This window comes from Pristiophorus japonicus, chromosome 32, assembly GCF_044704955.1.
Source record: "Pristiophorus japonicus isolate sPriJap1 chromosome 32, sPriJap1.hap1, whole genome shotgun sequence".
Lineage (NCBI taxonomy): Eukaryota > Metazoa > Chordata > Chondrichthyes > Pristiophoridae > Pristiophorus > Pristiophorus japonicus.
In genome coordinates this window covers 6561863-6633951 of record NC_092008.1, presented here as the reverse complement: position 1 = coordinate 6633951, position 72089 = coordinate 6561863, and the positions used below count along the sequence as shown (strand labels likewise).

Here is a 72089-nt window from a genome sequence, read left to right as displayed (position 1 = left end):
CCCAGCTAAGAGACTCGGAGTGTTCCACACCTTCCCAGATGCTTCTCCTCCACTTTGAGTGTTCTTGTGCCAGGGATTCTCAGGTGTCAGTGGGGAAGTTACACATAATTAAAATGTTTTTTAGCGTGTCCATGAAGCATTTCCTCTGCCCATCTGGGATTCGCTTGCCGTGTCGCAGCTCCGCGTAGAGTGCTTGTTTTGGAAGTCTCGTCTCGGGCATGCAGTTGATGTGGCAAGTCCATGGAAGCTGATCGAACGTGGTCGATGCTTCAATGCTGGGGATGTTGGCCCAAGAGAGAACACTGACGTTGGTGCGCCTATCCTGCCAAGGATTTACAGAAGCTTGCGGATCCAGATTTGGTGGAACTTCTCCAGTGCTGTGAGATGCCTGCTATATATAGTCCATGTCTCTGAAACATAAAGCACGGTGGTTATTACTATGCCATGTATACCATGAGCGTGGTGCCGGGTTTGACGTCCTGGTCTTCAAACACTCTCTTCCTCAGGCAGCCGATGGCTGTGCTGGTGCAGTGAAGGCGGTGTTTGACCGTCATTGAAGTCTACCCTTGTTGGCAGTAGGCTCCCGAGGTATGGAAAATGGTAAACTTTGTCCAAGGCTTCATTGTGGATTTTGATAATCTGGGGCGGTACTGTGTGGCGGTTTGCAGGTTGGAGAGGACCTTTGTCTTATGGATGTTTAGTCTAAGGCACGTGCTCTCCTATGCTTCTGTGAAGGTGTTGATGATGGTTTGGATTTCGGCCTGATCTCGAAGTTATCGAAGTTAACTCTTATCTCTAATCTTTGATTGTGGATACGCCCACTATGAACTTTTGATAGGCGTTGAAATAAAATCAGTTATATTCCCCTGCTTTAATTCTTCAGGATTATGTTGTGCTGGATTGCAGATTAGTATGGTTTGCAAGTCCACAGTTTCATTACTTTCGTTTAATTTCTCCTCTTTTACAATTAGTGGAAATAATCATGTTGCACCTAGGGTTATTTACAGCTAAAAGTCTCATTGTCGTCAAAACCCATTGGGTTCATCATGAACTAAAGCTTTCTGACAGAGGCCTAAGACCAATCTCTGTGGTTGGATAGACTTCTGCACATTTCCGGTTTTTGGGGTATATCCCAGGGTTTTCGGTTCTCTCTCAATGTAGAAGATCCACGGAGTTAACAGACAGGGGAACATGCGTATGCGTGTAGCCGGTATGAGGATTGGGTCGCATCTTCTACTGAAAGGACAGGAATCATATTATTCTCCGTTGTACTTTGTAAACTGCTGCTTAAATATTGTAAAGTATTAATTCTTGCTTATGCTAAATAAAGCCATATAATTAGAAGGAATGTGGTGTCAATATTGAACAATTGAACAGACAGATAGACCCGAAAACGACAACAACGGGTGGGCCTTGAAGTGAAGGTGGGCCTTCTCTTTAACTGGTCAAATCCTGACGTGATAGTGGACCTTATTTAAACAGGCAGTCACAGTGGTGATCCAGGGCATTCTCTTTAACCGGACAAGCCTTGAGGTGATGATGGGTTTTCTCTTTAAACGAGAGAGACTTGATGGAAATTTTCTTTCATCAGGCAGTTCATGAGGTGATGGTGGGCCTTCTTTAACAGGAAGGCTTTGATGTGATGGTGGATATGTTTATAAATGTGCAGTTAATATTTGCACCAAGAAGGGAAGTTGGGATGTCAGAGTTTTTGGAAATTAGTTCACAATAGCAGAAGGTCTGTCTCATTGACACGATGAGCTCGGGTAGGACATGAGGGGAAATATTGAAAATCTAGCGAAGCATCAGAATTCAGAGATAGAGTAGGAGATGTTTTCCTTGATAGGGATGGGGAAGGAGATGAGCCAAAAACAGGTGAATAGATAATTTCAGTATCAGTGACAAATAATTCCATCAATTCCTCGGAGTTAATCTTGGAGGTGTTTGTAGCAGGGACAGGGCAGAGGTATTTAACAATATAGTTGTTAGTTTTGAAAGGAAGCCAAGGTCTATGTTTGCTTTCCATGATAAGGTTGGATATTGGATCTGCTTAGGGTGAAAGATGCAGGATCTGACAAGGCTGTATGTGAAAAGCCTGCTTCAACATTAAATGAGTAAACCAGTTGTGAGCCAGATACGATCAAATCATTGCCTTGGACCTATGGGAGCTACAATGGGACCTATTCCTGAGAAAATGACCAGTGTAGGAGAGGGTAAGAGATTTACCCGGGACAAGGACATCAAAACTCTCAGTGCATGAGTGGTACAGCTGATCGCCTGCCGCAGAACTAGCTTGGAAAATGGATAATTGATTCAGTCAGGAGTTCTCAAGGGTCATAAGTGAATTATGGGGAGATTTGTCCACGTGCGTAGATGCAGCTAGAAGTGGGGTTGGAATGGAATAGGGGGTGAATAGGGGGTGTGCATGGTGAGCGATGCATGAAGCTGTCGGAGATGGCTTTGTATGTGACCGCAAAAAGAGAGCCGACTGAGTTGGCAAGCTTGAAGAAATCAAATCGACAATCAATGTGCTCAGACTGTTGATTTACCTTTTTTTGACCTTGCTCATTATTACAGAACTTTTCAACAATGGGACATTCTAGTGTACATCCATAAGTGTATTTAGTGGTGCGAGGAGTGTTGGTTCAATAGGGGTTAACTGAATGTGTTTGTTCATTGACTGTATTTGATATCAGACCCCATAGATTAATTAAATGTGTTTGTTCGGTGACTGTTATTAATGCGCCTCTCCATGGACCATAATTGTATCACTGGAGATGTTATCTCTTCTATTAATACGGCAAACACCTCAATCAGTTGTACCACAGTCTCGCAGAGAACATCACCTCTGGCACTCACAGGGATCAGCGGCTCTACTGAGAGGAGAAGAATGTATTTCAGAATCAGCGAGTTTACGATACTTGCATTCGTTTTTGAGATAGAAAAGATATACTACCCCATTCTCGCTGTTGTCGGAGTCCCTGGTAAGTAACTATGTCTGCCGACACATGCTGTTGATCATGTTTAACTGTGAAACATAGAAACAGAGAAAATATGTGCAGGAGTAGGCTATTCGGCCCTTGGAGCCTGCACCGCCATTCAATAAGTTCACGGCTGATCATTCCCTCAGTACGCCTTTCCTGATTTCTCTCCATACCCCTTGATCCCCTGAGCCGTAAGGGCCATATCTAACTCCCTGTTGAATATATCCAATGAACTGGCAACAACAACTCTCTGCAGCACGGAATTCCATAGGTTAACAACTCTCTGAGTGAAGAAATTTCTCCTCATCTCAGACCTAAACGGTCTACCCTTATCCTAAAACTATGTCCCCTGGTTCTGGACTTCCCCAACATCGGGAACATTCTTCCCGCATCTAACCTGTCCACTCCCATCAGAATCTCTACGTTTCTATGAGATCCCCTCTCATCCTTCTAAACTCGAGTGAATAATGGCCCAGTTGATCCTGTCTCTCCTCATATGACAGTCGAGTCCTCCCTGGAATCAGTCTGTTGAAACTTCACTGCACTCCCTGAGATTAGGAGAGCAAAATTGAACACAATATTTAGGTGAGGCCTCACCAAGGCCCTGTACAAAGGCAGTAAGAACTCCCTGCTCCTTTACTCAAATCCTCCAGCTATGAAGCCCAACATATAATTTGCCTTCTTCACCGCCTGCTGTACCTGCATGCCAACTTTCAGTGACTGATGAACCATGACACCCAGGTCTCGTTGAACCTCCCCTTTTCCTAATCTGCTGCCATTCAGATAATATTCTGCCTTCCTGTTTTTGCCCCCAAAATGTAAAGCCTCACAGTTATCCACATTATACTGCATCTGCCATGCATTTGCCCACTCACCTAACCAGTACAAGTCACCCTGCAGCCTCCTAGCATCCTCCTCACAGCTCACCCTGCCACCAAGCTTAGTGTCATCTGCAAACTTGGAGATATTACACTCAATTCCTTCATCTAAATCGTTAATGTATATTGTAAAGAGCTGGGGTCCCAGCACTGAGCCCTGCGGCACTCCACTAGTCACTGCCTGCCATTCTGAAAAGGACGCATTTATCCCGACTCTCTGCTTCCTGTCTGCCAACCAGTTCTCTATCCACATCAGTACATTACCCCCAATCCCATGCGCTTTGATTTTGCACACCAATCTCTTGTGCGGGACCTTGTCAAAAGCCTGTTGAATGTCCAAATACACCACATCCACTGGTTCTCCCTTGTCCACTCTACTAGTTACATTCTCAGAAAATTCCAGAAGATTCGTCAAGCATGATTTCCCTTTCATAAATCCATGGTGACTTGGTCCGATCCTGTCACTGCTTTCCAAATTAGCTGCTATTTCATCCTTAATGATTGATTCAACATTTCCCCCACTAATGACGTCAGGCTAACTGGTCTATAATTACCCATTTTCTCTCTCCCTCCGTTTTTAAAAAGTGGTGTTATATTAGCAATCCTCCAGTACATCTGTTGAGGTCACAACATCCAGAAACTCATTGAACCCACATATTCTCTCTGGCTGTGGGGCTGATAATGCTCTGTGATTCCCCAATGTGAATTGGTCTGAGTGCAGTGAATAGACAATATTTTTTCTCAATGTGATAGGGTCAGATAGAGATCGGAATCTTTTGTTAATTTCCAACACAAGCAATCTCACTGGATGAATCTCTTATAGTCTGCGTCTGTAGAGTGCATTCTATTCGATTGGACAGATGTGTCCATGGGTTTCCAGAATCCATCACCGTGCACTGGGAAAAGTGAATTATACCAAGTGAGGGAAACCAGTCGTGGCAGAAAGCTCAGAAAAACACCGTGAATGTTCAACAATGTCCATCTTGATCCAGGACCAGTCTGATGTCCCCCTTTGTACAATCTCTTTCCCAGCATACGTCAGTGTTCTGGGAGGTTAGGATGGGATTACAAATTCATTCGTGATTGAATGTGTCTCCAGTTATAGATCAATGGATTGATTTCCGATCGTATCTGTGAACAAGGAATCTCCCACCGCGTGTCCATCAAGCACAGTTCAGGAGAATTTCTCAATGAGACCTCATCTGACTCTGCCCCATCTCTTGCTCTGCTTCCGTGCAACTGATTCTTGTTGATTGTCACTGGAGAACAATGAGCGTTGAGTTCACTTTATTGATGCAAATGCAACGCGTCAATTGGACTCCCATCAAATCTCAACCACAGATACAGAACTCTGGTTTAGCGCTGATGTATTTGGATTCAGATATTTAATTAAATCTCAACCACCGATATAGAACTCCGGGTAAACAAATCATCTGATTGGATGCAGAGATTTAGAACACACCACACGGTGGTTAATTTAATCTTTGTTATATTAAACACAATCAGAAAAAATGTATAATCACACAGCAGTGGACAGTTTGATTTTTGCGCGATTTTGTAAATCGGACAATTAGAATTAGCCGCCGGTTATACACCATCACCCATTGCCTTCACATTAATGCGGGATGTATAAAACTGGATTGGTTCCACTTTGCCCATTTTACACCAGGACAGATAGATTTTAACAGACCGAGCATCTGTGGAGAGAAAGAAACGCCAGGTGCGTGCCATCCTCAAAACAGGGCTGGTCATTGTATAAGACCATTTATTGTCGAGATTAGTTAAAACCATTTGGAGGATCGGTGAGTTCAATGTCATCTAAAATGTTATTTAATAACGTGTTATTTTCACGGGATGTCAAATGTTAGATTTAAATGCATGTGGAAGCATTGTTCTGATTTATCAGTTGCTTTCACGCCAGATTAATATGTTAAATATTTTTCCCTTCCTAACCTCAAACAACAGCTCCTTTTTGTGCCCTGTAACCGCGTAGGAATACCCTAAGCATTCGAGTCGATGGGAATCACAGCCCAATTTTCACACAATATCCAAACTCGCTTTGCTCCCGTATTTTGTTCATGCTCTTCCAGGGTCTACCTCAAGGGTGAATGACTCACTCTCCCCTGGTTACTGACTCAATCTCCCCGGTCACTGACTCACTCTGCCCTGGTAACTGACTCACTCTCCCCCGGTCACTGACTCACTCTCCCCCAGTCACTGACTCATTCTCCCCGGTCACTGACTCACTCTCCCTGGTGACTGACTCACTCTCCCCAGGTCACTGACTCACTCTCCACTGGTTACTGATGTATTTTCCCTGGTTACTGATGTATTTTCCCTGGTTACTGATTCACTCTCCCCTGGTGACTGACTCACTCTCCCCTGGTTACTGACTCACTCTCCCCGGTCACTGACTCACTCTCACCTGGTTACTGACTCACTCTCCCCCAGTCACTGACTCACTCTCCCCCGGTCACTGACTCACTCTCCCCCAGTCACTGACTCACTCTCCCCCGATCACTGACTCACTCTCCCCTGGTTATTGACTCACTTTCCCTGGTTACTGACTCACTCTCCCCTGGTTACTGACTCACTTTCCTTGGTTACTGATTCACTCTCCCATGGTTACTGACTCACTCTCCCTGGTTAATGACTCACTCTCCCCTGGTCACTGACTCACTCTCCCTGGTTACTGACTCAATCTCCCTGGTTACTGATTCACTCACCACTGGTCACTGATTCACTCCCCCCGGTCACTGAATTACTCTCCCCTGGTCACTGACTCACTCACCCCGGTCACTGACTCACCCTCCCTGGTCACTGACTCACTCTCCCCAAGTCACTGACTCACTCTCCCCGTCACTGACTAACGCTCGCCCGGTCACTGATTCATTCCCAAATTTCCCAACCTAACTCCTGATTGGGTGCAGACTGGGAATACAATCCCAGAAGGTCGATGGTTCCAGGGTTCCTGCAGCAGCAGGCAATGAATCAACAAACCTGGAGATGAGGGCTAATACCACTTCAATATTAATCCTCTGATTAGATGGCACATTACTCTTGCAAAATTAAATCCCATTCCCGGGTTCAGTCTACCATTCATTGCAGAATAGTGAGGTGCACAATTTGCATTGTACACCCTGTCTCCATCTGAAAGTCCTTTCTCAGGAACATTATTAAATTCCATCACTCCAACAAATGTAGAAATTTTACCGAAACCCCATCAACCTGATAAATTCACTTTCAACCTGCTGTGTTAATTTCCTGTTGATTTCCATTCCTCACAGCTAATTTAGTGACGATGGTGATCCTGTCTCGTGGAATGTGCGGTCTCTCCAAATGCGTCACACGCTACTTGGTGGCCATGGCAGCGGCAGGTCTGCTGGTCGTTATCACCGACCTGATATTGAGGCAGATTCCAATTGCTCATCATCTGTATTTTGTGCAGCGAATCCCCCTGTGTAATATCCACGCCGTCCTGCTTTATGCAGCCACGGACTGTTCTGTCTGGTTCACCGTCACTTTCACATTTGATCGATTCGTGGTAATTTGTTGCCAGAAGCTGAAAACTAAATATTGCACTGAGAAAACCGCGGCTATGGTTCTTGTAACAGTGACTTTGCTAAGTTTTTTAAAGAGCATTTTCTGGTACTTTATGTATGTACCTTGGTACACGTTGAGCAATACCCACTGGTTCTGTTACGTAAGTGCTCTTGTCATGGTTTCAGATTTGTGGGCAACACTCGAGCTTCTTCATTATATTCTAACCCCGTGCATCCCATTTGTTCTGATCCTGCTACTCAATGCTTTAACTATCAGACACATTTTAGTGGCCAGCAGAGCTCGCAGGAGACTCCGGGATCACAGCAGCGAGGGGATTCCCAGTGACATAGAGATGGAGAGACGAAGGAAATCCATCATTTTACTGCTCGTTATCTCGTGGAATTTCATAATGTTATGGGCTGTGTTTATGTTCTTTTCTATTTGGAACCGGATTTTGCATTTAGGTTATGATATTATACATGTATCTTACTACATAAAAGAAATAGGATTCATGCTCCAGCTCCTGAGTTGCTGCACAAACACTTATATTTATGCTATGACACAGAGTAAGTTCAGAGAGCAGTTGAAGAATGTGGTAAAATGTCCGTCTTTCTTCATTGTTAAAATCATTAAAAGATGAGTAGACGTTCCAGCAGTACAACTGAATTCTAGTTCATGTTCTCAAAGACCCGATCTACATGATGCAGCGAAAGATGTGAAGAACGAGAAGTCCATAGCGGGTATCCATGATTTCTCATGCAGAAAGCAAAGTAAATTCAATATAGATGGTATCGCGGCAGATTTGTTTAAGGAAACATGGCTTGATGTGGGGACGTCGTGGTTTAATGCAATCACATATTATATAGACGTATTTTGCACTGGTTGGCATTATAGTATCAAATTACGAGGACATAATTAACCTAATAAAATATACAGCTCACCGGATCATTTCAGGGCTTTCGATCTAGATGACATGAACAGTCAAAACGATAAGCTAAGGATACCCGCTGAAACATTTCATAGACTAACATAGCACATAACATATAATTCGCCCCATCACGCATTCACCAGCTCAACGAAAGAGCTATACAATTAATCCCAGTCAGTTGCTTTTCCCACATAGTTAGTGCTACATCGGGTTCCTCCAGCCTTCCAGTCAGGTCATTCACGATAATAATTCGTGTTGTTAAAAAACATCTCTTTTCCCCACTAGATTTCTTGTCAGTTATCTTAAATCCATGTGCTCTGGTATCAGACCCTCCATCCAATGGAAACAATTTCCGTCTATCTCGTCCAGCAAAACCTTTCGTGGTTGAATCTCACACACCTTTTGCACCTGTGAAGTAACACGTCTCCATCTTCCTAAAGCTCCTTTGAAATTGCACCACTTAATGTACTTTGCTCCTGCTGACTTTGACCACTAATATGCTTCAGTACACAATTATCTGCATTAAATTTCAACAGCGAAGCTTCCGCCCATTTCACTGGCCTGCCTATATCGCCCTGATGTCTGATACTTTCCTCTCCAGTTGCTACATTCGTAAATTTGTGATATTTGCAAACTTTGACATTGTGCCCTGTGTACTGAAGTCCAGGACATTAATATGTATCATAAAGGAGAAATGGTCCCAACACCGCCACCTGTCGGACACTACCGGATACATCTCTCCAGTCTGAATAATAACCGTTCCCTACAACACTCTGCTTTCCGCCTCTCAGCCAATTTCGTAGCTATGCAACCACTGTCCCTTGAATACGATAGGCTTCAATTTTGCCAGCAAATCTACTATGCGGCACTTCATCAAATGTCTTTTGAAAGTTCCTCAAAGAACTTAATCAAGTTAGTCAAGCACGATTTGCCACTGGCTATTTAGACTAACATGAGCAGTTAAGACCACAAGCTTACATAAGAACATAAGAAGATAAGAGCATAAGAAATAGGAGCAGGAGTAGGCCATACAGCACTTCGAGCCTGCTCACCATTCAATATGATCATGGCTGCATTGATCATGGACTCAGCTCCACTACCCCGCCCGCTCCCCATAACCCCTTATTCCCTTATCGTATAAGAAACTGTCTATATCTGTTTTAAATTTATTCAACATCAGATGAGTCCCTTGCATGTGAATAAATTTCGGTACCACTCTCATGGACACGGCAAGTAAATGTTGTATCAATTATTTAAGAATGAAAGTGTATTAATCAGACATCTCAGTCCTCAAGTTTGAGTTAAGTGTGTGTATAATTGGCTATCCCATAGATTCAACATAATTGGCGACCGTGTCAACACTACGACTAATAAAGACTTTTAATGTCTGATTTGGTGACAGGACTGCCCAACTCTAGTCAAATAGACGTGTATAGTGCAGATTCGGCAATATGGAGATTCTGGGCGAATATATTGATGCACGTTTGATGTAATATGGTGGCCTAACAATGCGGGTTTGTAATCGCACCGGAAATACAGATCCATGAGTGAGATAGCCCAGATCCGGAGGACGGGGACTACCAAGGTTCCAGTATTACAAGGGAAGTTTTTCATGGTTGTGGTTCTATCCAACTCCCGTAAGCATCTCAGAAAGGAGTGCGACAGATTGGAGGCAGTAAATGGGTGAACATTTGAGTAAGAGTGATCATCGTATCATAAGCTTTAAATTAATACCAGAGAAGAGCAAGGTACAAACTAAAGTAGAAATTCTGATTTGGATCGCGGCAAACTTCAGTGCGATGAGAGGGGATCTATCGGGGTAAAGTGGATCCAAAGATTAGCAGGAAAATCTGGAACAGCACATCACGAGGGGACGTTTCAGGTACAGGCTAGGGACATTCCAATAAGAGGCAAAGAAAATGGAACCAAAAGCACGGCTCCTTGGATGATGCGATAATATGATTAAACAAAAAATGCGAGTGTATGATGCAAGTCAGGAGAATTCGTCAAGGGAGTACCGGGCCAAATACAAGAAGTTGAGGGGGAAAAGTGAAGAGGAAAATAAAACTGTCAAAGAGATAATATGAGAATAGAATGGCAGTTGACATAAAAGGGAAACCAAAAATCTTCTACCGACATTTAAATGGTAATAGGATATTAAGAAGCGGTTTGTGGCCGATTATGGATAAAAAAGGTGATATTTAGGGCCAAATACAAGAAGTTGAGGGGGAAAAGTGAAGAGGAAAATAAAACTGTCAAAGAGATAATATGAGAATAGAATGGCAGTTGACATAAAAGGGAAACCAAAAATCTTCTACCGACATTTAAATGGTAATAGGATATTAAGAAGCGGTTTGTGGCCGATTATGGATAAAAAAGGTGATATTTGCTGAGAGGCGCATGTGATGGCGAGAATATTTAATGAGTACTTTGTGTCAGTGTTTACAAAGGAAGAAGATGCTGACAAAATATCGGCAGAAGCGGAGATGGTGGAGCTAATTGAGTGGTAGGATGTACTGGAAAGTCTGGATAAACTGAGAGTAGATAAGTCGTCTGTCCAGATGTCGGGCATTTCAGCTAGCTAAGAGAAGTGTAGTGGAGATCGCGGAATGGCTTGACATGATCTTTCAATCTTCCCTAGATGCAGTGGAGGTGCCAGATGATTGGAAATTGGCAAACGTGACAAGGTGTCTGGACAATCCTAGCAACAACGGGGCGGTCAGTGTAACATCAGTGGTGCATATGATTTTAGAAACCATAATCAAGTAAACAAGCAACAGGCACTTGGAGAGACTGAAACTACTTAAGGAGAGCAAGCACTGATTTTAAAAGGCAGATCGAGTTTGCCTAATCTAATTTCATTTTTTGATTAAGAACCATGGAAGGTGGATAAGGGTCCGCAGTGGATTTTATCGATATGTACCTTAAGAAAGTATGGACAAAGGCTGGTTGACAACATTGAAGCTGATCTAATAGGAGTGCCAGTGTCAGCTTGGAGAAGAAATTGGCTTAAGGACAAAAAACAGCGAGTCTTGGTAAATAATTGTTTTTCAGACTGCAGGATGGTAAACCGTGCTCTTTCCCAAGGGCCAGTGCTAGGACCACTGCTTTTTTGTTATTGATAAATTACTTAGGTATTACAATAGACTACAATTACAAAATTTGCCGCTGATACCGAACTTGGAGGTGTGGCATACAGTGAAGATGATACCAGTCGACTTCTACAGAACATAGCTAGGCTCACAGAATGCGCAGACTAGTAACATTTGGAAGTTAATACATAGAAGTGTGAGCTGATACATTGTGGCACAGTTGTAAATAATTTACAGCAACAGAGGCACCGATGTGTTCATTGGATCAATCTTTGATGGTGGCAGGATATATTGAGTAGTTTGCCAAGCATATGAGAACTTGGGCTTCATAAAGAGAGGTATTTTGTACAAACGCAAGGAAGTTACGTTGAACCTTTATAAAGCTCTGGTTAGGCTACAATTTGAGTATGGCATTCCGTTCTGGTCACCACATATTAGTAACGACGTTGAGAATTTGCTTGACATATTGCAGAGGAGATTTACCAGAACGGTTCTCGGTATGAGGGATTTTAGCTATAGGATTAGGTTGGAGATGCTGGGGTTCTTCTTTTTGGAGCTAAGGACTTTGAGGGGAGAATGGATAGAGGTGTGCGAGATTATTACGGCATCGAATAAGGTAGACAGAGACAGCTGTTCCGATTCGCTGATGGCAAAATGACGAGGGGTTGCGGATTCAAGCTGGAGATACAGAGGGGAAGTGATGAAGAAGTCTTTTACACAGCGAATGGCAATGATCTGGGATTCATTGCCGATGAGGGTGGTAGAAGCGGAGACGATCAATGATTTCAAAATGAAGTTGTTTAGGCACATGAGGACTACGGGACTAGCGCGGCTGAATGGAACTCGACAGAAGTTTGGAGCATCTGGCATTCTCTGCATTATTGCATTATTTATTAAGGATGTCATCCACACTATTCTGCGAACCCCTGTATCCCCGATTCCCTACTTGCAATTTATCCACCGTAAAGTGTGGCATCCGTTAATGCCCACCCTGCACACCTCTTCCACAATCTCCAACATCAACTCCATCGACAAACTATTCTCCACTTAAAGCCGCATATCAGCCACCTACCACATACCCACCGCCCCAGCAGCTCCAAGTCCAGTTCCAAACTATTCTCCACTTACAGCCACTTCACCTCCACCTCCCATTTACCCACCGCTCACATTTGCACCAGCTCCAACCCAACCTGCACCATGTTACCTGCCACCACTTTGTTACCCTCCAGCTCCACCCCTTCGATATCCTTCAGCAACTCCTTGTGTACGAATAGAACCCATTATCAAGTCAACCTCTCGCCATTGACAGGTGGAAGTCGGTAGATTAGCGACCGTTGGACCACGTTGTTTGAACCCACTCAGCGAGTTTGAAATGCGAGGTCTCCCGGGATAAGATCCAGGACGAACCCTGCTGTTCCCAATTTTAAGTGAAGCAACCAACAACAACATCGCCATCATCTGCGATCAGTGAGGACTTTCTCCCAATTCCACATCATTATCCTGACGGATATCATCGTCATCGTAATTCACACAGACCCTTGCTGTGAAAGACGTTTAGAAAGAAAATGCATCATGTGCCCGCCCCCAACCCAGAGCGTGTGCCGGGAGACAACAGGCTGTAGTTCTATCACAGCTCCATTCTTCAAAGTGGGCCATTATATGGAGGAAGTGCATAGAGTCAATGGCTTTCTGCACTGGCCCGCCAGTAAGGGCGTTGGGATATGGATTGAAGGCGATTAAATGGAGTTAAGATGCAGATCAGCTAGCGTATAATAGAATGGCTGTCTAGGCTCGAGGGGATGAAAACCCACTCCTTTTCCTCTGTTCCTATCGCGTCGCCACCCTTGAACCCTGTTTCATTCAAAGCCTTGACGTCAGTTCAATCATCCAAACAGCTTGGCTGTACATCTATACTGTAAGATTATGTGATTCGAAGACATCTCCTCTGGCAATTCACAGCCAGGGAGCTTGTTTGATGCCAGCGGAGACTGTTCAATTGGAAAACTGCAACACTCATGGTTTCTTTGGGATATTTAGACAAGCTGGGTGGGGTATGAAGAATAGGAATGGGAATCCCATGTATTAAATTTTGAGAGTGCAGGAAGGGCTACCCGAGTCTAGCAATGCGGCAATAAATTTAATGTTCAGTTAGGCTAGATTAGTGATTGTGCAAAGCAGAATGTCTTTTTTGCTAAGGGGAGAATAACCCAAAAAGTGTCTTTTAAGTATATGATAAAACATCATTAGATGACTCTGTGGATGTTCTGTTCCGAAAGGAATTTTAAGTAATACATAACGATCAGCTTTTAGTACAATAGATTGGTAAATGTCATAGGAGACACAGTAAACCTCAGGTTTTGTCGTTAATAAGTGGTGGAGGGATGACTGTGCGGCGAGACGGAATGGATTTGGATGATACAAAGTGATGATGAAGATTTGTAAATGAATTTAATGTAGAATGAATCCAAATTGAACAAAATAAGCCGATGGACTACTGATCCATTGTTCACCACGCATGGTTTTGAGACATATCTGCATCGTTGCTGTGTTGAACATTTTATGAGGTTCCCAGACTGAGGGGAGTTCACTAACTTTTTATTGCCTGTGGGCAACTGATAAACTGTAAAATTTGGAAGAAAATTCAAACGGATCAGCACAAGGAAAAATAATTTTAATAAAAGTATCTGCACTATTTGGTTCATCGAGCTAAAAGGTTAAACCTGTGTCCCCCTCTCCACAGATGGTCATAGAAACATAGAAACATAGAAAGTAGGTGCAGGAGCAGGCCATTCGGCCCTTCGAGCCTGCACCACCATTCAACATGATCATGGCTGATCATGCAACTTCAGTACACCTTTCCTGCTTTCTCTCCATACCCCCTGATCCCTTTAGCCGTAAGGGCCATATCTAACTCCCTTATGAATATATCCAACCAACTAGCATCAACAACTTTCTGCGGTAAAGAATTCCAAAGGTTAACCACTCTCTCAGTGAAGATGATTCTCTTCATCTCAGTCATAAATGGCTTACCCCTTATTCTTAGACTGTGACCCCTGGACCTCCAGAGTGTTTCCAGAATGTGCTAAATAATTCCATTCTCAGCTTCTGCGGTATTTTGCTTTGTGTTTTATGAAGTTGCTCCTTGTGTAACGAAAAGCGCAGAAAATGAAGTGACAATTGAAAAGAAAGTGGCCTTGACAGTGTGAATCTTGGTATTGAGAAATAGAACTGTCGGCGCCTGGTCCGGATATCCGGGTTCGATTCCCGTCCAATGCACTGTTGCATGTCTCATTAATTTATTTCAGTAAACATATTAAATTTAAGAAGTGACACAAACCGCTGAGCAAAAAGGACAATGTTAAGACTGTATCAAACGTTCCATCGATTTGATTTCCAGAGAATAAAATAAGTGATGGAAGGTAACTCAATCCCCTCACACCCGTGGCACAAGGCGGCGCTGTGGGTAGGAAGCGTTGCAGGTAGGGAGCGCTGCAGGTCGGGCCACTGCAGGTGGGGGCTGCTGCAGGTCGGGGGCACTGTGGGTAGGGAGCATTACATGTAGGGGGTGCTGCAGGTAGGGGCCGCTGCGTGTGGAGGTCACTGTGGTTATGGAGTTCTGTGGGTCGGGGGCACTGCGGGTATGAGGCAATATCGTTAGGGGGCACTGTGGGTCAGGGCATTGCCGTTAGGGAGTGCTGAAGGTAGGGTGCATCGTATGTAGGAGGCGCTGTGGGTAGGGGGCGCTGCAGGTAGGGGGCGCTGCGGGTAGGGGTCACGGCGGGCAGGGGGCGCTGCAGGTAGGGGCACAGTGGATGGGGGACATTGCAGGTAGGGGGCGTTGCATGTCGGTGGCACTGCAGGTAGGGGGCGCTGCAGGTACGGGGCAATGATGGTGGTGGGCATTATGGGCGGGGGGGGCACAACCTGTAGGGGGCGCTATAGGAATGGATTGCTGCAGGTAGGGTGCACTGCAGGTGAGGGGAGCTGCAGGTAGGACACGTCGCGGATAGGGGCGATGCGGGTAGCGGTGCTGCAGAGAGGGGGCGATATGGGTAGGGGGCGCTGTGTGTAAGCGGCGCTACAGGTGGCATGCACTGCTGGTAGGGGCACTGCAGGTATGGGGTGCCACATGTAGGGGGCGCTGTGGGTAGGGGGGGTGTGCTTTATGTAGGAGGCGCCGCGGTTAGAGACCGCTGCAGGTAGGGGGTGCTGCTGTAGAGGGTGCTGTCTGTAGGGGGCACTGCAGGTAGGGTGCACTGCAGGAATGGGCGCTGTGGGTAGTGAGCACTATGGGTGCGGGCACTGCAGGTTGGGGGAGCTGTAGGTCGTAGGCGCCGCAGATAGGGGGGTGATGCGGGTCGGGGCGCTGCAGGTAGGGGGCGCTGTGTGTAAGGGGCGCTGCAGGAAGGGTACGCTGTGGGTAATGGGCACTATGGGTGGGGGGGTTCTGCAAGTAAGGGGCACCGCATGTAGGGGGTGATGTGGGTAGTCGGCGCTGCCGGATGGGGGCTCTATTGGTAGGAGGCGCTGCAGGTAGAGGGCGCTGCAGTAGGGGAAATTTCGATTACTGGGCGCTGCAGGTCGGGTGCGCTGCAGGTAGGGGCACAGCAGGTAGGTGGCGCTGCCGGTACGGGTGCTGCATGTTGGTGGCTCTGCAGTTCGAAGGTGCTGTTGATGGAGGGCGCTGCAGGTAAGAGGGTGCTGCTAGTAGGGGGCGCAGCAGGTAGGCGGCGCAGTGGGATTTGGAGTGCTGCCAGTAGGAGGCGCTGCGGGTAGGGGGCGCTGTCTGTATGGGATGTGGCGGGTATCGGGGGCTTTGCAGGTAGGGGACGCTGCGGGTCGGGGGGAGGCACTGCAGGTAGGGTGTGCTGCATGCAGGGAGCGCTGTGGTTAGGACGCACTGCAAGTGGGGGGCGATGCGGTTCGGGGGCAATGTGGGTAGGGGGCGATGCGGGTAGAGGGCGCTGCGTGTGAGGGCACTGTGAGTAGGGAGCATTGCACGTAGATGCCGCTGCAGGAAGGGAACGCTGCATGCACTGTGGGTACGAGGCACTGCACATAGATGTCGTTGCAGGTAGGGGGCACGAGAGTTAGGGGGTGCTGCAGGTAGGGGGCGCTGCAGGTAGGGGGCGGTCAGGGTACGGTGTGTTCGGGGTATGGGGCACTGTGGGTAAAGGCGCTGCAGGTAGGGGGCACTGCAGATTGGTGACGCTGTTTGTAGGGGTGCAGTGCGTAGGGGGTGTCCTGGTGGGTGCTACAAGTAGTGGGCGCTTCAGGTAGGGGGCGCTGTGTTAGGGGGGGCGCTGTGTGTCGGAGTTGCTGCTGGCAGGGGGCGCTGTGGGAAGGGGTGCTGCAGGTAGGGGGTGCTGTGTGCAGGGGCTCTGCAGGTTGATGGCGCTGTGTATATGGGGTGCTGTGGGTAGGCGGTGCCCTGGTGTGGGGTGCAATGAATAGGGGTCGCGGCAGGTAGGTGGCACTGCAGGTAGGGGACGCTGCGGGTAGGGGGCGTTGTAGGTAGGGGGTGCTGCGTGTAGGGCGTCTGCAGGTAGGTGGCTCAGCAGGTGAGGGTGCGCTGTGGTTAGGGGCTGGTGCAGGTAGGAGAGACTGCGGGTAGGGAGCACTGCAGGCAGCGGGTGCTGCATGTGGAGGATGCTGTGGTTAGGGGCCTCTGTGGGTTGGGAGAGCTGCATGTGGTGGCGCTGTGGGTGGGGGGGGCACTATGCTTAGGAGGCGCTTTGGGTGGGGGCACTGCTGGCAGGGGCACTGAGGGAAGGGAGCACTTCAGGTCGTGGGAGCTGCAGGTAGGGGGAGCTGAAGGTCAGGAATGCTGCAGGTAGGGGGCACTGCAGGTAGTGTGCGCTGCAGATACGGGGCACGGTGGGTGGAGGAGACACTGTGGGTAGGTGATGCTGGTGGCAGGGGGCGCTGTGGGAAGTGGGTTCAGCGGGTGGGTGGCACAGCAGATGGAGGCGCCACATGTAGGGGGCGCGGTTAGTAGAATGTGCTGTGGGTAGTGGGCACTGTAGATAGGGGGCACTGCAAATAGGAGGCATTGTATGTCGGGGGCGCTGTAGATGTGGGGCACTGTGGCTAGGGGGCACTGCAAGTGGGGGGCTGCGGTAGGGGCACTGCAGGTAATTGGCGCTGCAGGTTGGGACACTGCAAGTAGGGGGCACTGTGGGATGGGGTGCTGCGGGATGGGGGCGCTTCAGGTAGGGACGCTGCCGATAGGGGCGCTGCGTGTTGGCGGCACTGCAGGTAGGGGCACTGCGGGTAAGGGCACTGCAGTAGGGATCGATGCGGGTAGGGGGCGCTGTGTGTGAGGGCCACTACGGGTACGGGGCGCTGTGGGGTGTGTCGCTGCCGGTAGGAGGTGCTGTGGTTGGGAGGCATTAAGGAGGGGCGGTGCAGGTAGGGGGCGCTGCAGTTAGGGGACACTGCATGTGTGGGGTGAGTGGATAGAGGGCGCTGCAGGTATGTGGCGCTGTAGGTGAGGGAAGCAGCAGGTAGGTGGTGCTGTGGGTAGAGAGCATTGCAGATAAGGGCTGCTGAAGGTAGGGGGTGCTGTGGGTGGGGTGTGCTGCAGGTGGGAAGGGAGGGGGTGCGCTTTGGTTATGGGGCTCTGAAGATAGAGGGCACAATTGGTAGGGGCCGCTGCAGGACGGGGTCGCTGCGGCTAGAGAGCACTGCATGTGGAGGGTTCTGTGGTTATGGGGCTCTGTGGGTGAGGGGAGCAGCAGGTAGGGGCACTGCGGATACGAGGCATCATGTTTAGGGGGCGCTGTGAGTAGGGGCCACTTTGGGTAGAGGCACTGCCTTTAGGGTGTATGGAGAGTAGGGGGCGCTGCAGGTAGGGGGCGCTGCGGGAAGGGGACGTGCAGATAGGGGGCGCTGAGGCTAGGGGGCGCTGCAGGTAGGGGGCTCTTTGGGTCGGGGGCGCTTCAGGTTGGGGGCACTGCTGTTCAGGGGTGCTGCAGGTAGGGGGCACTGCAGACAGGGGCGCTGCAGGTAGAGGTGCTGTGGGCAGCGAGCTCTGCAGGTGGGGTGCTGCAAGTAGGGAGCACTGCAGGTCGATGGCGCTGTGTGTGGGGTTGCTGTGGAAAGCGAGTGCTGCAGGTAGGGGGCACTGCAGTAAGGGGGTGCTGCAGGTATGGGGCGCTGCGAGTAGGGTGCGTTGAAATTAGGGGCGACTGCAGGTAGGGGATGCTGCGGATCGGGGCCGCTGCAGGTAGGTGGCACTGCTGGCAGGGAGCGCTGCATGTGGAGGGCGCTCTGGTTCGGGGGCTTTGTGGGTCAGGGGCATTACGGGTAGTGATGCTGTGGGTAGCGGGTACTATGCTTAGGGGGCATTGTGGATAGGGAGCGCTGTAGGTAGACTCACTGCCGGAAGGGGCGCTGAGGGTAGGGGGTGCTGCAGGTCGGGAGTGCTGCAGGAAGGGGGCACTGCGGGTTGGGTGTGTTGCAGGTAGGGGGTGCTGCAGCTGGGGGCACTGCAGGTAGGGGCCACTGTATGTCGGTGCACTCTGGGTAGCGGGCACTGTAGGTAGCGGGCTCTGCAGGAGGGGGCGCTGTAGGTAGGGTATGCTGCAGGTAGGCGACGCTGCAGGTTGTGGGTTCTGCAGTTCGGGGCCGCTGTGAATGGCGGCGCTGCAGTTAAGAGGGCACTACCGATAGGAGGTGCTGCAGGTAGGGGGCGCTGTGGGTGGCGGGGCGCCGTGGGTACTGAGCCACACAGACCAAGTTGGGCTCAGGCTTCATTCTCGGCCCGTGGTACTTTAGATCATCTCACGAGGTGTGCTACCGAGACAATACAACACAGGAAATGTCCAGGCTTCATCGCTGGCCTGCGCTGAGTCAGCAGATATCACACGGCGTGGCACGGAGCCCCACACAGAGCAGTTTGAGCCCATGATCATTCCACGGTATGTGTTGTGTTAGCTGACCTCTCTTGGTGTGGTCCAAAACCAAAACCTACAGGTAACGCCCAGGTTTCATCTCTGCTAGATGCTGAACTCGCTGATCTCACCTATGGCCTGGGCATAAGCTGGGCAACTGTCAGATTCTCAGTAGAATGTCCAGGCTCTGCAGCTGTATAGTTATATCTAGGTCAATGCAGTTTAGCTCTAGGTTTGTGTTGGAGCAACCAGAGTCTATGAAGAAGCTGAAAGTTCATCGACCTGAAAAGTTCACTCTGTTTCTCTCGACCGAGGTGTTGCCTGATACAATGAGTATATACATATTTTCCGTTTTTCGTTCAGATTTCCAGCATCTGCTTTATTTTGCTTTTGTTTCTACGAATACGCTGCCTGGATTTGTACAGGAGATGTCTGGCTCTGTGCAAATGCTAGCTGGGTCTGTGCAAATGCTGCCCGGGGCTGTGTGGTAGCTGGCTGGCTCCATGTAATAGCTGCCCGGGTCTGTGTAGGAGCTGTCTGGGTCGATGTCGGAGCGCACTCTCTGTGTATAGGAGCTATGTGTGTTGCAGCTCGCGGTGTCAGGGCAAGAGCAGACTGCGTTGGTTCAAGAGTTGCCTGCGACAATGCAGCAGATGATCCTGTCTGCGGAGGAGCGCCTGTTTTGGTGTGGACTGTCTCGGTCTCTGCTGGAGCTCACTGGGTCAGTGTGGGAGCTGCCTGGATCTGGGTTCAAGCTTTGAATTCAGTGTCGTTGCTGTCGTGATCTGTGAAATGAGCTGTCCGGGTCTCCCAAAGAAGCTATCCATGAACATGTAGGAACTGTCCGGTGCTTTCTGTAAACTATCTGTGCTAGGGTAGGAACTGTCTATATCATTGTGGAGACGACTTGGGGAGGCTTATATGCTCCCTGGGTCACGGTAGGAGCTGTCTAGGTCAAAACAGGGCCCTATGGATCTGTGTAGCAGCTGGCTGTGTCTGTGAAAGGAACTGCTTCCATCCATGTCGGGGCTGTCTGTGGCTGTGTGGGTCTGTATTGAACTGTGTAGGAGTTGTCTGGGGCTGGTTATGGGATGTTTAGTTCAGTGTAGGTGATGCTGGGTCTGTGTAGTTGATATCTTGGTCTGTGCAGAAGCCGTCTGGGACTGTGTTGGAACATTTGGGGCCCGCAGATGGGTGTCTGGGTCTGTGTAGTAGTTCTCTGGGTCTGTGTAGGAACAGTATCTGCTTGCATAGGAGTTGCCTGGCTCTGTGCAGGAGCGTCCTGGATCTGTTTAGGAAGAGTCTGGGTCTGAATAGGAGCAATTTAATTGTGTGCAGAGACTGCCTGAGACTGCACAGGAACAGTCTGAGCCTGCGTCGGAACAGTCCCTTTAGGAGCTGTCTAGCTGTGCGTAAGAGCAGCCCGAGTCAGGGTAGGCTCATTCCGGGTCTGTTTGGCACAGTATGGGTCAGTGTAGGCACAGTTTGGGTCTGTGTAGGCACAGTTTGGGTCTGTGTAGGCAGATTTTGGGTCTGTTTGGTACAGCCTGGGTCTGTGCAGGCACAGTCTGGGTCTGTGTAGGAACTGTCTGGGTCTGTGTAGGAACTGTCTGGGTCAGTGTAGGACAGTCTGAGTCTGTGTAGGCACAGTCTGCGTCTGTGTAGCACAGTCTGGGTCTGTGTAGGCAGAGTCTGGGTCAGTGTAGGCAGAGTCTGGGTCAGTGTAGCCACAGTCTGGGGCTGTGTAGTACAGCCTGGGTCTGTGTAGGGTCTGCATAGCCAATCCTGGTCAGTATAGCGCAGTCTGGCTCTGTGTAGCCACATTCTCGGTCTGTGTAGGCGGAGTCTGAGTCTGTGTAGGCGGAGTCTGGGTCTGTGCAGGCACAGCTTGGGTCTGAATAGGCAAGTCTGGGTCTGTATAGGCACAGTATGGGTCTGTGTAGACAGAGTCTGAGTCTGTGTAGGTGGAGTCTGTGTCTGTGCAGGCACAGCTTGGGTCTGTATAAGCACAGTCTGTGTCTGTGTAGGAACATCTGAGTCTGTGTAGGCACAGTCTGGGTATGTGTACGCACAGTCTCGGTCTGTGCAGACACAGTCTGAGTCTGTATAGGCACAGCCTGGGACTGTGTAGGCACATTCTAGGTCTGTATAAACACAGTTTGAGTCTGTGTAGGCACGGTCTAGGACTGTGTAGGCACGGTGTCGGTCTGTGTAGGCACAGTCTGGGTCTGTATAGGCACTGTCTGGGTCTGTGTGGACACAGTCGGAGTCTGTGTAGGTACAGCCTGGGTCTGTGTAGGAACTGCCTGGTCTGTGTAGGCACAGTCTGGGGCTGTGTAGCACAGTCTGGATCTGTGTAGGCACAGTCTGGGTCTGTGTATGCACAGTCTGGGTCAGTGTAGTCACAGTCTGGGTCTGTGCAGGAAGAATCTGTGCAGGCACATTCTGGGGCTGTGTAGCACAGTCTGGATCTGTGTAGGCACAGTCTGGGTCAGTATAGGCAGAGTCTGAGTCCATGTAGGCGGAGTCTGGCTTTGTGCAGGCACAGTCTGGGTCTGTGTAGGCATGGTCTGGGTCTGTGTAGGCACAGTCTGGATCTGTGTAGACACTGTCTGAGTCTGTATAGGCACAGCCTTGGTCTGTGTAGGCAGAGTCTGGGTCTGTGTAGACACAGTCTGGGTCTGTGTAGGCACGGTCTAGGTCTGTGTAGGCACGGTCTAGGTCTGTGTAGGCACAGTCTGGGTCTGTATGTAGCACGGAATTCCATAGGTTAACAACTCTCTGAGTGAAGAAGTTTCTCCTCATCTCAGAGCTAAATAGTCTACCCTTATCCTAAAACTATGTCCCCTGGTTCTGGACTTCCCCAACATCAGGAACATTCTTCCCGCATCTAACCTGTCCACTCTCATCAGAATCTCTACGTTTCTATGAGATCCCCTCTCATCCTTCTAAACTCGAGTGAATAATGGCCCAGTTGATCCTGTCTCTCCTCATATGACAGTCGAGTCCTCCCTGTAATCAGTCTGTTGAACCTTCGCTGCACTCCCTGAGATTAGGAGAGCAAAATTGAACACAATATTTAGGTGAGGCCTCACCAAGGCCCTGTACAAAGGCAGTAAGACCTCCTTGCTCCTTTACTCAAATCCTCTAGCTATGAAGCCCAACATATAATCTGCCTTCTTCACCGCCTGCTGGACCTGCATGCCAACTTTCAGTGACTGATGAACCATGACACCCAGGTCTCGTTCAACCTCCCCTTTTCCTAATCTGCTGCCATTCAGATAATATTCTGCCTTCCTGTTTTTGCCCCCAAAATGTAAAGCCTCACAGTTATCCACATTATACTGCATCTGCCACGCATTTGCCCACTCACCTAACCAGTACAAGTCACCCTGCAGCCTCCTAGCATCCTCCTCACAGCTCACCCTGCCACCAAGCTTAGTGTCATCTGCAAACTTGGAGATATTACACTCAATCCCTTCATCTAAATCGTTAATGTATATTGTAAAGAGCTGGGGTCCCAGCACTGAGCCCTGCGGCACTCCACTAGTCACTGCCTGCCATTCTGAAAAGGACGCATTTATCCTCACTCTCTGCTTCCTGTCTCCCAACCAGTTCTCTATCCACATCAGTACATTACCCCCAATACCACGCGCTTTGATTTTGCACACCAATCTCTTGTGCGGGACCTTGTCAAAAGCCTGTTGAAAGTCCAAATACACCACATCCACTGGTTCTCCCTTGTCCACTCTACTAGTTACATTCTCAGAAAATTCCAGAAGATTCGTCAAGCATGATTTCCCTTTCATAAATCCATGGTGACTTGGTCCGATCCTGTCATTGCTTTCCAAATTAGCTGATATTTCATCCTTAATGATTGATTCCAACATTTCCCCCACTAATGACATCAGGCTAACTGGTCGTTCATTACCCATTTTCTCTCTCGCTCCGTTTTTCAAAGTGGTGTTATATTAGCAACCCTCCAGTCCATCTGTTGAGGTCACAACATCCAGAAACTAATTGAACCCACATATTCTCTCTGGCTGTGGGGCTGATAATGCTCTGTGATTCCCCAATGTGAGTGGTCTGAGTGCAGTGAATAGAAAATATATTTTCTCAATGTGATAGGGTCAGATAGAGATAGGAATCTTTTGTTAATTTCCAACACAAGCAATCTCACTGGATGAATCTCTTATAGTCTGCGTCTGTAGAGTGCATTCTATTCGATTGGACAGATGTGTCCATGGGTTTCCAGAATCCATCACCGTGCACTGGGAAGAGTGAATTATACCAAGTGAGGGAAACCAGTCGTGGCAGAAAGCTCAGAAACACACCGTGAATGTTCGACAATGTCCATCTTGATCCAGGACCAGTCTGATGTCCCCCTTTGTACAATCTCTTTCCCAGCATAAGTCAGTGTTCTGGGAGGTTAGGATGGGATTACAAATTCATTCGTGATTGAATGTGTCTCCAGTTTCGATCAATGGATTGATTTCCGATCGTATCTGTGAACAAGGAATCCCCCACCGCGTGTCCATCAAGCACAGTTCAGGAGAATTTCTCAATGAGACCTCTTCTGACTCTGCCCCATCTCTTGCTCAGCTTCCGTGCAACTGATTCTTGTTGATTGTCACTGGAGAACAATGAGCGGTGAGTTCACTTTATTGATGCAAATACAACGCATCAATTGGAGTCCCATCAAATCTCAACCACAGATACAGAACTCTGGGTTAGCGCTGATGTAGTTGGGTTCGGATATTTAATTCAATCTCAACCACCGATATAGAACTCCGGGTAAACAAATCATCTGATTGGATGCAGAGATTTTAACACACCACAAAGTGGTTAATTTAATCTTTGTTATATTAAACACAATCAGAAAAAATGTCTAATCACACAGCAGCGGACAGTTTGATCTTTGCGCGATTTTGTAAATCGGACAATTAGAATTAGCCGCCGGTTATACACCATCACCCATTGCCTTCACATTAATGCGCGATGTATAAAACTGGATTGGTTCCACTTTGCCCATTTTACACCAGGACAGATAGATTTTAACAGACCGAGCATCTGTGGAGAGAAGGAAACACCAGGTGCGTGCCATCCTCGAAACAGGGCTGGTCATCGTATGAGAAGATTTATTGTCTAGATTATTTGAAACCATTTGGAGGATCGGTGAGTTCAATGTCGTCTAAAATGTTATTTAATAACGTGTATTTTCACGGGATGTAAAATGTTAGATTTAAATGCATGTGGAAGCATTGTTCTGATTTATCACTTGCTTTCACACCAGATTAATATGTTAAATATTTTTCCCTTCCTAACCTCAAACAACAGCTCCTTTTTGTGCCCTGATACCGCGTAGGAATACCCTAAGCATTCGAGTCAGAGGGAATCACAGCCCAAATTCGCTTTGCTCCCGTATTTTGTTCATGCTCTTCCAATGTCTACCTCAAGGGTGAATGACTCACTCTCCCCTGGTTACTGACTCACTCTCCCCCGGTCACTGACTCACTCTCCCCCAGTCACTGACTCATTCTCCCCGGTCACTGACTCATTCTCCCTGGTGACTGACTCATTCTCCCCAGGTCACTGACTCACTCTCCAGTGGTTACTGATGCACTTTCCCTGGTTACTGATTCACTCTCCGCTGGTTACTGACTCACTCTCTCCTGATTACTGATTCACTCTCCCCCAGTCACTGACTCACTCTCCTCCGGTCACTGACTCACTCTCCCCCGGTCACTGACTCACTCTCCCCCGGTCACTGACTCACTCTCCCCTGGTTATTGACTCACTTTCCCTGGTTACTGACTCACTCTACCCTGGTTACTGACTCACTTTCCTTGGTTACTGATTCACTCTCCCATGGTTACAGACTCACTCTCCCTGGTCACTGACTCACTCTCCCGCGGTCACTGACTCACTCTCCCCCGGTCACTGACTCACTCTCCCCTGGTTATTGACTCACTTTCCCTGGTTACTGACTCACTCTCCCCTGGTTACTGACTCACTTTCCTTGGTTGCTGATTCACTCTCCCATGGTTACTGACTCACTCTCCCTGGTTACTGACTCACGCTCCCCTGGTCACTGACTCACTCTTCCTGGTTACTGACTCACTCTCCCTGGTTACTGATTCACTCACCACTGGTCACTGATTCACTCTCGCCCGGTCATTGATTCATTCCCAAATTTCCCAAACTAACTCCTGATTGGGTGCAGACTGGGAATACAATCCCAGAAGGTCGATGGTTCCAGGGTTCCTGCAGCAGCAGGCAATGATTCAACAAACCTGGAGATGAGGGTTAATACCACTTCAATATTAATCCTCTGATTAGATGGCACATTACTCTTGCAAAATTAAATCCCATTCCCGGGTTCAGTCTACCATTCATTGCAGATTAGTGAGGTGCACAATTTGCATTGTACACCCTGTCTCCATCTGAAAGTCCTTTCTCAGGAACATTATTAAATTCCATCACTCTAACAAATGTAGAAATTTTACCCCAACCCCTTCAACCCGATGAATTCACTTTCATCCTGCTGTGTTAATTTCCTGTTGATTTCCATTCCACACAGCTAATTTAGTGACGATGGTGATCCTGTCTCGTGGAATGTGCGGTCTCTCCAAATGTGTCACTCGCTACTTGGTGGCCATGGCAGCGGCGGATCTACTGGTTGTTATCACTGACCTGATATTGAGGCAAATTCCAATTGCTCATCATCTGTATTTTGTGCAGCGAATCCCCCTGTTTAATATCCACGCCGTCCTGCTTTATGCAGCCACAGACTGTTCTGTCTGGTTCACCGTCACTTTCAAATTTGATCGATTCGTGGCAATTTGTTGCCAGAAGCTGAAAACTAAATATTGCACTGAGAAAACCGCGGCTGTGGTTCTTGTAACAGTGACTTTGCTAAGTTTTCTAAAGAGCATTTTCTGGTACTTTATGTATGTACCTTGGTACACGTTGAGCAATACCCCCTGGTTCTATTACGTAAGTGCTCTTGTCATGGTTTCAGATTTGTGGGCAACACTCGAGCTTCTTCATTATATTCTAATCCCGTGCATCCCATTTGTTCTGATCCTGCTACTCAATGCTTTAACTATCAGACACATTTTCGTGGCCAGCAGAGCTCGCAGGAGACTCCGGGATCACAGCAGTGAGGGGATTCCCAGTGACATAGAGATGGAGAGATGAAGGGAATCCATCATTTTACTGCTCGTTATCTCGTGGAATTTCATAATGTTATGGGATGTGTTTATGTTCTTTTCTATTTGGAACCGGATTTTGCGTTTAGGTTATGATATTATACATGTATCTTACTACATAAAAGAAATAGGATTCATGCTCCAGCTCCTGAGTTGCTGCACAAACACTTGTATTTATGCTATGACATAGAATAAGTTCAGAGAGCAATTGAAGAATGTGGTAAAATGTCCGTCTTTCTTCATTGTTAAAATCATTAAAAGATGAGTAGACGTTCCAGCAGTACAACTGAATTCTAGTTCATGTTCTCAACGACCCGATCTACATGATGTAGCAAAAGATGTGAAGAAGGAGAAGTCCATAGTGGGTATCCATGGTTTCTCATGCAGAAAGCAAAGTAAATTCAAGATAGATGGTATCGCGGCAGATTTGTTTAAGGAAACATGGCTTGATGTGGGGACGTCGTGGTTTAATGCAATCACATATTATATAGACGTATTTCGCACTGGTTGACATTATAGTATCATATTACGAGGACATAATTAACCTAGTAAAATATACAGCTCACCGGATCATTTCAGGGCTTTCGATCTCGATGACATGAACAGTCAAAACGATAAGCTAAGGATACCCGCTGAAACATTTCATAGACTAGCATAGCACATAACATATAATTCGCCCCATCACGCATTCACCAGCTCAATGAAAGAGCTATACAATTAATCCAAGTCAGTTGCTTTTCCCACATAGTTAGTGCTACATCGGGTTCCTCCAGCCTTCCAGTCACGTCATTCACGATAATAATTCGTGTTGTTAAAAAACTTCACATTTCCCCACTAGATTTCTTGTCAGTTATCTTAAATCCGTGTGCTCTGGTTTCTGACCCTCCATCCAATGGAAACAATTTCCGTCTATCTCGTCCAGCAAAACCTTTCATGGTTCAATCTCACAAACCTTTTGAACCTGTGAAGTAACACGTCTCCATCTTCCTAAAGCTCCTTTGAAATTGCACCACTTCATGTACTTTGCTACTGCTGCCTTTGACCAGTAATATGCTTCAGTACACAATTATCTGCATTAAATTTAAACAGCCCAACTTCCGCCCATTTCACTGGCCTGCCTATATCGCCCTGAAGTCTGATACTTTCCTCTCTATTTGCTACATTCGTAAATTTGTGATATTTGCAAACTTTGACATAATGCCCTGTGTACTGAAGTCCAGGACATTAATATGTATCATAAAGGAGAAGTGGTCCCAACACCGCCACCTGTCGGACACTACCGGATACATCTCTCCAGTCTGAATAATACCCGTTCCCTGCCACACTCTGCTTTCCGTCTCTCAGCCAATTTCGTAGCTATGCAACCACTGTCCCTTAAATACGATAGGCTTCAATTTTGCCAGCAAATCTACTCTGCGGCACTTCATCAAATGTCTTTTGAAAGTTCCTCAAAGAACTTAATCAAGTTAGTCAAGCACGATTTGCCACTGGCCACTTAGACTAGCATGAGCAGTTAAGACCACAAGTTTACATAAGAACATAAGAAGATATGAGCATAAGAAATAGGAGCAGGAGTAGGCCATACAGCACCTCGAGCCTGCTCACCATTCAATATGATCATGGCTGCATTGATCATGGACTCAGCTCCACTACCCCACCGTTCCCCATAACCCCTTATTCCCCTATCGTGTAAGAAACTGTCTATATCTGTTTTAAATTTATTCAACATCAGATGAGTCCCTTGCATGTGAATAAATTTCGGTACCACTCTCATGGACACGGCAAGTAAATGTTGTATCAATTATTTAAGAATGAAAGTGTATTAATCAGACATCTCAGTCCTCAAGGTTGAGTTAAGTGTGTGTATAGTTGGCTATCGCATAGATTCAACATAATTGGCGACCGTGTCAACACTACGACTAATAAAGACTTTTAATGTCTGATTTGGTGACTGGACTGCCCAACTCTAGTCAAATAGACGTGTATAGTGCAGATTCGGCAATATGGATATTCTGGGCGAATATATTGATGCACGTTCGACGTAATATGGTGGCCTAACAATGCGGGTTAGTAATCGCACTGGAAATACAGATCCAGGAGTGAGTTAGCCCAGATCCGGAGGGCGGGGAGTACCATGGTTCCAGTATTACAAGGGATGTTTTTCATGGTTGTGGTTCTATCCAACTCCCGTAAGGAGTGTGACAGATTGGAGGCAGTAAATGGGTGAACATTTGAGTAAGAGTGATCATCGTATCATAAGCTTTTAATTAATACCAGAGAAGAGCAAGGTACAATCTAAAGTAGAAATTCTGATTTTGATCGCGGCAAACTTCAGTGCGATGAGAGGGGATCTGTCAGGGTAGAGTGGAACCAAAGATTAGCAGGAAAATCTGTAACAGAACATCACGAGGAGACGTTTGAGGTACAGGCTAGGGACATTCCAACAAGAGGCAAAGAAAATGGAACCAAAAGCACGGCTCCTTGGATGATGCGATAATATGATTAAACAAAAAAAGCGAGTGTATGATGCAAGTCAGGAGAATTCGTCAAGGGAGTACCGGGCCAAATACAAGAAGTTGAGGCGGAAAAGTGAAGAGGAAAATAAAACAGTCAAAGAGATAATATGAGAATAGAATGGCAGTTGACATAAAAGGGAAGCCAAAAATCTTCTACCGACATTTAAATAGTAATAGGATATTAAGAAGCGGTTTGTGGCCGATTATGGGTAAAGAAGGTGATATTTGCTGAGAGGCGCATGTGATGGTGAGAATACTTAATGAGTACTTTGTGTCAGTGTTTACTAAGGAAGAAGATGCTGACAAAATATCGGTAGAAGCGGAGATGGTGGAGCTAATTGACTGGTAGGATGTACTGGAAAGTCTGGATATACTGAGAGTGGATAATTTGTCTGGTCCGGATGTCGGGCATCCCAGCTAGCTAAGAGAAGTGTAGCGGAGATAGCGGAAGGGCTTGCCATGATCTTTCAATCTTCCCCAGTTGCAGTGGAGGTGGCAGATGATTGGAAATTGGCAAATGTGACAAGGGTGTCTGGACAATCTGAGCAGCAACGGGGCGGTCGGTGTAACATCAGTGGTGCATAAGATTTTAGAAACCTAAATCAAGTAAATAATTAACAGGCATTTGGAGAGAGAGAAACTATTTAAAGAGAGCAAGCACTGATTATAAAAGGCAGATCGTGTTTGCCTAATCTAATAGCATTTTTTGATTAAGAACCATGGAAGGTGGATAAGGGACCGCAGTGGATTTTATCTATATGGACCTTAAGAAAGTATGGACAAAGGCTGGTTAACAACATTGAAGCTGATGTAATAGGAGGGCCAGTGTCAGCTTGGAGAAGAAATTGGCTAAAGGACAAAAAACAACGAGTCATGGTAAATAGTTGTTTTTCAGACTGCAGGATGGTAAACCGTGGTGTTTCCCAAGGGTCAGTGCAAGGACCACTGCTTGTTTGTTATGGATAAATTACTTAGATATTACAATCGACTAAAATTATAAAATTTGCCGATGATACCAAACTTGGTGGTGTGGCCAGCAGCGAAGATGATACCAATCGACTGCTGCAGGACATAGCTCGGCTCACAGAATGTGCAGAAAAGTAACATTTGGAAGTTAATACATCGAAGTGTGAGGTGATACATTGTGGCACAGTTGTAAATAATTTACAGCGACAGAGGCACCAGTGTGTTCATTGGATCAATCCTTGATGCTGGCAGGATATATTCAGTCGTTTGCCAAGCATATTAGATCCTGGGCTTCATAAAGAGAGGTATTTTGTACAAACGCAAGGAAGTTATGTTGAACCTTTATAAAGCTCTGGTTAGGCTACAACTAGAGTATTGCATTCCGTTCTGGTCACCACACATTAGTAATGACGAGAAGTTGTTTGAAATATTGCAGAGGAGATTTACCAGAACGGTTCTCGGTGTGAGGGATTTTAGCTATAGTTTTAGGTTGAAGATGCTGGGGTTCTTCTCCTTGGAGTAAATGACTTTATGGGGATAATGGATAGAGGTGTGCGAGATTATGACGGGATCGAGTAAGGTAGACAGAGACAGATGTTCCGATTCGCTAATGTTACTCTGGGATGCTGATTCAAGCTGGAGATACAGAGGGGAAATTATGAAGAACTCTTATGCAGCGAGTGGCAATGACTTGGGATTCATTGCCGATGAGGGTGTAGAAGTGGAGATGATCAATCATTTCAAAATGAATTTGTTTAAGCACATGAGGAAAATAAACTTGCAGGACTACGGGACTAGCGCGGCTGAATGGAACTCTACAGAAGTTTGGAGCATGTGGCATTCTCTGCATTATTGCGTTATTTATCCTGCACCCTATTCTGCGAATCCCCGTATCCCCCATTCCCTACTTGCACGTTATTCACCGTAAAGTGTGGCACCTGTTAATGCCCACCCTGCACACATCTTCCACCATCTCCAGCACTAACTCCAGTGGCAAACTATTCTCCACTTAAAGCCGGAAGTCCTCCACCTACCACATACCCACTGCCCCAACAGCTCCAACTCCACCTCCAAATTATTCTCCACTTGCAGCCGCTTCACCTCCACCTCTCATTTACCCACCGCTCCCAGTTGCACCAGCTCCAACCCAACCTGCACACAATTACCTGCCGCCACATTGTGCCCTCCAGCTCCACCTCTTAGATATATTTCAGCACCTCCTTGTGTACGAATAGAACCCATTATCAAGTCAACCTCTCGCCATTGACAGGTGGAACTCGGTAGATTAGCGCCCGTTGGACCATATTGTTTGATTCTCACTCAGTGAGTTTGAAACGCGAGATCTCCCGAGATAAGATCCAGGACGAACCCTGCTGTTCCCAGTTTTAAGAAAGCAAAACAACAACATCATTGCCATCATCTGCGATCAGTAAGGGCTTTCTCCCAATTGCACATCATCATCCTGACCGCTGTCTTAGTCATCGTAATTCACACAGCCCGTTGTTGTGTAAGACTTTTAGACAGAAAATGCAGCATGTGCCCGCCCCCAACCCAGAGCGTGTGCCGGGAGACAACAGGCTGTAATTCTATCGCAGCTCCATTCTTCAAAGTGGGCCATTATGTGGAGGAAGTGCACTGAGTCAATGGCTTTCAGCACTGGCCCGCCAGTAAGGGCGTTGGGATATGGATTAAAGGCGATGAAATGGAGTTAAGATACAGTTCAGCTAGAGTAAAATAGAATGGCTGTCTCGGCTCGAGGGAATGAAAACCCACTCCTGTTCCTCTGTTCCTATGGCATCGACACTCTTGAAACCTGTTTCATTCAATGCCTTGATGTCAGTTCAATCATCCAACTAGCTTGGCCGTATATCTGTACTGTATGATTATGTGATTCTAAGACATCTCCTCTGGCAATTCACACCAGGGAGCTTGTTTGATGCCAGATGAGTCGGTCCAATTAGACAACTGCAACTCTCATGGTTTCTATGGGATATTTCGACAATGGAGTTTCAAGGCTCCAGCTAATCAGGAGTTTTCGAAGAGTATGTCCCCACAGCTGGACTGCAACACGATTTCGAAAGGGGTGTGGGTTAATTTTAAATGTCCTGAGTGAATTGAAATGGATTTCAAATTGGTTCACAACCGTATTTTTACCATGATTGCTGTGTGTAAGATTGGGCGAGTGGAGGTCGCAACTTGCCCAATGTGTGGGACACCGGATGTGCCTGTCCCATTTACTGGTGACATGTCATCAGTTAAGTGAGTCTGATGCTATGTTCGACCATTGTGTGAGGTTTCGTTGCTGGGTGGAGTATGAAGAATGGGAATGGGAATCCCACGTATTAAATTTTGAGATGGAGAGTGCAAGAGGGTTTGGCCTAGTCTAGCAATGCGGCAATAAATGTAATGTTCAGTTTGGCTAGATTAGTGATTGTGCAAAGTAGGATGTCATTTTTGATAATGGGAAGAGAATAACCCTAAAAGAGTATTTTAAATATCTGATAAAACACCATGAGACGACTCTGTGGATGTTCTGTTCCGAAAGAAATTTTCAGTAATAGATAGCGATCAGCTTTTAATGTACAAAGATTGGTAAACGTCACAGGAGACACAGTAAACTTCAGGTTTTGTCGTTAATAAGTGGTGGAGGAATGACTGTGCGGCGAGACGGAATGGATTTGGATGATACAAAGTGATGATGACGATTTGTAAATGAATTTAATGTAGAATTAATCCAAATTGAACAAAATAAGCCGATAGACTATTGATCCATTGTTCACCACGCGTGGTTTTGAGACATATCTGCATCATTGCTGTGTTGAACATATTATGAGGCTTCCCAGATTGAGGGTAGTTCATTAACTTTTTATTGCCTGTGGGCAATTTATAAACTGTAAAGTTTGGAGGGAAATTCAAACGGATCAGCACATGGAAAATTAATTTAAATAAAAGTATCTGCAATATTTGGCTCATCGAGCTGAAAGGTTAAATCTGTGTCCCCCTCGCCACAGATGATCCTAGAAACATAGAAACATAGAAAATAGGTGGAGGAGCAGGCCATTCGGCCCTTCGAGCCTGCACCAACATTCAATATGATCATGGCTGATCATGCAACTTCAGTACCCCTTTCCTGCTTTCTCTCCATACCCCCTGATCCCTTTTGCCGTAAGGGCTATATCTAACTCCCTTATGAATATATCCAACCAACTGGCATCAACAACTTTCTGCGGTATAGAATTCCAAGGTTAACCAGTCTCTGAGTAAAGAAGTTTCTTCTCATCTCAGTCATAACTGGCTTATCCCTTATTCTTAGACTGTGACCTCTGGACCTCCAGAGTGTTTCCAGAATGTTCTAAATAATTCCATTCTCAGCCTCTGCGGTATTTTGCTTTGTGTTTTATGAAGTTGCTCCTTATGTAATGAAAAGCGCAGAAAATGAAGTAAAAATTGAAAAGAAAGTGGCCTTGACAGTGTGAGTCTTGGTATTGAGAAATCGAACTTTCGGCCCCTGGTCCGGATATCCGGGTTCGTCTCCCGGCCAATGCACTGTTGCAAGTCTCATTAAATTATTTCAGTAAACATATTAAATTTAAGAAGTGACACAAACCGCTGAGCAAAGAAAGTCAATGTTAAGACTGTATCAAACGTTCCATCGATTTGATTTACAAAGAATAAAATGAGTGTTGGAATGTAACTCAATCCCCTCACACACGTGGCACAAACCTCAGGGAAACTGCTCGGAGCTTCCACAAGGAGAGAAAGGGTGGGCCCGGAGCGAGAAAGGAGAAGGATTGGGTGGCAGGATTCGGTGAAAGGTGGGTCGAGCCTGAAGCTGCGGTATAATTTTATATTGTGATGTCGGTTTGAAGAGCGGTTGAGTATCAGAGATTTCCAGAGGGCAAGACAAAATGAGTGAGTGTGGAGCCGGCAAGGTGGAAGCGCAGGGAATGTGGCAGAAAGCCGGGACCTCACAAATTTATATCAGTAAAAGCCTAAAGCGAGAATCAGAAACTGAGACCCAGGAGCAGCGGGTAACTGTACCGCGCAGATAACAGCTGAAACAGATACAATCACAGTGTGTGAATATTTAAGGGTCAGTAGCTTGACCAAGAACACAGCAGCCGTGCACGAATGGATCATAATTTCACTGATAGTATTCTCAGCTTCGATTCCCTGCCACGGTTGTTCTACACACTGGGAATAAAATATCCAACAGTGAAATGAATCGTCGGTTGATTTATCGTGAAATTCAATGAATACCAAACCTCGCTAATTTTCATTACCCGCAAGTGACGCTATCATTCCAAAGAATGCTCGTTGTTAAAATATATAAGTTCCATCCTTTTTGTGCATTTGCTGCACCGTGCAAACTACCGCCACACCTCCAACCTCCTTTTTCTCTCCAAAGCCCTTGAAAGTGTTGTCGGCTCCCAAATCCCGGTCCATCTTTCCTGGAACTCAAATGTGAAATCCGTCCAATCAGGTTGGCGCCCCTGCCATAGTCCCGAAAGAACTCTTGCAACAGTGATACATAATGTCCTATGTGACTGTGATAAAAGGTAAACTGTCTCCCGCCGTCCTTCTCAACTTAACTGCAGGAGTTGCCGTGTTGAACTCTCAATCCTCCTCCAACGCGTCTCCACCGCTTTCCAGCTGGATGCGACTGCAATCGTTCGATTTTCATCGAACGTGTAGTGGCCACAGAATCGCCTGCAATAGCATTTCATCCCGCTATGGCACTATTAACTCTGGTGTCACCCAAGGAGCAATCTTTGGCCTCCTCCTATATCATCAACCTGCTGCACCCTGGCGACATCATCCGGAAACACAGCATCAGATTCCACATGTACACTGGTGAAACCCAGATTTACATCACCACCAGCGCTCTCCGACCTCCACTGTCTCCAAATGATCAGATGTCCCTCATCCGGTGCTGGATGAGCTAACATTGTTTCCAACTATATATTGTGAATATTGAAGCCATTGTTTTCAGTCTATGCAACAAGCTCTGTTTCCTAGCCATCCAGTCCGGTTCTCTACCTGCCAACTTTTTGAGGCTGAAACAGACGGTTAGCAACTTTGGTGTCACATTTGACCCCAAGCTGAGACTCCCACTACACATCCACTCGACCACAAAGATCACCTATTTCCACTTCCATCTGACTGCACCTCTGCCTCGGTTCAGCTGCTGCTGACACCCTCAAACGTACTTTTATTACCTCTAGACTTGACCATTCCAATGCGATGCCGACCGGCTGCCCACATTCTATCCTCCTTAAATTTAAGGTCATCCAAATCTCTGCCACCGTGTCCTAACTAATACCTAGTCGCGATCACCCATCACCCCTGTGCTTGCTGACCAACATTGACTCGTGGTTAAGCAATGTCTCAATTTTAAAATACAAATAAATGGTTCTGAATCCCCCCCGTGGCCTCGCCCCTCCCTATCTCTATAATCTCCTCCAGCCCCACAACCCCGCAAGATATCTGCGCTTCTCTAATTTTGGTCTCTTGATTATCCCGGAGTTTAATCGCTCCACCATTGGTTTATTATTTGTTGCTGAAATTCGCAGACAACAGAAACAACATAAATTCAACACACGCCCGCTGAGAATAGGGCCCGGGAGCGGCTCCTGACCCGACAAGCACTTTAACCAATTAAGCCATTGAACCTATTCAAAATCAAATCTCACAGCCTCTCACAAATATCTAGCAGCTACCCGCCACTCTCTGTTGCAGATTTAGACCGTCAGCTACACTTGTCTATTTGCCTGTGAATCCTAATGCTGCATTTATCGTCCAAACTGGGGCTATGTTCATTTTAATTAGTTTACTTGTCCGATTCGTGCTGACATGGATGTTGAAGAACCAACTTGCTCAATAAAGTAAGAAAATATCTATTATAAAAATGGACACTGATCACAAAAGCGGACCAGTTCACCCTCCCTCAGTAAGTGGTCGTGGCCCAAAGGACGTGGAGACTGGGTTAGGTGTAAATCGTGTTGTTATCACATGATGGCAGTTTCGAGATCTACCCCAGGGCATTTTACACACAGGGTGAGGATGTCTCCTGCGCGGGAGGGATCTCTTGCACACCCGACAGTTTCAGAAATTCTCTGACCTGATGTAATGCTAATACAACAACTGGTTTCCCGAAAAGAAGCAGACAGTTCATTTGCAACATTGATGATCTGTGCAAACGGGCTGGATTTTCAGTATAATGTTGCCAGGACGCCAAGGGTTGGAAGGAGCAGGTGCTGCAATACTGCACAGCGGCTAGAGGATGGTGCAGCAGTATCAGGTGTTCCTTTACTGTACTGCACCCAGATGAGGGAGCAGCTGTATCAGGTGGTGTAATACTGGACAGCGGCCAAAGGACGGAGCATCTGCAGCAGATGATGTAGTACTGTACAGAATCATAGTATAGAGAAGTTTACATCAAGAAGGAGGCTATTTCAGCACATAGTTTCCAGACCGGCCGACCAGGAGCTATCTCGCCTAATGCCACCTTCCAACTCTGGTCCCTAGCCCTGTACGTTACGGCACTTCAAGTGCACATCCAAGTATTTTTAAAATGTGGTGGTGCTTTCTGCCTCCATCATTCTTTCAGGCAATGCTTTCCAGACGCTACCACCCGATGGCTGAAGAAATTTCCCCTCATATCTCCTCCAAATGTCCCCGCAGTTACTTTAAATCTATGCTCCCTACTGGATCACCGTTCTGTCAAGGGAAATAGGTCATTCTAATCCTCTCTATACAGGCCCTTCATAATTTTATATACCTCAGTCAGGTCTCCCCTGAGTCTACTCTGTTACAAAGGAAACAGACCCAGCATCTCCAACCTTTGCTCATGGCCAAAATACTCCAGTACAGTAAATATTCTTCTCAATCTCCTCTGCACCCTTTCCAGTGCAATCACATCATTCCTGTACTGTGGTGACCAGAACTGCAGACAGTATTGCAGCTGCAGCGTAAACAGTGTTTTATATATTCGAGCATAACGTCCTTGCTCTTGTGTTCTATGCCTCGACTAACAAAGGCAAATATTCCATTGACCTTCTGAAGTACCTTGTCTTCCTGGCCTGTTATCTTCAGGGAGCCAGAGGAGGGAGCAGCTGCACAAGGTGTTGCAATACTGCACAGCGGACAGTGGAGGGAGCACCAGTACCCAACACTCGCCGATCCTGCAGAACATCCGTGGTTGGAGGAGCGATTTTAACCCTACCCGCAGGGTGTCCAAATCGATATCTTGGACAATTTATAATGTAGGCATCGTAACATGGCATGACAGAGATATACAAGATAGTAACGTTTGTGCAATACTAGTTGAATGTACATTGCGGGAGAAAGACCAAAGTGGAACATGCTCAAAATTAATAGTGAACTCTTCAGGACTGACATCAGGAGAAGGATCAGCATTTAGAGTAGACTCCAGGCAGAACGGTGATGGTGAAATCCCGGACATGATTTAGGAAATAACTGTAATGAGCAATGGGGTTAAGCCTGCGGTTGTTCAGAGGAGCTCAATTAGATTGGGAAGAATAGGCTTTCTCACGAGTAAGGTTCATGGCATCAGTACGGGAAGGTGTGAGAAAGGTGTATTACTCCCAAGTTGCGACATTATGTTTTTGAATGACTGTCTGCTCACTGAATAAGACTGTGACGCCAATTACCCTGATCAATATTTATCCTTCAATCAACATAACAAAGGACAGATTACGTGGTCATTAGCATAATGCTGTATATGGGACCTTGCTGTGCGCAAATTGGCTGCCGCGTTTCCTACAATACAACAGTTACTACACTTCTAATATGCCGCATTGGCTGTAATGTGCTTTCGGACGTCGGGGGGTCGTGAACTGCGCAAAAACGTGCAAGTGCTGCATCTGCCTCAGTAAGATGAAAGTGTAGTGCGGGTTAAAGATCGAATTCATATTCCAACCAAACTCGCTGACACAAATTGTATGTTATTGAGGAGCCATTAGTGGGGATTATTTGCACTGACCGTCTTCCCACAGTGCTTCAGATTCACGCAGTTTTACTTGGGAACTTCACCATCTTTTCACAGCATTACCCCACCTGCAGGGATACGGACCGAGAGCTGGTAATTGGAATTAGACTGGATGACCTTTTGTTGCACGGAACAGATATAATGGTAAGCACTGCAGGGAATAGAATACGACCAGGATGATCTCCTGTACTAGTTTCGATCGCCTGGATGGTTTGGAGAGGAATTTTCCCAGATGTTTTCTCCCTAAATTGGCTTGGGTATTTATCTGTTTTTTTTACCTCTCCCAGGAGCTCACATGGCTTCGGTTGGGGTGGAGTGTAGATGTTTTTAGCATAAGGGGTGTCGGAGTTGTGTGCGGCGGATTGGTTCGGCTGGGTGCTCTTTGTCTTTCTGTCATTATTTATGGGTTGGTATGTAACTTTAAGGGCTGCTGACGAAGGGCCGAGTGGCTCTTTCTCGGCCGGTGCGGACACGATGTGCCGGAATGGCCTCCTTCTGCGCTGTAAATTTCTATGTTTCTCAGAAGCAAAGGCAGTTAATTGTCAAAAATAGATGGGAAAGGAGCGCTTTCTCTGGGATTTGAAATCGGGGCCTCTCGCATTTTCCAGCCAATAAACGGGAAGTGAGCATCCTACCTCTGAACCAATGCTGGAACCAAGCCCACTCAAGATGTATCCATAATCAAACCATGTGTTGGCCATTCGTGATAAACAAAGCGATTGAGACCGAGACTGCCCTGACTGCCTTGTCTACCTGTCTGCTGAAGTGCCGCACAGTGCCGCTAGGGCAGTTATTGAGCACTGTGGACAGTAATGCATTGAAGCACCAGGTGCCCATCGAGTGCAGCAGCAGAGTTGGTCGATTAGTTTGGTGTGAGGCTTCAGATTTGGACAGTTTATCAGCAACGGCACTGAGTAGACATCGAGGCAGCATGTGAGGGAACAGCCTCCCCGGAAGTGAACTTTGGAATCTGCGACTGTGGCCACTGTTGTTTGGATCAGAGGGGTTTACTGTCAGTTCATTATCGGCCCTATCATGTCTGCCTCACGTCCTCACATTAGGGGCCGGGGCCGGGCAGATGTTCCCCTGTCTCACCCGGGTTCACTGATGTTCCAACTCCCCTGATCACCAACTTCCCCAGTCGGTAAATGTAAACATGAAAAACCGTACAGTGCAGGAGCGGACGGGGAGACTGTAATTACTGACCAAATCTTAGCCCAAACACACAGGTGTACCGATCGATAAAGATCAAAGCATTTCCGGAGTAGAGCCAGACAACTGCTACACAGACCAAGGGAGGGCGGAAACAATCAGATTCAGACAGCCAGAATGTTCCCACACAGACTCAGACTTTGACAAACTGACCCAGACTCTGCCTACACAGAGACAGGCAGTTCCTACACAGACCCAGACTGTGCCTGCACTGAACCAGACTCTGCCTACACAGACCCAAACTGTGTCTACACTGACCTAGACTCTGCCTACACAGAACCAGACTGTCGCTACACTGACCCAGACTCTGCCAACACAGACCCAGACTGTGCCGACACAGATCCAGACCCTGCCTACACAGACCCAGATTGAGCCTACCCAGATTGAGACAACACTTAGACAGAGCCAGAGAGCTCCAAAAGGGACTGCGACTACAGAGGCTCAAACAGCTCCTACGCAGTCTCAGACAGTCGCTGCACACAATTAGAATGCTCCTACTCAGATCCAACAGACCCAGGACGCTCCGACACAGAGCCAATGAACTCCCATGCAGGCAGGTACTTTTCCGACACAGACCCAGAGATCAACTACACAGACCCAGACACTCCTCTGCGGGCCCCTAAAGATCCGACAGTCACAGACTGCTTCTGCACAGACTCAGCACCACCTACACAGAATCAAACATCCCATAGGCAACCACAAACAACTCCTACACAGGTCAATGGAGCTCCAACACAGCCACAGACAGCTCCTTCATGGAAGGAAGCAGCTTATTTCACAGACACCGGCAGTTGCTACACAGATCCATTCGATCCATGTTAGAACTAGACAGCTCCTAGCATGACCCAAGGAGCATATATGCAGTCCCAAGTGGTTCTACACTGAAATAAACAGTTCCAACCCGAGCGCAGACAGTTTATAGAAAGGATGAGGCAGTTCCGTCATGTTCCTGAACAGCCTCTTTGGGAGACCCAGACAGCTCACTTCACAGACAACGACAGCAACGACACTGAATCCAAAGCTTCAACAGAGATCCAGGCTGCTCCCACACTGACCCAGTGAGCTCCAGCTCAGACCGAGACATTCCACAGCGAAGCAGACGCTCCTACGCAGAAAGGATCAGCTGCTGCATAGTCGCAGGCAACATTTGCACCGACGCAGTCAGCTCCAGCCCTGACACAGCGAGCTGCAACATGGATTGCTCCTATCCACAGCAAGTGCGCTGCTACATCGACCCGGGCAGCATTTGCACAGACCCAGGTAGAATTTACACAGAGCCATGCATTTCCTGTACAGATCCTGACAGCTTATTCGTAGAAATTAAAGCAAAATAAAGCAAATGCTGGAAATCTGAACGAAAAACGGAAAATGGTGTACATGTACTCAGTATCTCATTCGAAAGAAACAGACTGAACTTTTCAGATCGATGACCCTTCAGCTTCTTCATGGACTCTGGTTGCTCTAACACAAACCTAGAGCTAAACTATACTGAGCCGAATATAACATACAGACCCACACACAAATAGATATTGCACAGCCCAGCGATCTACAACACAAACCCAGACAGCTGCTGAACAGAGCCTTGAACTTCTAGTGAGAATCTGACAGTTGCCCAGCTGATGCCCAGGCAGTAGGTGAGATCAGAGAGTTCAGCATATAACATAGATGAAACCTGGGCGTTTCCTGTAGATTTTGGCTTCGTACCACACCAACAGATGTCAACTAACACAACACGTACCGTGGAATAATCATGGGCTCAAACTGCTCTGTGTGGTGCTCAGTACCACGCCGTGTGATATCTGCTGACACAGCACAGGCCAGCAATGAAGCCTGGACATTTCGTCTGTTGTATTGTTTCATTTGCACACCTCCTGAGATGATCTAACGTACCACAGGCCGGGAATGAAGCCGGGCCCAACTTGCTCTTTGTGGCTCAGTGCCCTGCCGGGTGAGACCAGCTAATGCACCACAAGCCAGTTTTGTATCCTGGGGCTTTGCTTCTCTCTGAGGGTCCCATAATCACACTGGGTGAGATAACCGATCTCAGAATAGGCGGGAATGAGGCCTCGGACTGCCCTGTGCTATGGCGCTCAAGACATCACCAGTTGAGATCATATAACTCAACACAGACCGGGGATGTTTCCTGGGCCCATCCTGGTCTGTGTGGTGATCAGTCGCCACATTATATACGTGGCTGGAACAGGTAAGTCTCTTGTCAATGGCGACCAACAGGCTGTTGATCGCAGTCTGAAAAACGACTATTTAGAATGACTCGCCGTTTTCTATCCTCAAGCCAATTTCTTATCCAAGCTGAAACAGGCCTTCTTATTCCAAGAGCCTCAATTTTGTTAACCAGCCTTTTATATGATACTTTGTCGAAAGCTTTCTTCAAAGCCATGCAGACTAACTCCAGTGAATGTCCTTCATCATCATTCTTTGTTACTTAATTTAAAAAATCAATTTGTTCAGTCAAACATGATCTGCCTTTCACAAATCAGTACTGGCTGTCCTTAATTAACTTACATCTCTCCAAAGTGATTGTTAATGTATTCCTTCATTATTGTTTCGAAAACCTTTCAATTTTCATCCCATGCATTGCTTCTACAATCTGCGCCTCTGCCGATATTTTGCCAGCATCCTCTTCCTTGGTAACACTAATACAAATACTCATTAAGTATTCCAGCATTGCCCTGCACCTCTAATCATATGTCACCTTCTTTGCTCTTATAAACCTTATCCCATCGCTTACTACCCGGTTATTATTTCCCTGCTGGTCGAAAATATTGGGTTCACTTTTATGTTAACTGTCATTCTATTCTCATAGTATCTTCAGTTCCCCTCGTAACCTATGGCATTTGGGCTGATTCTCACTTGAAGAATTCTCCTGACATGCATCATACACCCTCTTTTTTGTTGAATCATATTCTCTATCTCCCTCGTCATACAAGCAGCTGTGGTTTCGGTTCACTTTTCGTTACCTCGTGTTGGAATGTCCGTAGCCTGTACCTGATACATCTACTCCTGAAAGATCACCCATTGTCCTGTTACAGATGATCTGAACAATCATTGGTTCCATTTTACCTTGGCAGGATCCGCTCTCCTCCCATTGAAGTTTTCCCACTTTCAATTTAAAATGTCTGCTCTAGATTGTTCCTTACTCTTCTCCACTATTAATTTAAACCTTATCATATGATGATCACTCTTTCCCAAGTTTTCGCGCAAATCATTTCCTCCAATCTGTCACATAGAAACATAGAAAACATAGAAAATAGGTGCAGGAGTAGACCATTCTGTCCTTCGAGCGTGCACCACCATTCAATAAGATCATGGCTGATCATTCCCTCTGTACCCCTTTCCTGCTTCCTCTCCATACCGCTTGATCCCCTTAGCTGTATGTAACTCCCTCTTGAATATACCCAGTGAACTGGCATCAACAACTCTCTGCAGCAGGTTAACAACTCTCTGAGTGAAGAAGTTTCTCCTCATCTCAGTCCTAAATGGTCTACCCCTAAGCTGAAGACTGTGACCCCTGGTTCTGGACTTCCCCAACATCGGGAACATTCGTCCCGCATCTAACCTGTCCCGTCCCGTCAGAATCATGTATGTTTCTATGACATCCCCTCTCATCCTTCTCAACGCCAATGTATAAAGGACCAGTTGATCTAGTATCTCCTCATATATCAGTGTTGCCATTCCTGGAATCAGTCTGGTGAACATTCACTGCAGTCCCTTAATAGCAAGAATATCCTTCCTCAGATTAGGAGACCAAAACTCAAGACAATATTCCAGGTGAGGCCTCACCAAGGCCCTGTACAACTGCAGTAAGACCTCCCTGCTCCTATACTCAAATCCCCTAGCTATGAAGGCCAACATACCTTTTGACTTCTTTACCGCCTGCTGTACCTGTGTGCCAACTTTCGATGACTGATGAACTATGACACAACTCTCCTTTTCCTAATCTGCCACCATTCAGATAAGATTCTGACTTCGCGTTTTTGCCCCCAAAGTGGATAACTTCACATTTATCCACATTATACTGCATCTTTCATGCATTTGCACACTCACCTAACCTGTTTAATTCACCTTGCAGCCACCTAGCGTCCCCCTCACAGCTCACACCGCCACCCAATTTAGTGCCATCTGCAAACTTGGAGATATTGCACTCAATTCCTTCATCCATATCATTGATTTATATTGTAAAGAGCTGGGGTCCCAACACTGAGCCCCGTGGCACTCCACGAGTCACTGCCTGCCATTCTGAAAAGCACCCGTTTATCCTGACTCTCTGCTTCGTGTCTGCCAAACAGTTCTCTATCCACGTCAGTATATTATTGCCAATACCATGTACTTTGATTTTTCACACCAATCTCATGTGTGGGACTTGGTCAAAAGCCTTTTGAAAGTCCAAATATACCACATGCACTAATTCTCCCTTGTCCACTTTATTGGTTACAACCTCAAACAATTCCAGAAGATTAGTCAAGCATGATTCGCCCTTCATAAATCCGTGCTGACTTGGACCGATTCTGTCACTGCTTTCCAAATGCGCTGCTATTTCATCCTTAATAATTGATTGCAACATTTTCCGCATTGATGTCAGGCTAAACGATCTATAATCACCTGCTTTCTCTCTGCCTCCCTTTTGAAAAATTGGTGTTACATTAGCTACCCTCCAGTCCATAGGAACTGATCCAGAGTCGATAGACTGTTGGAAAATGATCACCCATGCATCCACTATTTCGCGGGTCACTTCCGTACGTACTCCGGGATGCAGACTATCAGGTACTGGGGATTTATTGGCCTTCAATTCCACCAATTTCCCTAACACAATTTCTCACCGAAGAAGGATATCCTTCAGTTCCTCCTTTTCACGAGACACTCGGTCCGCTAGTACTTCCTGAAGGTTATTTGTGTCTTCCTTCGTGAAGACAGAACCAAAGTATTTGTTCAATTGGTCTGCCATTTCATTGTTCCCCATTATAAATTTACCTGAATTTGACTGCAAGGGACATACGTTTGTCTTCACTAATCTTTTTCTCTTCACATATCCAGAGAAGCTTTTGCAGTCAGTTTTCATGTTCCCTGCAAGCTTCTTCTCGTACTCTATTTTCCCCCTCTTAATTAAACCCTTTGTCCTCCTCTGCTGAATTCTAAATTTCTCCAGTCCTCAGGTTTGTTGCTTTTCCTGGCTAATTTATATGTCTCTTCATTGGATTTAACACTATCCTAAATTTCCCTTGTTTGCCACGGTTGAGCCACCTTCTCCATTTTATTTTTACTCCAGACAGGGATGTACAATTGCTGAAGTTCATCCATGTGATCTTTAAATGTTTGCCATTGCCTATCCACCGTCAACCCGCTAAGTATCATTTGCCAGTCTATTCTAGCCAATTCACGCCAATTTACGCCTGAAACCATCGAAGTAACCTTTCCTTTAGTTCAGGACCCTAGTTTCTGAATTAACGGTGTCAATCTCCATCTAATAAAGAATTCGACCATGTTATGGTCACTCTTCCCCAAGGGGCCTCGCACAATAAGATTGCTAATAAGTCCTTTCTCATTACACATCACCCAGTCTAGGATGGCCAGCTCCTTAATACACTGCAAGAAATCCTCCTCCACCGCATTGCTACAAGTTTAGTTAGCCCAACCAATATGTAGATTAATGTCAACCATGATAACTGCTGTACCTTTATTCCATGCATCCCTAATTTCTTGTTTGATGCTGTCCCCAACCTCACAACTACTGTTTGGTGCTCTGTTCACAACTCATACTAGCGTTTGCTTCCCCTTGGTATTCCGTCGCTCCACCCATACCGAATCCACATCATCAAAGCTAATGTCATTTCTTACTATTGCATTGATATCCTCTTTAGCCAGCATTGCCAATCCACCTCCTTTTCCTTTCTGTCTATCTTTCCTAAATGTTGAATATCCCTGGATGTTGAGTTCCCAGCCTTTGTCACCCTGGAGCCATGTCTCCGTGATGCAAATTACATCATACGCATTAACTGCTATCTGCGCAGTTAATTCTCCACCTTATTCCGAATACTCCTCGCATTGAGGAGCCTTCAGGCTTGTCTTTCTAACATACTTTGCCACTTTAGAATTTTGCTGTAATGTGGCCCTTTTTGCTTTTTGCCTTAGGTTTCTCTGCCCTCCACTTTCACTTTTCTTCTCTCTATCTTTTGCTTCTGCCCCCATTCTACATCCCCCGGTCTCCCTGCATAGGTTCCCATCCCCCTCATATCAGTGTAACTCCGCCCGAAGAGCACTAGCAAACACTCCCCATAAGACATTGGTTCTGGCCCTACCCAGGTGCAGACCGGTTGTATTGATCCCACCTCCCCCAGAACCGGTTCCAAAGTCACAGGAATTTGAATCCCTCCCTTGTGCACCACTGCTCAAGCCACGTATTCATCTGAGCTATCCTGCGATTCCCGCTTTGACTAGCACGTGGCACTGATAGCAATCCTGAGATTACTACTTTTGAGGTCATACTTTTTAATTTAGCTACTAGCTGCCTAAATTCGTCTTGTAGAACGTCGTCTCATTTTGTACCGATATATATGCATCATGACAACTGGCTGTTCACACTCCCTTTTCAGAATGCCCTGCACCCGCTCTGAGACCTCCTTGACCCTTGCACCAGCGACGCAACATACCATTCTGCAGTCTCGGTTGCGGCCGCAGAAACGTCTATCTATTCCCCTTACAATTGAATGCCCTATCACTATAGCTCCCCCACTCTTTTTCCTGCCCTCCTGTGCAGCAGAGCCACCCATGGTGCCATGAAGTTGGCTGCTGCTGCCCTCCCCCGATGAGTCATCCCCGTCAACAGTACCCAAAGCGGTGTATCAGTTTTGCAGAGGGATGACCGCAGGGGACCCCTGCACTTCCTTCCTTGCACTGCTCTTCCTGTTGGTCAACAATTCCGTAACTGGCTGTGCACCCTTTACCTGCGGTAAGGCCAACTCACTAAATGTGCTATTCACGTCATTCGAATGGGACTGAAGGTAGACAATTGCCTGGCCCTGATGAAATGGATCCCAGGGTATTAAAAGAAATGGCAGAAGTTATAGCAGATGCATTCGTTATAATCTATCAAAATTCTCTGGACTCTGGGGAGGTACCAGCGGATTGGAAAGCAGCTAATGTAACGCCTCTGTTTAAAAAAGGGGGCAGACAAAAGGCAGGTAACTATAGGCCGGTTAGTTTAACATCTGTATTGGGGAAAATGCTTCAAACTATCATTAAGGAAGAAATAGAGGAACATCTGGATAGGAATAGTGCAATCAGGCAGACGAAGCATGGATTCATGAAGGGGAAATCATGTTTAACTAATTTACTGGAATTATTTGAGGATATAACGAGCATGATGGATAGAGGTGTACCGATGGATGTGGTATATTTAGATTTCCAAAAGGCATTCGATAAGGTGCCACACAAAAGGTTACTGCAGAAGATAGAGGTACGCGGAGTCAGAGGAAAAGTATTAGCATGGATAGAGAATTGGCTGGCGAACAGAAAGCAGAGAGTCGGGATAAATGGGTCTTTTTTGGGTTGGAACTCAACGGTTAGTGGCGTGCCACAGGGATCGGTGCTGGGACCACAACTGTTTACAATATACATAGATGACCTGGAAGAGGGGACAGAATGTAGAGTAACAAAATTTGCAGATGACACAAAGATTAGTGGGAAAGCGGGTTGTGTAGAGGACACAGATAGGCTACAAAGATATTTGAATAGGTTAAGCGAATGGGCTAAGGTTTGGCAGATGGAATACAATGTCCGAAAGTGTGAGGTCATCCACCTTGGAGGAAAAAACAGTAAAAGGGAATATTATTTGAATGAGGAGAAATTACAACACGCTGGCCTCGGGGTCCTTGTGCATGAAACCCAGAATGTTAGTTTGCAGTTGCAGCAGGTAATCAGGAAGGCGAATGGAATGTTGGCCTTAATTGCGAGAGGGATGGAGTACAAAAGCAGGGAGGTTCTGCAGCAATTGTATAGGGTACTGGTAAGGCCGTACCTGGAGTACTACGTGCAGTTCTGGTCACCGTACTTAAGGAAGGATATACTGGCTTTGGAGGCGGTACAGAAACGATTCACTGGGCTGATTCCGGAGATGAGGGTGTTACCTTATGATGATAGGTTGAGTAGACTGGGTCTTTATTCGTTGGAGTTCAGAAGGATGAGGGGTGATCTTAGAGAAATATTTAAAATAATGAAAGGGATAGACAAGATAGAGGCAGAGAGGTTGTTTCCACTGGTCAGGGAAACGAGAACTAGGGGGCACAGCCTCAAAATATGGTGAAGCCAATTTAAAACCGAGTTGAGAAGGAATTTCTTCTCCCAGAGGATTGTGAATCTGTGGAATTCGCTGCCCAAGGAAGCAGTCGAGGCTAGCTCGTTGAATGTATTCAAGTCACAGATAGATAGATTTTTAACCAAAAAGGGAATTAAGGGTTACGGGAAGCGGGCGGGTAAGTGGAGCTGAGTCCACGGCCAGATCAGCCATGATCTTATTGAATGGCGGAGCAGGCTCCAGGGGCTAGATGGCCTACTCCTGTTCCTAATTCTTATATTCTTTTGTTCTTAGGTACAACTGTTTACAATATACATAGATGGCACATAGTCGTCAGGGACATTGGAAGCGTCCCTGACTTTTCACATAGGACAGGAGGAGCATAACACGTGTCCGAGCTGTTCTGCCATGATTTAACCCTTAGATAAACTTAAATTGGCAACAACAATGTTATAGGTTAATTTCTGGTAAAGAAAGGAACAAGAATATCTATTACCAATCTCCAGCCAATCACTTACCCCCTTGGCTGTGACGTCACCTTTCGATGTCTTTCGCCTTCTTTTTTGCCGTCTCACGCTGCTGCAGCTGCTCTAGCTGGCCTTCATAGGCCTCCACACGCTCGCCTCTCCGACGCTGCTCGGAATGCTGCCTCCCGCCGGCGTTGGGCCTTTATAGGCCTCCCCACGCTCGCCTCTCCGGTGCTGCTCTCCTTTCTGTGATGCTGATTAGATTCGGATAGAATCTCAGGCTTGAAAACCATCCCTTGTAACACAGAAACCTTGCTTTTTCCGGTACCCAGGATCCAGTCGAACTCAATCATGGATCTATCTCCCGTGAGATTACTAACCCTCATAGTTATCCCACCATGCTACGTCGAATGTGCATCTATATTTTCGCCCAGATACTCCATATTCCAGAACATGCTCTGTATGGGACTGTGTGACTAGAGATGGTCGTCAACAAATCACACAATGAAAGACTTAATCATTCCCAGTGTTGACACGGTCGCCAATTATGTTCGGTCTATGGGATCGTCAATCATACTTATGCCTAACCCAAATTTCAGAATTGAGGCGTCACATTAATACACTTTATTTGTCAAATAATTTATACAACTCTTTAATAGCAGTGCCCTTGCGAGTGGTACTGAAAGTTCTTCACCTGCAAAGGATTCATCTGGTGTTGTAAATTTGTGGTCTTAACTGCCCATGCTCGTCGACTTCATCAAAAGCAAATCGTGCTTGACTAACTTGACGAATTTTCACAAGACACTTGATGAAGTACCGCATAGCAGATTTGCTGGCAATATTCAAGCCCATGGTATTAAAGGGACAATGGCTGCATAGATTCGAAATCCGCCGAGTGACAGAAAGCAGAGATGAGTGGCGAACTTTTCTTATTTGGATAGCGGATAAGTACCCGATGGTATCAGCCAGGTGGCGCTTTTGGGACCATTCCTCCATGAGGATAATTATTAATGTTCTGGTATTGCGTACTCAGGACATAATATCAAAGTTTGCAAATGTCACAAAGTTCCGAATGTGGAAGAACGTACCAGAAGTCAGCAGGACATAGACAGACCAATGACCTCAACAGAAACATGGCAGTGGACATTTAAAGCAGAGAATTGCACAGTGAAGCATATTGTCGGTACAAATGAGGCGAAGTAATATGAACTAAATGGTACAATTTAAAAGGGGCTGTAGGAATTCGTGGACCTGTTACTTCACAGGTCGGAAAATGTTTGGGTAGATTCAATCATAGACGGTGTCGGCATAGTAGTTATAGGAAAATTGTCTCCACTGGCTGAAGTCTTGGTAACAAGCGGAAACAGATTTAAATTCTTGTAAAGAAATTTAGTGGGCAAATGAGGAGTTTTTGGTACACCTCGAATTATTATCGTGAATGACGGGACTGAAAGGGTGGTTAATCCGGCTTCAGAACTAACAGTCACGAAGAAATTGGATAAATATTTGATAGGTAAGAAAACTATTGGGCACAACCAGCTGTGTGTGACTAATTGTATATTTCTTTCAAAGAGCTGGCAAATGCACGATGGTCCGATTTACCTGCTTGTGCACTATGTAACCCTACTAACTATTTCAGCACATGTCCGAACTTTATCGTCTTGAATATTCATGCTATCGAGATCGAATTCTCTGATAGGTTCGGGTGTGTTGTGCATTTTATCAGGGTAATTATGTCCTCGTAATGTGATAATATTCTGTCAACCCATGCTAACTACGTCTGTGTAATATGTGATTGTGTTAAACCTCGACATCCCCACATCAGGAAACGTTTCCTTTCTGCCGTAATGTCATCTATGTTGTGTTAATTTTGTTTTCTACATGAGAAACCATGGATAGTCACCATGCCCTTTTTCTGCTTCGCTCCTTTGCGTACATCATGTTGATTTCTGATGCTGCATCTGCTACATTCACTCTCACCATTTAATGAATTTAACAATTCGGAGAAACGGACATTTCACCACATTCTTCAACTGTTCTCTGAACTTTTTCTGGGTCACGGCATAAATACAAGTGTTTGTGCAGCAACTCAGGAGCTGGAGCATGAATCCTATTTCTTTTATGTAAGAAGGTAGGTGTAGAGTATCATAACCTAAATACCGCAACCGGTTCCAAATAGAAAACAACATAAACACAGCCCATAGCAGAATGAAATTCCCTGAAATAATGAGCAGTAAAATGATGGATTTCCTTCGTCTCTCCATCTCTATGTCACTGAGATTACCCTCGCTGCTGTGATCCCGGAGTCTCCTGCGGGCTCTGCTGGCAACTAAAATGTATCTGATGGTTAAAGCATTGAATAGCAGAATCAGAACGAATGGGATGCAAGGGGTTAGAATAGAATGAAGAAGCTCGAGTGTTGCCCACAAATGTGAAACCATAACAAGAACACTCACGTAACAGAACCAGGGAGCATTGGTAAACGAGTACCAAGGTAAATATATAAAGTACCAGAAAATATTCTTTAAACAGCTTAACACAGTCACTGTCCCATGAACCAGAGCTGCGGTGTTCTCAGTGCAATATTTCGTTTTCAGCTTCTGGCAACAAACTGCCACGAATCGATCAAAGGTGAAAGTGACTGTGAACCAGACAGAACAGTCTGTGGCTGCATAAAGAAAGACGGCGTGGATATTGCACACGGGGATTCCCAGCATAAAATATAGACGATGAGCAATTGGAATCTGCCTCAATATCAGGTCAGTGATAACGACCAGTAGATCCGCCGCTGCCATGGCCACCAAATAGCAAGTGACACATTTGGAGAGACCGCACTTTCCCCGAGACAGGATCACAATCGTCATTGAGTTAGCTGTGAGGAAGGAAAATGAACAGGAAATTAACACAACAGGACAAAAGTGAATTCAGCGGGTTGATGGGATTGGGGTAACATTTCTACATGTATTACTGCTTCCAGTGATGGAATTTAATAATGTTCCTGAGAAAGGGCTTTCTGCTGGAGACAGGATGTACAATCCAAACTGTGAAACTCACTAATCAGCAATGAATTTTAAACTGAACCCGGGAATGGGATTTAATATTGCAAGAGTAATGTGCTATCTAATCAGAGGATCAATACTGAAGTGGCATCAGCCCTCATCTCCAGGATTGTCAATCATTGCCTGCTGCTGCAGCAACCCTGGAACCATCGACCTTCTGGCATTCTGTTCCCAGTCTGCACCCAATCAGGAGTTAGTTTGGGTAATTGGACTGTGCCTGAAATGTCTGGGTGGGTCATTATGGGCCGTAATACAGCGAATAATTCGGAGCACCCCGGCTGAAATCACAGGAGTGCTTCCGGTGAGTGTGAGTCAGTGATTGGGGGAGAATGAATCAGTGACCAGGGAGGGTGATTCAGTGACTGGGGGAGAGTGAATCAGTAACCAGGGAGAGTGAGTCACTGACCGGGGAGAGTGAGTCAGTGACCGGGGGAAAAGTGAATCAGCAACCAGGGAGAGTGAGTCAGTGACCAGGGGACAGTAAGTCAGTGACCGGCGGAGAGTGAGTCATTGACCCTTGAGATAGACCCGAAGAGCCTGAACAAAATAGACAGGAACAAAGCGAGTTTGGATATTGTGTGTAAACTGGGCTGTGATTCCCTCTGAGCCGAATGCTTAAGGCATTCCTACGCGGTATCACGGCACAAAAAGATATGGTTTCAGGTTTGGAAGGGAAAAATATTTATCTGGTGTGAAAGCATGTAATACAACAGAGCAATGCTTCCACATGCACTTAAATCTGACATTTTACATCCAGTGAAAATAACACATTATTAAATAACATTTTAGACGACTTTCAACTCACCGATACTCCAAATGGTTCCACATAACCTCGACTATAAATGTTCTAATACTATGACCAGTCACGTTTTGAGGTTGGCCCGCACCTGATGTTTCCTTCTCTCGCCAAATGCTCTGTCGGTTTATATCTATCTGTGCTGGTGTAAAATGGGCGATGTGGAACCAGTCCAGCCTTATACACTCCGCATTAATGTGAAGGCAATGGGTGGTGGTGTATAACGGGCAGCTAATTCTAAGCGCTCGATTTAAAAGGTGGCTTAATGTTCAAACTGTCTGCTGCTGTGTGAACATTTTTGTGAATGTGTTTAATATAACATAGATTAAACTAACCACCTTGTGATGTGTTAATATCTCTGCATCGAATTAGATGATTTGTTTACCCGTAATTCCATATCGGTGGTTGAGATTTAATTTAATATCCGAACCCAACTACATCAACCCTAACCCAGAGTTCTGTATCTGTGGTTGAGATTTAATGGAACTCCAATTGACGTAGTGAATTTGCATCAATAAAGTGATCTCACCATTCATTGTACTCCCTGCCAATCAACAAGAATCAGTTGCACGGAAGCAGAGCAAGAGATGGGGCAGAGTCAGGAGAGATCTCATTGAGAGATTCTGCTGAACTGTGCGAGATGGACACGCGGTGGGAGATTCCTTGTTCACAGATACGATCGGGAATCAATCCATTGATCTATAACTGGAGACACATTCAATCACGAATTAATTTGTAATCCCATCCTAACCTCCCAGAACACTGACTTTTGCTGGGAAAGAGATTGTACAAAGGGGGTCATCAGACTCGATCTGAATCAACATGGACATTATCGAACATTCACGGTGTGTTTCTGAGCTTTCTGCCACGATTGGTTTCGCCCACTTGGTATAATTCACTTTTCCCAGTACACGGTGATCGATTCTGGAAAGCCATGAACACATCTGTCCGTTTGAATAGAATGCGCTCTACAGACACAGAGTCTAAGAGAATCATCCAGTGAGATTGCTTGTGCTGGAAATTAACAAACGGGTCAGTTCTCTATCAGACCCTATCACATGGAGAAAAGATCAACAGGTGATATTTTCTATTCACTGCACTCAGATCAGTCAACGGGTGAATGTGACACAGTCACATTCGAGAATCACAGAGCATTGTCAGCCCCAAATCCAGAGAGAATATGTGGTGTCAATTAATTTCTGGATTTTGTGACCTCAATGAGATAATGCAGTCACACAGTTAAACATGATCTACAACATGAATAGCTGGACACAGTGACTTACCAGGGACTCCGACCACAGCCAGAAGGGGGTAGTATATCTTTTGTATCTCAAAAACGAACCCTAGTATTGTAAACTCATTGATTCTTAAATACATTCTTCTCCTCTCGTTAGAGCCGCTGATCCCTGTGAGTGCCGGAGTTGATGCTCTCTGCGAAACAGTGGTACAACACATTGAGATGTTTGCCGCATTAATGGAAGAGACAACATCTCCAGTGAGACAATTATGGTCCATGGAGAGGCACATTAATTACATTCACCGAACAAACACATTTAATTAATCTATGGGGTCTGATATCAATTACAGTCAATGAACAAACACATTCAGTTAACCCCTTTCAAACCAACACCCCTCGCACCACTAAATGCACTTATGGATGTACAGTAGAATGGCCCATTGTTGTAAAAGTACTTTCGTGATGAGCAAGGACAAAAATGTTAAATCAACAGTCTGAGCACACTGATTGTCAACTTGATTTCTTCAAGCTTGCCAACTCAGTCGGCTCGCTTTTCGCGGTAACAATCAAAGCCATCTCCGACAGCTTCGTGAATCGATCACCATCCACAAACCCTATGGCATTCCAACACCACTTCTAGCTGCATCTACGCACGTGAAAAATCTCTCCACAATTCACTGACGACTTTTGGGCACTGCAGTCTGACTAACTTGTCCTTTTTCCAAGGTAGTTATGCAGCTGTCGATCAGCTCCACCACTCATTCACTGGCAGTTTTGATGTCCTTGTCCCTGGTAAAACTCTTACCCTCTCCTCAGGAATGGGTCCCAATGTAGCTCCCAAAGCTCCAAGGCCATTATTTGACCGTATCCGATCCACAACTGGTTTACTTATTTAATGTCGAAGCTGGCTGTTCAATTGCAGCCCTGTCAGACCATGCATCTCTCACCCTAAGCAGATCCAATGTCCAATATTATCATGGAAAGCAAACGTAGACCCCGTCTTCCTTTCAAAACTAACAACCATATTGTTAAACACCTCTTCCCTGCCCCGCTCCACACACCTCCAAGATCAACTCCGAGGAACTGATGTAATTATTTGTCACTTATACCGAAATTATCTGTTCACCTGTTTTTGGCTCATCTCCTTCCTCATCCCCATCAAGGAAAAACATCTCCTTCACTAGCTCTGAATAATGATCCTTCGATAGATTTTCAAATATTTCCCCTCATGTCCTACCAGAGCTCATTGTGTCAATGAGGCAAACCTTCTGCTATAGTGAATCCATTTAATACAAACTCTGACATCCGAACTTCACTTCCTGGTGCACATGTTAACTGCCCATTTAAAAACAGAGCCACCATCACATCGAAACCTTTCTGGTAAAGAAGGCCCACCATCACCTCATGAACTGCCTGATGAAAGAAAATTTCCATCATCACCTCAAGTCTCTCCCGTTTAAATAGTAAGCCCATCATCACCTCAAGGCTCATTCGGTTAAAGAGGATGCCGTTGATCACCACTCTGACTGCCCGTTTCAATAATGTCCACCATCACTTCAGTTATTCACCAGTTAATGAGAAGGCCTTTCATCACCAATAGGAGAGCCCGTTTAGATAAGGTCCACCATCACGTCAGGATTTCACCACAAGGACCGCTGATTGTTGTCATTTTTGGGTCTGTCTGTCTGTTTAATTGTTCAAGATTGACACCATATTCGGTGTAATTATATGGCTTTATTTAGCATAGGCAAGAATTAATACCTTACAATATTGAATCAGCAGTTGACAGACTACGACTGAGAATAATATTATTCCTGCCCTTTCGGTAGAAGATGCGACCCATTCCTCAGACTTCCTACACACATACGTATGGCCACCTGTCTGTTAACGCCGTGGATCTTCTACATTGAGAGAGAACCGAAAACCCTGGGATGTACCCCAAAAACCGGAAACGTGGAGAAGTTCATACAACCACAGAAACTGGTCTTAGGCCTCTGTCATAAAGCTTTTGTTGATGATGAAACCATTGGATTTTGAAGACAATGAGACTTTTAAGTGTAAATAAAACCTAGATACAAGATGATTACTTCCACTAATTGAAACAGAGGAGAAATTAAACTAAAGTAATACAATTGTGGACTAGCAAACTTCATATTAATCTGCAATCCAGCATAACATAATACTCAAGAATTATAACAGGGGATTATGACTGATTATATTTCAACAGCTATCAAGAGTACATAGTGGGCATATCCACAGTCAAAGAACAGAGATAAGAGTTAACGTCGATAATTTTGAGATAAGGCCGAAATCCAAACCATCGTCAACACTTTCACAGAAGCATAGGAGAGCAAGTGCCTTACAGTAAACATCCATAAGACAAAGGTCGTCCACCAACCTGGAATCGCAACACAGTACCGGCTGCAGATGATAAAAATCAAAGATGAAGACTTGGACAACGGGGAGCATTTGCCATACCTCGGGAGCCTACTGCCAACAAGGGTAGACTTCAATGACGGTCAAACACCGCCTTCAGTGTAACAGCGCAGCCATCGTTCACCTGAGGAAGAGAGTGTTTGACGACCAGGATGTCAAACCCGGCAACACGTTCATGGTATAGAGCGCATAGTAATACCCACCGCGCTTTATGTTTCAGAGACATGGACTATGTATAGCAGGCATCTCACAGCACTGGAGAAGTTCCACCAAATCTGGCTCCGCAAGATCCTGCAAATCCATTGGCAGGATATGCGCACCAACGTCAGTGTTCATGCTCGGGCAAACAGCCCCAGCATCGAAGCATTCACCACGTTCGATCAGCTCTGATGGACGGGCCACATCAGCTGCATGCCCGAGACGAGACTTCCAAAACAACCGCTCTACGCGGTGCTGCGACACGGCAAGCGAGCCCCGGATGGGCAGAGGAAATGCTTCCTGGACACCCAAAAAACCATGTTGAAAATATGTAACATCCCCACCGATACCTGGGAATCCTGGGCCCAAGAACGCTCAAAGTGGAGGAGAAACATCTTGGAAGTTACGGAACACTCCGAGTCTCTTCGCCTGGAGCAAGTGGAAACCAAGTTGAAGCAGTGGATGGAGTGCATGACAACCCAAGCACCCCACCCACCCGTCCCTTCTTCCAGCATCCCTTCAACTTCCGTCTGCCCCACCTGTGACAGAGACTGGAGATCCCACATCGCAGTCATCAGTCACATAAGAACTCATCTTTAATTTGTAAGCAAGTCATCCTCGACTCCGAGGGACTGACTAAGAAGAAGAAGGGGTATTATTTAATAAAGCTTTTATACAATCTGATATTCTACTCTTGGAATATGAGATGATTCCAGGTTAGTTGCCAGAAGCGGTCGTGACGAATATGGTTTGTGAGGAGGATAAGGAAGTTGAGGAAAACGCAATGGGGACACTATATGAGAAGATTGTGAGGGCAATGCCACAGGAATCGATGGAAGAAATAAACGTGAAATTCTTCAGAGGACGTCAAACGCGTCCTGCATTTCCAAGCTTTCTGCTGGAGAGAGCAGAGGAGTCGGTCCAATTAGACACCTGCAACACTCATGGTTTTTTTGGGATATTTAGGCAATGAAGTTTCAAGGCCCCAGCCGATCAGGAGTTTTGGAAGAGTATGTCCGCACAGCTGGACGATAACACGATTTAGATAGGGGTGTGGATGAATTTTAAATATCCAGAGTGGATTGAAATGGATTTTAAATTGGTTCAAAGCCGAATTTTTACTATGATTACTGTATGTAAATTGGGCGAGTGGAGGTGGCAACTTGCCCAGTGCTGTGGGACACGGGATGTGACTGTCCCATTTACTGGTGATATGTCCTCAGTTAAGTGATTCTGATACTATGTTGGACAGTTGTGTGAGGTTTCCTTGCTGGGTGGGGTACGAAGAATGGGAATGGGATTCCCGTATGTATTAAATTTTGAGATGGAGATCGCAGCAGGGTCTGCTCGAGTCAGGCAATACAGCGATACATTCAATATTCAGTTTGGCTAGATTAGTGATTATGCAAAGTAGGAATCTCCTTTTTGATAAGGGGAGGAGAATAAACATGAAGGGGTATTACAAATATGTGCTAAAACATCATTCAAAGACTCTGCGGATGATCTGTTCGGAAAGGAATTTTAAGTAATAGATAATGATCAGTTTTTAATGTACAATAGATTGGTGAATGTCACAGGAGACAAATTAAACTTCAGGTTTTGTCGTTAATAAGTGATGGAGGGGTGACTGTGTGGCGTGGCGGATTGGATTTGGATGATACAATGTAATGATGAAGATTTATTGACTCGAAATTGGACAAAATAAGGCGATAGACTACTAATCCATTGTTCACCACGCGAGATTTTGAGTCATATCCATGTCGTTGCAGTGTTGAACGCTTTATGAGGCTTCCCAGGCTGAGGGTAGTTCATTAACTTTTTATTGTTTGTGGGCAACTTATAAAATATAAAGTTTGGAGGGAAATTCAAACGGCTCAGCACATGGAAAAATAATTTTAATTAACGTATCTGCAATATTTGGCTCATCGACCTGCAAGATTAACCTGTGTTCCCCTCTCCACGGATGGTCAAAGAAACACAGAAACGTAGAAATTAGGTGCAGGAGTAGGCCATTCGGCCCTTCGGGCCTGCACCACGATTCAAGAAGGTCATGGCTGATCATCCAACCTCAGTACTCCTTTCCTGCTGTCTCTCCATGCCCCTTGATCCCTTTAGCCGTAAGGGCCATATCTAACTCCCTTTTGAATATATCTAACGAGCAGGCCTCAACAACTTTCTCCAGTATAGAATTCCACAGGTGAACCATTCTCTGGGTGAAGAAGTTTCTTTTCATCTCAGTCCTAAATGGCTTATCCCTTATCCTTAGACTGTGACCCCTGGACCTTCAGAGTGTTCCAGAATGTTCTGAATAATTCCATTCTCAGCTTCTGCGATATTTGGTTTGTGTTTTATGAAGTTACTCCTTGTGTAACGAAAAGCGCAGAAAATAAAGTGAAAATTGAAGAGAAAGTGGCCTTGACAGTGTGAGTCTTGGAATTCAGAAGCTGAATTGTCGGCACCTGGTTCGGATACCCGGGTTCGATTCCTGGTCAATGCAATGTTGCAAGTCTCATTAAATTATTTCAGTAAACGTATTAAATTCAAGAAGTCACACAAACCGCTGAGCAAAGAAAGACAATGTTAAGACACTGTATCAAACGTTGCATCGATTTCATTTCCAGAGAAAAAAATGAGTGAAGGAAGGTAACTCAATCCTCTCACACCCGTGGCACAAACCTCACGAAACTGCTCGGAGCTTGCACAAGGAGAGAAATGTGGGCCCCGAGCGAGAAAGGAGAAGGATTGGGTGGCAGCATTCGGTTAAACGTGGGGAGCACCCGTCGCTGCGGTATAATTTTATATTGTGCTGTGGGTTTGAAGGGCGGTTGAGAGTCAGAGATTTCAAGAGGGCAGGAGAAAATGGCTGAGTGAAGAGCCAGCGAGGTGGAAGCGCAGGGAATGGCGCAGGAACCCGTGACCTCACAAATTTAAATCAGTAAAAGCCCAAAGCGAGAAGCAGAACCTGAGACCCAGGAGCAGCGGGTAACTGCACCGCAAACATAACAGAGCTGTGAATATTTAAGGGTCAGCAGCTTGCCCAAGAACACAGCAGCCCCGTGCACTAATGGATAATAATTTCATTGATGGTATACTCAGCTTCGATTCCCTGCCACGGTTGTTCTACACACTGGGAATAAAATATCCAACAATGAAATGAATGGTCGGTTTATTTATCGTGAAATTCAATGAATGCCAAACCTCGCTAGTTGTCATTACCCGCAAGTGACGCTATCATTCCAAAGTATGCTCTTTATTAAAATACATACTTTTTTAAAATTTCAAAATACACTTTTTTTATATAAAAATTTGCACGATACATTGGAAAGCAGTTCAGTACATTTGGATGCGGCCAGCAATTCCATACGATACATTTGGATGCTGAAGGCAGTTCTGTTCAATACATTTGCTTGCTTCACATTTCAAGGTACAATTCAGTACAATCCAGGATACAATGTAATACATTTATAAAATTACGTTACATACGACACAGGAATGGGTGAGGGTACAGTTACATTTCTTTTCAAGATACATTACTAAACAGAACTTGCATTATACATGGCACGACATAGGTGTTTTCAGATCATGGCGATCTCTGTATGCAAAAAGTGTACAAGTACAGCCCGAGGGCATTTTTATACTGATTCCAGGCCCTGGGTTTACCCTGGCAGAAGGGCTTTAAACTGCGGCTCTTCCCCACCGTGCCTTTGCGGCGACTGCACCAATTTTCAATGCGTCCCTCAGCACGTACTCCTGGACCTTGGATTGCACCAGTCTGCAACACGCAGACATGGACATCTCCTTGCTCTGGAAGACCAGCAACTTTCGGCAAGACCAAAGTGCATCTTTCACCGAGCTGATGGTGTCTCTCTCGGTGTGTGTCCCTGGGAACAGCCCGTAGAGCACAGAGTCCTGTGTTACGGAGCTGCTTGGGATGAAGCTCGTCAGCAACCACTACATCTCTTTCCAGACCTGCCTTACAAAGGTGCAATCCTGAAGGAGATGGGTGACAGTCTCGTCTGCCCCGCAGCTGACCCGGGGACACCGTGCCGTGCTGCTGAGACGCCGGCTGTGCATGAAGAATCTGACGGGAAGAGCCCTCCTCACCGCCAACCAAGCTACACCTTGGTGCTTGTGTGAAAGCTCTGGTGATGAGACATTCTGCCAAACGAGTTCGACCGTCTGCTCGGGGAACCACCCGATAGGGCTCAACCTCTCCTACTTTCGTAGGGGGTCCAGGACCTTACATGCCAACCACTGCTTTACGGCCTTGTGGTCAAAAGGGATTTTTCCGAAAAACTTTTCCACGAAGGACAGGTGGACAGGCATGGTCCAACTGATGGGGGCGTTTCATGGCAGCATGGCCAGACCCATCCTTTGCAACACCGGGGACAGGTAGAACTTGAGCACGGGGTGACAGTTGGTGTTTGCGTACCGGGGGTCTGTGCACAGCTTGATGCAGCCGCACACAAAGGTGGCCATCAGGATGACGGCCACGTTCGGAACATCCTTTCCTACACTGTCCAGAGATTTGTACATCGTGTCTCTGTGGACACGGTCCTTATTGTATCATCCCAGTTTTTGTTTCACATTGGCGACACGCTCTTCCCAGTTTTTGGCGCACGCCCCATCTGCTCTGAAGCATATTCCCAACACCTTCAGGTAATCTGGCGGAACGGTGAAGGGAATAAAGGATCGGTCGGTCTAGTTGCCAAAGAACATGGCCTCGCTTTGTCTGCGATTGACCTTCGCTCCCGAGTCCAGTTCAAACTGGTGGCAGATTTTGAGCAATCTGTGGACCGCCTGCGGATCCGAGCAAAATATAGCGACTTCGTCCATGTACAGGGAGGTCTTGACCTGAGCACCTCCGATGCCTGGCATCGTCACGCCTCCAATGCACACATTCTTCCTGATCGACTCGGCAAAGGGCTCGATACAACACACAGACAAGACAGAGGAGAGGGGACAGCCTTGCCTGACTCGAGATCTGATTGGAAAGCTTGCAGTTTCCCACCCGTTGATTAGAACTGTGCTACTGGTAACTGTGTAGAGCACTTGGATCCAATTGTGGATACCTTCCCCAAACCCCATTTTGGAGAGCACGTCAATCAGGTACGTGTGTGATATCCTGTTAAAGGCCTTCGCCTGGTCTAAGCTGATTAAGCAGGTGTCCATCCTCCTGACCCGCACATAGGCGACCATATCCCTGAGTAGCGCGAGGCTATCAGGCATCTTCCTGCCAGGGACAGCGCAGGTCAGGTCCGGGTGAATCACCAGCACAAGAGAAGACTTGATCCTGTTGACGATGACATTTGTCAGGATCTTATAGTCCACACTGAGCAGCGAAATGTGCCGCCAGTTTTTGATTTCTTCCCTCTCCCTCTTCTGCTTGTAGATGAGTGTGATGATGCCTTTCCTAATCGATTCTGACACGTTGCCGGCCAGAAGCAGACCCCCGTACACTTCCAGCAGGTCTGGGCCCATCCAGTCCCACAGAGCCGAATACAAGTTGTCTGGAGCTGCCGCTTCCGGGAGTTTTATTCGTCTCGAAGGACCGGATGGCCTTTGTAAGCTCATCCAGAGTTAGCATGTGGTCCAGAATCTCCTACTCGCTGTCGTCTCAGACCTCCGTGATAGATGACAGGAATGACTGGGAGGCAGCGCGTTCTGCGTGCTTAACGTCATGCAGCCTGGCAGAGAGGATTTGCTGATCCTCAGCATGTCAGGCTGCGAAGACGTTACAGAACCGTCTTCCTCCTTTAGGCTGGTGATCACAGTGCTCCCCCTGTGTACCTTTTGGAAGAAGAAACGCAAACACGTCTCATCCTGCTCGACCGGGCGGACTCTGGAGCGGAAGATTATTTTGGAGGAATTTGTGGCAAAGATCGAGGCTTGCTGACCCTTCACCACTTCGACTTCCTCCGTGACATCGACCCCCATCGACTGCAGCAGGAGCAGGTTTTGCATACTCTTCTGCAATTGGGACAATTCCCTCTGTCTCCCTCTCGCCTCCTGAACACCTTTGAGGATGAAGAACCTCTTGATGTTCGTCTTGATTGTTTCCCACCGGTGCATTGGGGAATCGCAGAGGGGCTTTACGGTCTCCAACCTTTGTAATCCCGCTTGAGTACCTCAACGTTTTCCGGACTCAACAGTTTCACGTTCAGCTTCCATATCCCACTGCCAACTTTCTGGTTTTCCTGTGTGTGACAGTCGGCCAGTAGGAGGCAATGGTCAGAGCAGAACACCGGCGTGACATCGGTGGATCTGACCTTGAGCGTGTGGGTCACAAACAAGAAATCTATTCTGGAACGGACGGATGCGTCTGGTCTTGACCAGGTGTATCTGCACGGTGCTCCATCTGTAGAGTTGCTGAAGACATCGTACAGATTGGCATCCTTTACAACATCCATCAGGAGTCTGGACGTGGTGTCCAGTTTGCTGTCAGCTCTGCTGGATTGTCCAGCCGCATCGATGCAGTTGTAGTCACGGCCCGGAATGACCGGCCTGGACGTTGCCAGGAGCAGTGGGAGCTACTGGAAAAGGGCCAGCCGCTCGTTCTTGAGAGCTGGGGCATAAACGTTGATTAACCTGAGAGGGAAGCTTTTGTACATTACTTCCGCTACGAGGAGGCGGCCGCCCACCACCTCCTTAACTTCAATGATGGTGAAGTGGCCTCCCCATAGCAGAATGCCCAGGCCGGAAGACCGGCAGTCATTGCCTCCTGACCATGTGGATGGTCCCTGGGCCCACCATCGTGACCGTTGCCGATAACTGCTGAAGTGCAGCAGACCGCACTCCTATTCCAATCCACAAAAGATAAACTATCCGACGCCGACCTGATAAACTTAGCTGCAGGAGTTGCCGTGTTGAATACTCCATCCTCCTCCAACGCCTCTCCACTGTCGTCCAGCTGGATGTGACTGCAATTCCCTCAGTCGATTTTTATCTTACGTGTAGTTGCCACAGAATCACCTGCAATAGCTTTTCATCCCGCTCTGACACCATTAGCTCTGGTGTCCACCAAGGAGCAATCTTTGGCCCCTCCTATATCATCCACCTGCTGCAACGTGGCGACATCATCCGGAAACACAGCGTCAGATTCCACATGTACACTGGTGACACCCAGATTTACATCATCACCAGCGCTCTCCACCCTCCACTGTCTCCAAATGATCAGAGGTCCGACATCCAGTGCTGGATAAGCGAACACTTTTTCCAACTATATATTGTTAATATTGAAGTCATTGTTTTCAGTCCATGCAATAAGATCTGTTTCCTACCCATCAAGTCAAGTCCTCTACCTACCTACTTTTTGAGGCTGAAACAGACGGTTAGCAACTTTGCCGTCACATTTGACCCCAACATGAGCCTCCATCCACCTATCCACTCTATCACCAAGATCAACTATTTCCACTTCCCTCTGACTGCATCGCTGCCTCGGCTCAGCTGCTGCTGAAACCCTATCTCTTCCTTTGTTCCCTCTAGATTTGACTATTCCCATGCGATGCTGGCCGGCTGCCCACGTTCCATCCTCCTTAAATGTGAGGTCATCTAAAACTCTGCCACCCGTCTCCGAACTAGTACCAAGTCGCGATCACGCATCACCCCTGTGCTTGCTGATCAATATTGACTCGTGGTTAAGCAATGTCTCTACTTTAAAACTCAAGTAAATGCTTCCAAGACCCCCAACGTGGTCTCATTCCCTCCCTATCTCTATAATCTCCTCCAGCCCCACAACCCCGCAAGATATCTATGCTTCTCTAATTTTGGCCTCTTGAGTATCCCGGACATTAATCCCTGCACCATTGGTTTATTATTTGTTGCTGAAATTCGCAGACAATATAAACAACATATATTCAACAAACACCCGCTGATAATAGGACCTGGTAGTTCCTGCTTACCTGACAAGCACTTTAACCAATTAATTCATTGAGCCAATTCAAAATCAAATCTCACAACCTCTCACAAATATCTATCAGCTACCCGCCACTCTCTGTTGGATATTCAGACCGTCAGTTACATTTGTCTATTTGCTTGTGAATCCTAATGCTGCATTTATCGTCCAAACTGGGGCTATGTTGAATTTAATTAATTCACTTGTCCGATTCGTAGTGACGTGGATGCTGAAGTACCCACTTGCTCAATGAAGCAAGAAAATATCTATTATAAAAATGGACACTGATAACAATAGCGGACCAGTTCACCCTCCGTCAGTAAGTGATCGTGGCCCAAAGGATGTAGAGCCTGGGTTAGGTGTAAATCATGTTGTTATCACATGATGGCAGGTTCGAGTTCTACCCCAGGACTTTTTACACACAGGGTGAGAATGTCTCCTGCACGGGAGGGATCTCTTGCACACCTGACAGTTTCAGAAATTCTTTTACCTGATGTAATGGAAATAAAAAACTGGTTTCTCCAAGAGAAGCTGACAGTTAATTTACAACATTGATGATCTGTGCAAAGAGTCTGGATTGTCAGCGGAATGTTGCCAGGACGCCAAGGGTTGGAAGAAGCAGGTGTTGCAAAACTGTGCAACGGCCAGAGGATGGTGCATCAATGTCAGGTGTTGCAGTACTGCATTGTGCTCGAAGGAGGGAGCAGCTGTATCAGGTGATGCAATACTGCACAGTGGCCAGAGGATGGTGCAGCAGTATCAGGTGTTGCAGTACTGTATTGCGCCCAGAGGAGGCAGCAGCATTACAAGGTGGTACCATACTGGACAGCGGCCAAAGGAGGAAGTATCTTTAGCAGATGGTGCAGCAGTGTACAGAATCATAGAATCATAGAAATTTACATCAAGAAAGAGGCTTTTTCAGCATATAGTTCCCACACCGGCCGACCAAGAGCTATCTAGCCTAATGCCACCTTCGAACTCTGGTCCCTAGTGATGTACATTACGGCACTTCAGGTGCACATCCAAATGTTTTTTAAAATGTGGTGATGCTTTCTGCCTCTACCATTCTTTCAGGCAGTGCGTTCCAGACACTACCACCCCCTGGCTGAAGAAATTTCCCCTCATATCTCCTCTAAATCTACCCCCGTTACGTTAAATCTGTGCCCCTTGCTGGATCACAGCTCTGTCAAGGGAAAGAGGTCCTTCCTGTCCTCTCTAACCAGGCACTTCATAACTTTATATACCTCAATCCGGTCTTCCCTCAGTGTACTCTATTACAAAGGAAACACACCTAGCATCTTCAATCTTTGCCCATGGCCAAAATTCTCCAGTACAGACAATATTCTTGTCAATCTCCTCTGCACTCTTTCCAGTGCAATCACATCATTCCTGTAATCTGGTGACTAGAACCGCACACAGTACTCCAGTTGCAGCCTAAACAATGTTTTACATATTCGAGAATAACGTCCTTGCTCTTGTGTTCCATGCCTCGACTAACAAAGTCAAATTTTTATTGACTCTCTGAACTACCTTGTCTTCCTGGCCTGTTAACTTCATGGAGACAGAGGAGAGAGCAGCTGCACATGGTGTTGCAATACTGCACAGCGGCCAGTGGAGGGAGCACCATTACCCAACGCTCGCCGATCATGTCGAACATATGCGGGGTGGGGAGGAATTTTAACCCAACCCGCGGGGTGTTCAAATTGATACCGTGGACAGCTTAGAATGTAGGCATCTGTAACATGGCATTACAACGATATACAAGACAGTAACTCTTGTGCAATACCAGTTGAAATTACATTGTGGGAGAAAGACCAAGGTGGAACATGCTCAAAATTAATATTGTACTCTTCAGGACTGACATCACGAGAATGATCAGCACTTGGAGTGGATTCCAGGCAGTGTGGTGATGGTGAAATCCCGGACATGATTTCGGAAATAACTGGCTTGTGCAATGTGGTGAAACATGCGGTTGTTCAGGAGAGCTCAATTAGATTGGAATAAATGAGATTTCTCACAGATAAGGAACATGGGATCAGTACGGGAAGGTGTGAGAAAGGTGTCTGTCCTCCCCAATTGCATCATTATTTATATGAATGACTGTCTGCAAACTGAATAAGACTGTGACGCCAATCACCCTGATCAATATTTATCTCTCAATCAACATAACAAAGGACAGATTACGTGCTCATTAGCATAATGCTGTTGTGGGAGCTTGCTGTGCACAAATTGGCTGCCGCGCTTTCTACAATACAGCAGTGACTACACTTTTAAAATGCTGCATTGGCTGTAATGCGCTTTGGGACGTCCAGTGGTCGTGAACTGCGCAAAAACGTGCAAGTGCTGCATCTGCTTCAGTGAGATGAAAGTGTCGTGCGGGCTAAAGATCGAATTCATATTCCAACCAAACTCGCTGACACAAAGTGTATGTTATTGAAGAGGCATTACAGGGGATTATTTGCACTGACCGTCTTCCCACAGCGCTTCACATTCACGCAGTTTTACTTGGGAACTTCATCATCTTTCCATACCATGAACCCACCTGCAGGGTTACGGACCGAGAGCTGGTAATTGAGATTAGACTGGATGACCTTTTGTTGGACGGCGCAGATATAATGGTAAGTACTGCAGGGAATAGAATACGACCAGGGTGATCTCCTGGACCAATTTCGATCGCCTGGATGGGTTGGAGAGGCATTTTCCCAGATTTTTTCCCCATAAATTGGCCTGGATTTTTATCTGTTTTTTGCCTAACCCAGGAGCTCACATGGCTTCGGTTGGGGTGGAGTGTTGATGTTTTTAGTATTAGGGGTGTTGCAGTGGTGTGGAGTGGACTGGTTCGGCTGGGTGCTCTTTGCCTTCCCGTCATTGTTTATGGTTTGGTATATAACCTTCAGGGCTGCTGACCGAGGGCCATGCGGCTCTTTGTCGGCCGGCGCAGGCACGGTGGGCCGAAATGGCCTCCTTCTGCGCTGTAAATTTCTATATTTCTATGTTTATAAGATTCAAAGGCAGTTAATTGTCAAAAATGGAGGGTACAGGAGCGCTTTTTCTGGGATTTGAACACGGGACCTCTCGCATATTCCAGCCAATAAATGGGAAGCGAGAATCCTACCTCTGAACCAATGCTGGAACTAAGCCTACTCAAGATGTACCCAGAATCAAAACCATGTGTTGACCATTCGTGATAAACAAAGTGATTGAGCCCGAGACTGCCCTGCCTGCCTTGGCTACCTCCCTGCTGAAGTGCCGCACAGTGCCGCTCGGGCAGTTATTGAAATCAGTTAATGTATCGAAGCACCAGGAGCCCATCGCATGTAGCAGCAAAGTAGGTGGATTAGTTTGGTGTGAGGCGTCAGATTTGGACAGTTTATCAGCAAAGGCACTGAGTAGACATCGAGGCAGCATGTGAAGGAACAGCCGCCCCGGAAGTGACATTTGAAATCTGCGACTGTGGCCAGTGTTGTTTGGATCAGAGGGGTTTACTCTCAGTTCATAGCCCCAAGCACGATCGGCCCTATCATGTCATCCTCCATTAGGGGCCGAGGCCGGGCAGATTGTCCACTGTCTCAGCCGGGTTCACTGATGCTCCAGCGCCCCTGATCACCAGTCTGTAAATGTAAACATGAAAAACTTACTCACACAGTGCAGGAGCGGACGGGGAGACTGTAACTGCTGACCAAATCTCTGCACACACAAACAGGTTTACCGATCGATAAAGATCAAAGCAGTTCCAGAGTCGAGCCAGACAACTGCTACACAGACCAATGGAGGGCGGAAATAATCAGAATCAGATAAGCAGTATATTCCCACCACAGACTCAGATTTTGCCTAACTGACCCAGACTTTGCCTACACAGAAACAGGCAGTTCCTACACAGACCCAGACTGGGCCTACACTGACTGAGACTCTGCCTACACAGATCCAGATTGTGCCTACACTGACCCAGAATCTGCCCACACAGACGCAGACTGTATCTACACTGACCCAGACTCTGCCTACACAGACCCAGACTGTCCCTACACAGATCCAGACTCTGCCTACACAGACCTAGAATGTATTTTACAGACCCAGACTCAGACTATCCAGATTGAGAAAGCTCTTACGCAGAGCCAGACAGCTCCAAAAGACACTGCGACTAAACAGGCTCAGACAGCTCCCACGCAGTCTCACACAGTCGCTACACAGAATTAGAATGCTCCTACTCAGTACCGAACAGACCCAGGACGCTCCGTACACAGAGCCAGGCAACTCCTATGCAGGCAGGTACTGTTGCTACACAGACCCAGAGATCAACTACACAGACCCAAACACTCCTCTGCGTGCCCCCAAAGATCCGACACAGTCGCAGCCTGCTTCTGCACAGACCCAGGAACTCCTACACAGAACCAAACATCCCATAGCTGCCCGAGACAACTCCTACGCAGTTCAATACAGCTCCAACACAGCCACAGACAGCTCCGACATGGAAGGAAGAAGCTCCTTTCACAGACACAGGCTGTTGCTGCACAGATCCATTCGGTCCAGGTTAGAACTAGACAGCTCCTACCATGGCCCAGGGAGCATATATGCAGTCCCAAGTGGTCCTACACTGATATAAACAGTTCCTACCCTAGCGCAGACAGTTTATAGAAACGACCAAAAAGTTCCTATATGTTCCTAAACAGCTTCCAGACAGCTCACTTCAAACAACGACAGCAACGACACTGAAGCTAAAGCTTCAACAGAGATCCAGGCAGCTCCCACACTGACCCAGTGAGCTCCAGCACAGACCGAGACATTCCACAGCGAAGCAGGCACTCCTTCGCAGACAGGATATGCTGCTGCATAGTCGCAGGCAACTCTTGCACCGACGCAGTCAGCTCCAGCCCTGACACAGCGAACTGGATCATAGATAGCTCCGATACACAGTCAGTGCACTCCAACATCGAACCGGGCAACATTTGCGCAGACCCAGGTAGCATTTGCACAGACCCAGAAAGCATTTACATAGAGCCAGGCATCTCCTGTACCGATCCTGACAACTTATTCGTGGAAACTTAAGCAAAATAAAGCAGATGCTGGAAATCTGAACGAAAAATGAAAATGGTGTATGTGTATTCAGTGTATCAGGTAACACCTCAGTCGAGAGAAACAGAGTGAACTTTTCAGCTCGATTACCTTTCAGCTTCTTCGTAGACTCTGGTTGCTCCAACACAAACCTGGAGCTAAACTACACTGATCCGAATATAACATACAGACCCATATAGCTCCTACCCACACACAAATAGATTTTGCACAGCCCAGCGATCAACAACACAAACCCAGACAGCTGCTGCTCAGAGCCTGGACCTTCTACTGAGAATCCGACAGTTGCCCAGCTCAAGCCCAGGAAGGCGGTGAGATCAGAGAGTTCAGCATATAGCAGAGCTAAAACCTGGGCGTTTGCTGTAGATTTTGGCTTAGTACCACACCAAGAGGTATCAGCTAACACAACACGTGCCGTGGAATCATAATGGCCTCAAACTGCTTTGTGTGGGGCTCAGTACCACGCCGTGTACTGTCTGCTGACACAGCACAGGCTAGCGATGAAGCTTGGACATTTCCTGGGTTGTATTGTCTCAGTTGCACACCTCCAGAGATGATCGAACGTAGCACAGGCCGGGAATGAAGCCCGGGCCCCACCTGCTCCGTGTGGCTCAGTACCCTGCCGGGTGAGACCAGCTAATGCATCACAAGCCAGTTTGGATCCTGGGCATTTGCTTCTCTCTCAGAGTCCCAGAATCACACTGGGTGAGATAATAGATCTCAGCACAGGGCGGGAATGAAGCCTCCGACTGCACTGTGCTATGGCGCTCAGTTCCTCAACAGGTGAGATCAGATAACTCATCGCAGACCGGGGATGTTTCCTGGGCCCATCCTGCAATGTGTGGTGGGCAGTCCCTTCCCTTGTGAGATGGACTTACATAGCACAGGTCTGGGCTGGAGCCTGGTCCGTTCATGCTTCATAGGGCTCAGTAAAACTCGGGAGTTCTCGGCAGTCGGGGTAGCTAGTTTTGAAGCAAAGCTGCAGTGCCTTTATAGAGGTGGAGAAGGGAGTGAATGTTAATTGTACTGTTTCAAGTTTCAATCAATGGAGTTGCTTTTTCCCTGATGGTACCGAGTTTCTTGAGTGTTGTTGGAGCTGCACTCAGCCATGCAATGTGAGCGTCTTCAACCACACCCCTGATTTCTGCCTTGTACATGGTGGAAATGCTTTGGGGAGTCAGTTTTGCGCCTATCGCCACGGAATACCCAGCCTCTGGCCTGCTCTTGTAGCCATATTATATACGTGGCAGGAACACTTAAATCTCTTGTCAATGGCGACCAGCAGGCTGTTGATGGCGGTCTGAAAAACAACTATTTACAATGACTCGCCGTTTTCTGTCCTTAAGCAAATTTCTTATCCAAGCTGAAACAGGCCTTCCTATTTCAAAAGCCTCAATTTTGTTAACCAGCCTTTTTGTGGTACTTTGTCCAACGCTTTCTTCAAAGCCATACAGACAAAATCCAGTTAATTTCCTTCATCAACCTTCTCTGTTACTTAATTTAAAAAATCAATTTGTTCAGTCAAACACGATCTGCCTTTCACAAATCAGTACTGGCTATCCTTAATTAACTTACATCACGCCAAACTGATTGTTAATATATTCATTCATTATTGTTTGTAAACCTTATCCACCACTGATGTTATACTTATCGGCCTGTAATTACCAGAATTGTCTTACACCATTTCTTGAACAAAGATGTCACATTTGCCATTTCCAGCATTCTGGCATCTCCCCCGCATCGAGGGTAGATTGGCAGATTATGTCAATCCCTTCTGCTATCTCCAACCCCGCTTCACCTAGAAACTTGGTATGAAAACCATCAGGACCAGGCAACTTATCCATTCTAAATATATACAACCTTTCCATTACATCCTGGCTATCAATTTTTATACCATGCATTGCTTCTACAATCTGCGCCTCTGCTGATATTTTGCCAGCATCCTCTTCCTTGGTAACACTGATACAAATACTCATTAAGTATTCCAGCATAGCCCTGCACGTCTAAGCATATGTCACCTTCTTTGCTCTTATGAACCCCACCCCATCGCTTACTACCCGGTTATTATTTCCTTGCTGGTAGAAGATATTGGGTTCACTTTTATGTTAACTGTCATTCTATTCTCATAGCATCTTCAGTTTCCCTAGTAATCTATGGCATTTGGGTTGATACTCACTTGAAGAATTCTCCTGACATGCATCATACACCCTCTTTTTTGTTGCATCATATTATCTATCTCCCTTGTCATCTCAGGAGCCGCGTTTTTGGTTCTCTTTTCGTAACCTCGTGTTGGAAAGTCCCTAGCCTGTCCCTGATGCATCTGCTCCTGAAAGATCACCCATTGTCCTGTTACAGATGATCCGAACAACTATTGGTTTCATTTTACAGAGGCGAGATCCGCTCTCCTCCCATTGAAGTTTTCCCCCTTCCAATTTAAAATGTCTGCTCGAGATTGTTCCTTACTCTTCATCAGTATTAATTTAAACCTCATCGTCCAATGTTTACCCAAGTTTTCACCCAAATCATTTCCTCTAATCGGTTACATGGAAACATAGAAAACATTTGAAATAGATGCAGGAGTAGACCATTCGGCCATTCAAGCCTGCACCACCACTCAATAAGATCATGGCTGATCATTCCCTCAATACACTTTTCCTGCTTTCTCTTCATACCCCTTGAGCCCCTTACCCGTAAGGGCCATATCTAACTCTCTCTTGAATATATCCAATTAACTGGCATCAAAAACTCTCTGCGGCAGGGCATTCCACAGGTTAACAACTCTCTGAGTGAAGAAGTTTCTCCTCATCTCAGTCCTAAATGGCCTACCCCAAATCCTAAGACTGTGTCCTCTTGTTCTGCACTTACCCAACATCGGGAAAATTCTACCCGCATCCACCCTGTCCCATCCCATCAGAATCCTATATGTTTCGATGAGATCCCCTCTCATCCTTCTAAACGCCAATGTATAAAGGCCTAGTTGATCTAATCTCTCCTCATATATCAGTCCTGCCATCCCGAGAATCAGTCTGGTGAACATTCACTGCACTCCCTCAATAGCAAGAACATCCTTGCACGTAATTATGAGACCAAACTGAAAACAATAATCCAGGTGAGGCCTCACCAAGGCCCTGTACAACTGCAGTACGACCTCCCTGCTCCTATACTCATATCCCCGAGCTATGAAGGCCAACATAGCATTTGCCTTCTTCACCGCCTGCTGTACCTGTATGCCAACTTTCAATGACTGACGAACCATGACGCCAAGGTCTCATTGCACCTCCCCTTTTCTAATCTGCCGCCATTCGGATAATATTGTGACTTCGCGTTTTTGCCCCCAAAGTGGATAACTTCACATTTATCCACATTTGCCTTCTCACCTAACCTGTCTAAT

The 72089-nt window shown here is 46.4% G+C and overlaps 2 protein-coding genes across 2 annotated transcripts in view; one reads left to right on the top strand and one right to left on the bottom strand.

Annotated features, from left to right (window-relative positions):
- The window catches only part of LOC139240543 (probable G-protein coupled receptor 139), a 14089-nt gene extending 2987 nt beyond the window's left edge, over positions 1–11102 (top strand). Inside the window, exons 2-3 of the mRNA XM_070869087.1 lie at positions 7150–7971; positions 10975–11102. Of these exons, the coding sequence (XP_070725188.1) occupies positions 7150–7971; positions 10975–11102 (950 nt within the window). The remainder of the gene's footprint in view (positions 1–7149; positions 7972–10974) is intronic.
- A 38885-nt stretch (positions 11103–49987) lies between these two features.
- Positions 49988–60063, bottom strand: LOC139240542 (probable G-protein coupled receptor 139). The gene is made up of 3 exons (XM_070869086.1): positions 60001–60063; positions 53150–53297; positions 49988–50883 (listed from the first exon to the last, which is right to left on the bottom strand). Exons 1-3 carry the CDS (start codon positions 60061–60063, stop codon positions 49988–49990), a joined length of 1107 nt encoding a protein of 368 aa, XP_070725187.1.
- Positions 60064–72089: the final 12026 nt, after the last annotated feature.

Coding starts and splice junctions, on each gene's coding strand:
- LOC139240542 (XM_070869086.1), bottom strand. CDS start 60,063: ATGCCTGTCCACCTGTCCTTCGTGGAAAAGTTTTTCGGAAAAATCCCT. Junction 53,298..60,000: donor TCCCTTTTGACCACAAGGCC/GTAAAGCAGTGG, acceptor ACTGTTTCGCAG/AGAGCATCAACTCCGGCACT. Junction 50,884..53,149: donor GGCTGTGGTCGGAGTCCCTG/GTAAGTCACTGT, acceptor CCTTCCTCACAG/CTAACTCAATGACGATTGTG.